Source organism: Piliocolobus tephrosceles, chromosome 13 (assembly GCF_002776525.5).
Source record: "Piliocolobus tephrosceles isolate RC106 chromosome 13, ASM277652v3, whole genome shotgun sequence".
Lineage (NCBI taxonomy): Eukaryota > Metazoa > Chordata > Mammalia > Primates > Cercopithecidae > Piliocolobus > Piliocolobus tephrosceles.
Genome location: NC_045446.1, coordinates 55,816,447 through 55,882,337, shown reverse-complemented (window position 1 = coordinate 55,882,337; position 65,891 = coordinate 55,816,447). Strand labels below are relative to the sequence as shown.

The following is a 65,891-nucleotide window of genomic DNA, read 5'->3' as shown; positions in this document are numbered from 1 at the left end:
GAGGGGGAAGGGGAGGAAGGGGGAGGGGGAAGGGGAGGAAGGGGGAGGAGGGGGAGGGGAACAGGTCTCCAAAAATGTGTGAATCTGTACTTAACCCTGGATGGGCGAGAAACCTGCAGTAAGGGATTATGAGACCCTACAACTCCTCAGGCGCCCTCTGCCCCGGGGGCCAGGAACATCTGCAGACAACCCCGCCTCCGTCTCGCCTCCATCCCGAGCTGCTCCCTTCTCCAAAGGCCACCTTGGCAGCCACACAGTTTGACCTAATCACCTCTTCAAACAAAAGTAGCGACACCCCAAAATGTAGACCAAGCAGAAAGAGGCCCCATGATGTTTTTGAGTCGGAGTCTCGCTCTGTCGCCCAGGCTGGAGTGCAGTAGCGCGATCTCGTCTCACTGCAACCTCCAATTCCCGGGTTCAAGCGATCCTCCCACCTCGACCCTCCCGAGTAGCTGGCACTACAGATGCGCGCCACCACTCCTCCTACTGTGTGTGTGTGTGTGTGTGTGTGGACACGGGTTCTCGCGATGTTGCCTACCTAGCTGGTACCCCATAATTTTTTAGCCCAACAGGAGACCGCCTGCCTTTATACTCCAGGTCCATCAAGTTAAGCAGCGCAGTAGCCCTCTAAGGGCCAGCCCCACACCCAGGGGTTCCTCCGACAGCGCGGACAGATGTCCTGGGAGGCTGGCTCAACTCGGTCCCCAGCCCCCGGCCCCCGGCCCCCGGCTCCCAGCTACCGGCGCCCCGCCTCCAGCGCTCAACAGTTAACATGGCAACCCGCGCGCAGACCCCACGGCCGCGGCACAGAAGGCGTGTTTGGCAGCCCAGCCGCCCCGCCTCTCCGCCGCCCCGCCTCTCCGCTGCCCCGCCTCTCCCGCCTTCCGCCACTGCGCCGGCGCCTCCGGGAACGCCAGGCCTGGTCCCGCTTCCTAGGATAGCGCTGCGCGCATGCGCCTTGACGAGTGAGCGGGTGAGGGGCTTCCCTAAGTAGCGGAAGGGGCAGATGGAAATGGAAGGGGTGGGCGCGCTAGGCCTCGTCCTGGCTAGGCTCCAGCTGGAGTTTGCGTTGGGGGCGGACCAGGAGCGGTGGTCTCCAGGGAGGTCGAGGCGGGGGCTCCCACCCGGATTTGGAGCAGGGTTGCGGCGGCCCAGCTGACCCGCCGGCGTTTGTACGTTATGTGCCCACTCAGGGAGCCATGGACAACTGTTTGGCAGCCGCAGCGCTGAATGGGGTGGACCGACGTTCCCTGCAGCGCTCAGCAAGGCTGGCTCTAGAAGTGCTGGAGCGGGCCAAGAGGAGGGCGGTGGACTGGCATGCCCTGGAGCGTCCCAAAGGCTGCATGGGGGTCCTTGCCCGGGAGGCGCCCCACCTAGAGAGACAGCCGGCAGCCGGCCCGCGGCGCGTTTTCCCGGGAGAGGTGAGGGTCGCCGTGCCGGGGACCGCCCCAGTCATTCGCACCGCGGTAGCCCGCTGGGAGCCAGGGGCGCGCAGCGCAGAAGCACCTGAGGAAACCTCCCCTTAGCGGAAGCTGGAAAGGATCAGGACAATGAATGGAAAAGTCGTTTCAAAACTCTTTACATTTGACAGGTTCTTGTTGGGTAGCTGTAGAATAACGGTAGTGTTCAGCTCTGGTTGGTTACTTAAAAAAAAAAAAAAAAGGGGCGGGCGCGGTGGCTCACGCCTGTAATCCCAGAACTTTGGGAGGCCGAGGCGGCGGATCACCTGAGGTCGGGGGTTCGAGACCGCCTGACCAACGTGGAGAAACCCCGTCTCTACTAAAAATACAAAATTAGCCGGACATGATGGCGCATTCCTGTAATCCCAGGTACTAGGCAGGCTGAGGCAGGAGAATCGCTTGAATCCGGAAGGCGGAGGTTTAGCCATTGCACTCCAGCCTGGGCAACAAGAGCGAAACCTCCGTCTCAAAAAAAAAAAAAAAAAAAAAAAAATTCTTACAGCTGTCATCTGATAATAGAGGAAAGCCTGGAAAGCCTGCAAACCTATCTCTTAGGTCCTGGATAAATTGCTGTCTATCTTTTAGAGTTGGAATTCTTTCTCAGTAACATCGTTCTTTCTGACATAAACTTGCAGAGCCTTTCGAAAAGTAAAAAGGAGGCTATTTCCGAAATGGCTTTATTCTCCAGTAGGGAATCCTAGATCTAACCTGTGACGTGCCATTTATTCAAATAGAGAGAAGAGAGACCCCCAACCCTTAGTGCTTCCTTCAGAACAATGGCTGAATTCATGGACTATACTTCAAGTCAGTGTGGGGTAAGTTGGTGTGAACCAAAGCTATGCCCCATCACCTGCTGATGGCCACAATGGGGATCTTTCTGGAATTTAGGGAGAATCTGGAGACTACCTGTTTCTCCTGCCCAGCCTTCATGGTCAGATTGTAAACAGTCAAGGACTTAAACCAGGGGGTAAATCCAAGTTAGAATTCACTCAACAAATGTTTATTGAATGCCTAACTGCAGTTGACAATATAGCTATGAAAAGTCAAAAAAGGTCTTCTGCCCTCAGTGATCTTTCAGTCTAGTGGGGGGAAAAATAGCTTATTTGCTGAATTCCATAGCAAGTAAGTTAAATATTAGGGTTTATTTATTTATTTATTTTAATTTTATTTTATTTATTTATTTTTTGAGACAGAGTCGTGCTCTGTCACCCAGGCTGGAGTGCAGTGGCGCAGTCTCGGCTCACTTCAAGCTCCACTTCCTGGGTTCATGCCATTCTCCTGCCTTGCCCTTCCTAGTAGCTGGGACTGCAGGCGCCTGCCAGCATGCCCAGCAAATTTTTTTTTTTTTTTTTTGTAATTTTTAGTAGAGGCGAGGTTTCACTGTGTTAGCCAGGATGGTCTCGATCTCCTGACCTCATGATCTGCCCACCTTGGCCTCCCAAGGTGCTGGGATTACAGTTGTGAACCACCGCGCCCGGCCTTTTTTTTTTTTTTTTTTTTTAATTGAGACAGTCTCACTCCATCACCCAGGCTGGAGTGCAGTGGCTCAGTCTTGGCTTACTGCAACCTCTGCCTCCTGGCCTCCTGTTTCAAGCAATTTTCCTGCCTCAGCTTCCCCAGTAGCTGGGACTACAGGCGTGTGCCACCATGACTGGCTAATTTTTGTATTTTTAGTAGAGACAGGGCTTCACCATGTTGGCCAGGCTGCTCTCGAACCCCTGTCCTCAACTGATCTGCACACCTTGGCCTCCCAAAGTGTTGGGATTACAGGCATGAGCCACCATAACCAGCCAAATCATCTTTCGATACTCGGGGAAGGTTGAAGGCAGGCCAGAAAACATTCAAGGAAATTACCGGCATGGAAGGTGCTGTCTTCTAGGAATTACAGCAGACTGGCCTCATGCAGCCTTAACACTTCGTGAGTCCTACATGGTTATAAGGAGGCTGATCCACAAGGGAGATGGAAGAGAATACCTTGTTTCTGCCGTGCTTTTCAGTTTCATATGTTAAGATCTCAAAAAACTAATCTTTCTACATCTTTTGTAAGAATCCCTGACTCCAAGAATAGGACTCCAACCAGTGAGGAATAGTTCAGGGAATATTTTTATCTTATTTGTATTGTTCAGTGGTTTTAGAAAAATCAGTAGCTTCATCTCTACTGTAAAGTGATTAAACACTTGGTTCATGGTTCAGTAAAAGCAATAATATTTGTCTTTGGTTTAAGGTTTAGCAAATTGCTGTTCTGCATTTTGGTTTTCTGTTCATGCTTCAGTTCAAGTCTCTGTTATGAAATGGAGCCTCAGAACCCCTTGGCTTTCTAGAGATAGAATTAAGAATTGTGTACTGGGTTTGCCTCCACAGTTTGAAGTAGCTGCTAAAACACATCTTTTGGTCTGTGTCCTCAAGTGCTTTCCCCAGCTTCTCATTCTTCTGGTCACATGTGTTTTAGACAGTGTCCCTACCCTGTGTTCAAAACAAGCAGGGCTGTGGTGTCCTCATCATTAGTCATTATCAAGGGCAAGTCTAAGGCTAACTTTGAGGGGGAGGAAGGAAGCAGACAAGAGAAATGTAACTGTTTTCCGATCTTTTGGAAGATTCGTCATAGATTAGAGACTTCTCCCTCCACTCCTCTGCGCACGGGAAGCACAGAGAAAGGGGCTGCAGAGCTCTTGGGTTTATGTTTCATTTCCTGCTGTGTTTCTAAATTTCAAGAAAATGTACCTGTCTCTTCCTGTGTCCTTGTCTGAGACTTAAGACAATAAACATGGAACTGTTCATCCACATTTTTTAGGGGAGGAAATGAAAGGATATGTGCATTGGACATGGGGGCAAAGATGTGAAATTTGTTTAACCTGGCAGAGAGCATGGTCCTGCCCACCTTAGTTAGCCAGCGTTCTTGCCCTACAGAGGCAGCAGGTGGCAGCACAAGGATGCCAAATGCATTTCTTTCTCTGCAGCCACTTTGGGTGGGCTAAGGTTTGTTGCATGACTTCAGAGGCCTGTCAAGAGGGCAGGTAATTCACCTTTGCTCTCTTGCCTCCCTCCTTAACAGTACTTTGCCCAAATATCAGGGTTTTTTGAAAATTTGACAAGACAATTTGGTTAGCTAACATCTTTGACATTACTTCTCTAGAAATATTATTCATCTGTGCCAGAGGAAGGAGGGGCAACCCATGTCTATCGTTATCACAGAGGCAAGTCAAAGCTGCACGTGTGCTCGGACATAGGGAATGGTCAGGTAAGTGTACTCAACTGTCCGGCACCATGCCTTCAGTCTACCAAGATATGACACCCTATATTCAAGAGCCCCTGCTAGACTTTGTGTTACTGGATGCCAGTGTGACTTGGCATTACAGGGCTTAACAGAAATGTATAAATTCATAACCTTAGAGAACTTACAGCATTGATCATGAAATAGGAGGTTGTCAAAAATATAAGATTGATGCTACTGTAGGATCTTTAGGTGAACCTGCAGTCCTGGGCCATGGGATTCTCGGCCAGGTTTAAAGAAAAGAGCTTCCAAGCCTGGAACATGTTGCATGCAATGATCGCCCCTGTGACTATCCCCTGCACTCTATTCTGGGCAACATAGACCCTTTCTGTATTTTTTTTAAAAAAGAGCTTCAAATATCCTCTTCTACATCTAGGGATAGGATTTTTTTTTTTTTTTTTTTTTTTTTTTTTTGAGACAGGGTCTTACTCTGTCACCCAGGCTAGAGTGCAGTGGAGCAATCATGGCTTACTACAGCCTTGACTTCCTGGGCCACCACACCCAGCTAATTTTTAATGTTTTTAATAGAGACAGGGTTTTGCCATGTTGCCCAGGCTGGGGGAAAAGATTTTTAATAATTACATTTTTTACTGTAAGGTGATAACTGTCATGTCTTTGGTAATTTTTTATTTTATTTTATTTTTTTTTGAGAAGGAGTCTCACTGTCACCCAACGTGGAGTGCAATGGTACAGTCGTGGCTCACTGCAACCTCTGCCTCCCAGGTTCAGACAATTCTCCTGCCTCAGCCTCCCAAGTAGCTGGGACTATGGGCACCTGCCACCACGCCCAGCTAATTTTTGTATTTTTCTTTTTTTGTTGTTGAGACAGAGTCTCGCTCTGTTGCCCAGGCTGGAGTGCAGTGACGCAATCTCGGTTCACTGCAAGCTCCGCCTCCCGGGTTCATGCCATTCTCCTGCCTCAGCCTCCCGAGTAGCTGGGACTACAGGTGCCTGCCACCACGCCCGGCTAATTTTTTGTATTTTTAGTGGAGACAGGCTTCCACCGTGTTAGCCAGGATGGTCTTGATCTCCTGACTTTGTGATCTGCCCACCTCGGCCTCCCAAAGGTGCTGGGATTACAGGCATGAGCCACCACGTCCGGCCCATTTTTGTATTTTTAATAGAGACAGAGTTTCACTGTGTTGGCCAGGCTGGTCTCGAACTCTTGATCTCAGGTGATCTGCCTGCCTCAGCCTCCCAAAGTGCTGGGATTACAGGCATCAGCCACCGTGCCTGGCCCATGTCTTTCATAATTTTTAAAAAGAAAGTACAAGGGAAGTGTGCTGACGGGGGTCTCGTTTAACAAAATACTTTTTTGTAAAGGTAGTAACAATTACGGGCCCACTACAAACTTACCTTTTACCACGTCATTCTGGGGAAGCCAAAGATTCTGTTTATTGAACTGATTCAAAGGAGGAGGTGTTGGTAGTGGTTTCTGAGGAGACTAGATTTTTGCTTTTGTTTTAAACTACCTGCTTGTACTCAAAGATAGCAAACTGAAGTCCAGAGTCGATTCCGGAGTCTAAGTTGGATTCTTGACTTCTTTGGTCTGTCAGCCATTTTGGGGTGTTAGAGGGAGGAAGTTTAGGACAAGGATGGGAGAGTGGACACAGGGACATGAGCAAGGGCTGAGTATACACTTGAAGCACCTCCCACACGCCTCCCCTGGCCTGGGAGGTGAGTAGTGGTGCCAGAGCTTGAGTCCTGAGCCCCCTTTTCTGGCCTAGCCTGAACTCTCACCTAAGTGCACCTGACCCTAAAGGGTGCACTTAGGTACATGTGGGGAAGAGTCATTCCCAATTCTCCTTTTAAAATGTAAGTTCCCTCTAAGGGAAATTGGCTTTATCAGTCAGCCTGTTGCCTTCTAGGACCACCCCTACTCCTAGAAGAAGCACAGAAGAGAATGTATTGAGATCCTAAGTGTCACTTTTGCATTTTAAATTTTCCCTGCAATCCAAGAGTCCCATGTTACAGACTGGAAAACCAAGGCTCAAAAGAAGTTAATCTCTCTTAGTAAATAGCAGAGATAGGACTTAAACTCAGGTGTGTCTGATTCCAAAGCTCATGTAAGAATGAAAATTATAATAAACATCTGACTAAAAATACCTTACAGAATTCACTTAAAAATGCCTTGATGACTTAGATGACAACTTAGAAAAAGCTGACAGAACAATTACTAACTCCTCATAAGGTAGAAGAAAACTTCTCTTTACAATCCAAAAGTGAAAGTTTGGGCACAAATCAGTGTTGTACTTGTCTCTTCAGAGAAAAGACGGAAAAAAGACATCCCTTGGTCGTGGAGGCATCTACCAAATATCAGAGTATGTTCCAGAGGCATCCCAGCCTGTGAGTACAGAACTGCTTACGCACTGGGTTTCACCACTGTTACAACTCCATGAACCAGTTGACATGGTTCTTAGAGGGCTATTTGAATTGGGTCTATAGTATTTTTAAGTTGAGATGTTCTTACACTTAAGAAGGGTGCACAAAATTTTGGTTCAGTGTAAAATTGGGTTTTCTTGGTATTCTTCCTTCACTCAAAGCTTCAGGGATACTCTTTGTGCCTGAACTCATAGTTGTGGTTGGAAAGAATGTGAAGTATTCACATCTCAGTTCCTACAGCTCAGCTGGGCTGGCACTGAGTCCTGCTGGAATTCCACCATCTGTTTAAGCAGCAGGAGGGGCACGATCCTCCTGCTAACAAAGTGAAAACCATTGCTGAAATTCTGAAACATACACATTTGGTGAGATCAGGTTACACAACATTTGAAGGCATTTGTTCTCATTTTCCACAAATGTTTCTCTGTAAAAACATATAATGAGTTTTTCATTTTTAGGATAAAGTACTCATTAGTTCATGAAGCCAAGGGATCCTTTTTGGAACTTGGAAGGGCTAGAATTCTGAGGAAAGGAACTTCATTCAGCATGGTGCCGCAATACATTTCTTACTTTTTGTTTGTATACAGTTTGCTACTAGTCAGGATTTGGAGTGTACTAGAGTTATTAACAATTCAGAATATTCTGTTTCTAGTACAAATATAAGTTGTTAAGGCTTAGACGCCTCTCAACACTTGCTGACTTTTGGTAATACTGATGTTCCACAGTGTTGGAGTTCTACAGCCACATGCCAACCTTACCTCTATGTCTCCTTGTGTGCAAATGAAGCATCCTTGGCTTTCTGCAATTCTGATACAACCATATTTTCTAAAAGTGACTTCTATTTACATGATTGACAACCAATAAATAGTTAATGACATTGTTATACACATTTACATCAGTTAAAGGATTATAGACTTCCAATTTTGCAGTAACTAGACAGGCATGCAAGAATACAACATTAAACAGCTTAGGAAAAAAATTGGCTTCAAATCCATCTGCAAGGTAGGAGGAATAGTGGAAATTTCATAAAAATGTAAACATGATCATTTATTCCTCTGAGTGCAATTTGCTGGCCAGTAGTTTGGCTTTTCCTGTGTGTGGTAGTGGAATCGACAGCTTTTGCCTGTGGCCCCTTCTCAGCATTAAGCAAACATGTAATGGCATCCCAGCTGTCAATCTGGCCCTTAATTACAGGCTCTTTTCTGGTTTGTGACTTTGTCCTTTTGTTATTTGAACCGAGACCCATCCTCTGTCTGCACACCTGATGTAACCTGCCTCCCAGCCATGAGTGAAGTCTACCCTTGGAAGACTGATTGTACTCAGTTTGGCTCTAAATAAAAATCTTTCCATTAACTCTGGCTTCCAATGTTTTGTACTCTGGGAGAACGAGTCCTCCAAGGGAGAGTTTTGTCAGCCTGCTGAATTGCTGCTTCGGTGACAAAATGGAATCCACTCAAATTGTTCTGAGCTTTAGGACAAAAGAAATGCCTATCATCTTCCTAATAGTGAACTTAGCAAACAGTTTAAAAGAATGGCTCTCATCACTCCCGATTACCTTGCCATTACTGCTCATCTGTGCTAAGTGCCACTGTCTACTTCTGATCCCCAAAACAGTGGCCTCTAGCCTTTCCCTCTGCCTAACTCCAAGTAGAGTGTTCTTTTTATAATCCTTCATGTTCCTGTAACACTTTAGCATTTACAGAGCATTTTCAGCATGCTTATTTTGAGGTATTATCACAGTTCTAGAAATAAGGAAAGGCTGAGACCTACCAAAATGACAGTGTTGTATGTGAGCAGGCTGAGCCTTGAAAGCAGGACCTGTCTCCCACATTAGCACTTCATTCCATCACACCTCTGCATGCACAGGTAGCCTGCTGGGGGGCCATGGTGGCAGTGGGGTATAAAATCTCTGAACTGCTAATATCCTCTTTTCCTTCTAGGCTGAGAACATCTCTAAGGACCTCTACATAGAAGTGTATCCAGGGACCTATTCTGTCACTGTGGGCTCAAATGACTTAACCAAGAAGACTCATGTGGTAGCAGTTGATTCTGGACAAAGTGTGGACCTGGTCTTCCCTGTGTGATGTTGACCATCACTGCCTTCACATCACCTTTTTTTAAGTAGTAAGAATAAAGCCACTATATGATTCTCTTGATAGCTATACATTAATCCTGTTTTTAATGCTGACTGGGTCAGCCTTCCCAGGAACTGGAGTCTGTCTCTTTCAGTGCCTTTTGTAACTTGAGGGTGTAGAAGTCCTCCATGCTTGTTTGCCTGAAAGTAATATGATTCGCTTTCGGAACAGGTTTTACTGCTTGCTTTCCAAGTAGAGGTTAATTATGATAATAAAGAGACTGGAAATGAAGAGAATTCATTTTTATTAAGAGGTAAAACAAAATGTCACTCATGTACAACTGTAGGCTTTATGGAAAGGTGGCAGAGTGGCTGTGGACACGTTTGCCCAAAGCAGGCTGACCTTCTCTTCCATGGAAGAGGCATCTTAAAGCAGTCTCACCAGGGCCCTGGCAGGGACCCCCAGGGAGGGACCCCCACACTCCTATGTCCCTCACAACAGGTGCCTTCCTGCTGCTTGTCTGCAGGGAGGTCTTCGTGGGGTGGAGATACTGCTGGTTATTTGACTGTTACCTGTGGCCTGTCCTCTGCCTCCTTCCGTTGAAGGCCTTGTCAGCCACTCTGTATAACTCTTCTCAAGTTATACATGTTTATTCTTTACCTATTAAAGGGGAAAAAATCCATAGATGGTTATGCTGACTGTAATTTGAAGAATCAAAAGTCACTGATTTTAAAAAGTCATTGATGTGCTGAGTGTGGTGGCTCATACCTGTAATCCCAACGTTTTGGGAAGTTAAGGCAGGAGAATCACTTGAGCCCAGTAATCAAGACGGGCCTGGGCAACACAGTGAGACCCTATCTCTACAAAAAGTAAAAAGTTTAGTCAGGTGTGATGGCATGTGCCTAGCTACTCAGGTCCTAGCTACTCAGGAGACTCAGATGGGAGGCTCACTTCAGCCCAGGAGTTCAAGGCTGTAGTGAGCCATGATTACGCCACTGTGTTCCAGCCTGAGTGACAGAGTGAGATCCTGTCTCAAAAAAAAAAAAAAAATTATTGCTGTGTCCCAAATGTCTTGAAGCTGCCACAGCAGTACTGTGACATCTCCCAGTTTCATCGCCTGGTTCTCTCATTTTGAACACAAACCTTTCCACCTTTCCTTGGGAAAGGTGCTAGTATTTTATATGATGGAAATGAAGTTTTAAGTAGAGCTATATTACCATTCTTAGTGAGGAATAGACTCCATATTCAGATGGCCTAATAAAGCAGACCCCTACCCAATACCATAGAACAGAGGGCCATTTAAATGGGGATCCTTGCACCCCCAAGAAGCCTGTGATTAAATTTATAGGTTCCATAAGCCTTCTGAAATTACATGCAAAATTGAGGGTATGTGCATTTTTCTGGGACAAGGGGTCATAGGTTTTACTGTTCTCAAAGGGGATGTGACCCAAAAGGTCTAAGACCCATGTGAGAAGTCCTTAGGAAGCCCCTTTCCAGCCATTCTGCTTTACGTAGATCCTCAGGGCTCTTGGTCTAAGGGGAATTCTTGTTCCACAGACCTATTGCAAGGCTCTGACTCTGCTTTCTGTGTTCAGCTTCCCCTGGCGGGGTCTGCAGTGGCTTCGTGTTGGTTGCCTTCAAGACCAGCTCTGTGGTAGTCACCACTACTACAGTTTGTGCTCTCTGCTGTTTGTGATCCTTTTCTTCTTTCCAGATGTTGATGTTGGAATATCTTGTTCCTAAACCCAAAAGTCAATTACTTAGGTTGAATATGCCACCATTTTGATGGGATAAGTACAACTAAAACAAGGATCACTGAAGTATCTGTAAGCTTACAGCATTGTTTTCTTTTCATGTATTATGTATTTGAGACAGGGTCTTGCTATATCACCCAGGCTGGAATGCAGTGGCATGATCATAGCTCACAGCAGCCTTGACCACCCGGGCTCAAGCCATCCTCCCACCTGCCACCCCCTCTTCACTACAGCCCCCAGTAGCTGGGACCACAAGCGCACACCACCATGCTCAGCTAATTTTTTAGTTTTTTGTAGGAACAGGGTCTCATTATGTTGCACAGCTGGTCTTGAACTCCTGGGCTCAAGCAATCCTCCAGCCTCAGCCTCCCAAAGTGTTGCGATTACAGGTGTAAGCCACTACACTTGGCCTATTTTACCATCATGCAATGTGTCCATGTCATGTATTCTATTTTTAGAGAAAAAAATTTTTATCATTTCTGGCCCTTATGCTTTTGGGAAACATTACCTGATACCCAAGATTTGGAGTAGTGAAGAAGTTATTGGATGTGTTTTCTAAACTGCCATTAGGGCAAGTAAAGGTAACTGACTGCCACCAGTTAAAGGAGCTTCGACACCTTCACTGATCACTGATAACATGGACCACAAAGAAGAGACTACAAGCTGATGGAAAAACAAGTTTTAAGAAATTGAACTGGGTGCATTGGTGCACACCTGTAGTCTCAACTGTTTGGGAGGCTGAGGTGGGAGGATTGCTTGAGCCCAGGAGTTTGAGCTATGATCGTGCCACTGTACTCCAGCCTGGGTGACATAGTGAGACTTTGTCTCTAAAAATTAAAAAAAAAAAAAATACTGGGGCAAAACAAAAATAATGGGAGATGTGACTTCCTGAGGAATAGACCAATAAAAAAGGGAAGGAATGTTTTTTATGTTTCTTTTACAACTACAGATTGAATCCTGTTTCAGTTATAAGCAAAGGAGGCAGAAAGCACCTCCCTGCCAGCAACTGACAACCTGGCCTCCCTAGGACTGTTAGGATCTAACTGTAACCTCTCACTGCCTGTAACTGAAAGTAAAGGAAAGTGTGGAGGAAAGAGAAACCTATGCAAGAGCTTTTGTGAGAGGCAAAGCTCAAAATTGAGTGTCAAGCATCAGCACTCGACAGAACGGATATCAAGTCCTGAGAGCAGGAACTGATTAAACATCAAGCATGTTTAGGAGAAGCGAAACAGCATATTTCCTTTAAAAGATACAAAACCTGGAGGGGAGAAAAGCAAAGCGCTGGTGTTTGCCTTGTTTCAGCCTGACCTACATGTGATTTTCTGTTCTCTTAACTAGTGAGCTGTGACCACATGTGTGGTGAGGGCTGGGGATGGCCATGTCTCCACACCCCCTCTCGGGCATGCTCTCCATATATTTGGGAACATGCTGACGATGCTCACGGGTCAGCCCCAGGAACTCTTCCCTAGAGCATAACACAAGATCCAGTATTTAATATTTAACGGGAAAGCTGAGCCAACTACCTGAAGATACTATAGTTCTCTTCTTTATAGTTGATTATTAGAATTTATTTCAGGGGAGAAAATAACTTTGGAGTGGATCTGTTTAAATGTGGTGATGGAGAGAGACTGTAGGTGTAAGTGGCTTTGGACAGTAGCAGTAAGAGCTGTGTAAACTTAGGGCCAGGGGAAATTTGTTTGGACTTAATCAGGTTTGGAACCCTTCTAGAGATTGCTATGGAGCAAGCCACAGCAATACGAACACAGATGTGGTACCTAGGGCATGTCTGGCGCCCATGGCCCCTCTGGTTGTCCCTCTCCCCTATGCTGGGCTTGCTATTGTCTCAGTTGCTCCCCACAGACCCTTTTCTGTTGGGTAGGTACAGCCTTTCTTTCTCCAGGCTCTGCTGGAGCAAGAGGCATTGGGAGCTATGGAAAATTTAGCATGGAAACGCTAGAGTTTGGTACCATTTTCTTTATGCCCTCTCTACAAGCGATAATATAAAGAAAATGCTGCCAAACTCTAGTGTTTTCATGCTAAATTCTCCATAGCTGCATTTCTTTCAAATGGAGAAAGAAACTGGCATTTCTTTCTTTCTTTTTTTTTTGGAGACAGAGTCTCACTGTGTCACCCAGGCTAGAATGTAGTGGCTCACTGGAACCTCTGCCTCCAGGGTTCAACTGATTCTGGTACCTCAGCCTCCCAACTAGCTGGGATTACAGACGTGCATCACAACGCCTGGCTAATTTTTGTATTTTTAATAGAGACAAGGTTTCACTTTGTTGGTCAGGCTAGTCTCAAACCCCTGACTGCAAGTGATCCGCCCCCGCTTTGGCCTCCCAAAGTGCTGGGTGAGCCACTGCACCCGGCGAAATCACCATTTCTGAGTGGCTGCTGCCAAGGCTTGCCATTGCAAGATTGGAGTAACCCATTTCACAGAAGCCTGGGACCCACCTCCCCATTTTGTATTTTCAATATAAAGTTTCTTCCTGGAGAGTGGAGGAAGAGCACAGCTGGGTCTCTGAGATATAGGGGGAAAATCCTCATATAAAATCCAAGTGCAGCAGACATACCCCTCCCCTCCCAAAGCCCAGGGGTTCAGAGGAGTCACCAGGAAAGCTTCTCATTTACAAACAATTTCTCAACTTTCTGGAACCGAACACTAATAAAGTCGTTACCCCTGGGGCAAGATTGAAATCTTCATTGGTGCCAGCTTGATGGTTCATGCCTGTAATCCCAGCACTTTGGGAGGCCGAGGCGGGCAGATCACTTGGGCCAGGGGTTCGAGACCTGCCTGGCCAACATGGCGAAACCCCATCTCCACTAAAAATACAAAAGTTAGCCAGGCATGGAGGCATGCACCTATAATCCCAGCTACTGGGGAGGCTGAGGCATGAGAATCACTCAACCCTGGGAGGCAGAGGTTGCAGTGAGCCAAAATCATGCCACTGTACTCCTGCCTGGGCAACAGAGTGAGACTGTCTCAAAAACAGCAACAACAACAACAAACTCTCAAGGGCTAAGCAGTCCTTCTGGCTCAGTGACTGTGCTAGAAATAGGGCTATGGTTTCAACCAGGGAACCCTAGTGGGTCCCAGTGTGGGCAGTGCCTAGAGATCTAAGCCCTTAGCAATGGTGTTCCTTCACCTCACAGCCTCCCTGCCCCAGATATGTTCAGTGACCCCCAGAATCTTGTCAAGGGCCACCTCCTTCACCCAGCTCTGACAGGCTTCTGCTCTTTCCGGGCTCCATTGGGAATTTAGATAGAATGGGCTCCCCGAACCTAGCAGGGCCCGCCACACAGTTCTCAGCTGGAGGTGATGCAGTGTGGGGCTGGCTGCAGACTGCCAGCAGCAACAGGACACGGCTTTCCTGTTGGCCATGAGGGGGATAAGAAGCACATTTCAGTGCCCAGGTCCTCCCCGCTCACTTACTGAGGGGCCCAGCAGGAGAGTGGGGCCTCATGACCAATGCTTAAGACCAGTTTCTATGCTTCAGTGCATCACCTCTCATCAATACTTGGAGGCATTTGTACTGTTCATCTATAGAAAAACCAAGGCCTCCAAGAAAAAAGGAGGGGGCTAAAAATAGACAATGGCAGTGCCCTGTCAGTAGAGACTAGTGAAGAAAGAAAAAGGCAGGTATTAAATAGGGATGCAACCTTAGCACAAAGATCAGTTCATCCTTCTGCTCCTGTGGGCCTCATAGCTGAAATGGAAACCTGCTATTTCCCTTTTCCCACAGCCTCCTCTTCAGCATGACCAGACTCCCAAGGATCACTGTAGTCCCAACAGAGTGGACACGTGCATCAGATTCCTAAGGGACATGTGGGAGGGAAGGGAGCCGGGGCCCCAGCCCCTGCCTTAGAAGGCAAGCCTACTCCCCTGGCATACCTGGCTTCCCAGGGCGTGGCTCAGGCCCGTTTCTCCTCCAAAACCTCCACTCAGGCTGGCAGAGGCCACTCTGCCTCAAAGGAGTCTCAAGAAGGATGGGATCTGTGTTGACTGCACTGTTTACCATCAGTCTCTGGGGAGGGCCCATCTCCAGATCATTCTCCACATTGTCTTATTCATGGGAGGAGGAGGAGGAGGAAGAAACAGCCAGGGGAGCGTATGTTGTTACTTTTTCCTCTTTAGGACCTTCCAGGGGCAAAAGCTGTGCTGGGGGCTCCAACTCTGGAATTTCTCTGGCTGTGACTTCTGAGGTCTTGGTGAGAGGCCACCAAGTGGTGCCACATGGGGGGCAGCCACAGAGGCAGCCCTGGCACAGCAGCTGGCAGCAGGCATAAGGGTGGCAGAGAGGGCACAGGAATGGAACGCCCGGAGGAAGCTCGTTAGTGATGCGCCCAGTGATTGGCCCCAGCAGAGAGCAGCATGGAGCCCAGTGAAGGGGCCTGGGGTGCTCCCTGGTGAAAGACTTGTGGAGCCTCTCCACAGCCTTCTTCCAGATGGCCAGGGACACCGACTGGACCCCACCTAGGGGCACTTTAGCGCTTTGCCATTCCAGAAATGAATAGTGATGTCTTCTTCCTTTGATGCTACATAACAAAAAATGGCAAAATTTTGTTATAATTATCAATTAACCTTTTTTTTTTTTTTTTTTTTTTTTGAGACAGGGTCTGGCTCAGGCTGGAGTGCAGTGGCACGGTGATAGCTCACTGCAGCCTCAACCTCCCAGGCTCAAGCCCTTCTCCTGCCTCAGCCTCCCAAGTAGCTTCTACTTCCTAATCGTGGGATAAAGCCTCTCCTATCCACACAGGCAAAGGCAGAGCTTCAGCCCAGCCCCTGTACTCTGGCTGCCTGGCTCCTCACATGCACCTCTCCGTGGAGAGCCTGCCAGGAACATCCTTCACCTGCATCATAGTTACCTCCACTTCCCGAGGACTTGCCTGAGCCTCCCTGCCTCCTGGACTACAGTGGCCTGCAGGGGCTCACTTTTCTTGTCAAAACCAAAATGCATTCTCAGTAGAAGCCTCATTCTGTCATTCTCTGAATTACAGTGGTGCTGACTGACCCTGCAGAAGACGACTGTCTGGTCCCTGGAGGACCTGGTGAGAGCTGAGTCGTGAGTAGCTAAACCATGGTTTAGCTGACCAACATAGAGATAGTTTTAGGCCACTTACGCTGATTACAATTTTTTTTTTTTTTTTTTTTTTTTTTTTTGAGACGGAGTCTCGCTCTGTCTCCCAGGCTGGACTGCAGTGGCCGGATCTCAGCTCACTGCAAGCTCTGCCTCCCGGGTTTACGCCATTCTCCTGCCTCAGCCTCCCAAGTAGCTGGGACTACAGGCGCCCGCCACCTCACCCGGCTAATTTTTTTGTAATTTTTAGTAGAGACGGGGTTTCACCGTGTTAGCCAGGATGGTCTCCATCTCCTGACCTCGTGATCCGCCCGTCTCGGCCTCCCAAAGTGCTGGGATTACAGGCTTGAGCCACCGCGCCCGGCACAATTTTTTTTTTTATAATCTGAAAGATACAGTGTGCATCTTGAGGCATCTGTTGCTGCCTCAAGATTAAGCAGCAGGCAAGGGGGTAAAAATTCTCTTCTTAATGCCTTAGAAACTCCTAAGCTGTAGACGCACCCTTGGCTCTCTCCTCTGGCCTGATTATAGCCTGGCTCCTTCTGGGGACTGATGAGTCAGAGCAGCTTCTCTTACCTCTCCGGGGATCTCTCATCTCCAAGCCCAAAAGAACAGTGCCAGGGCCATACTGCTGTTGTCCTGGCTCCCAGAGTGCCAGCACCTTGTCCCCTGGTCTCAGTGAGTCTCCTACAGATGGTGAGAGAGGAATGACATCCTCTTCTAAGACCACTCTCTGCTGCTGGGCTGGCAGCTTTGGGCCTGCGACAAGAGGAGCCTCAAATTCTACAAGCAGGACCCCCTGTCTCTCCAGCTGTGGGAAAGAAAACACTCAGAATAAGAACTGGCATTACAAAGTACAAGAGGGAGCACCCAGGTTCCCTACGATGCCCCCAAACCAGGCCCAGGGACTGCCTTCCAAACAGTGACAGGCACCTAAAGAAGGGATGAGGCAGATGCTCTTTCAAGCCAGTCATAGCTGAGATAGGCAGGCTGTGTGGCACGGATGGGCTTCCCTGAATCTCTTTCTTCCTCGGGCAACACTTCCTGCCTCTCCCTTTCCATTCCCTTCCTTTGCCTGGTTTTCTTTCCTCCTACCAAATTTTTGACCTGTAATTGCCAGGAGTAACCTGGGTCCTCCCTGGACCTTTTCTCAATGCAATCCCCTCCTTCCAGCACCCCCAAGAAGCGTCGCTCCTGTGTCCAAGACCAACCAGGGATGGATGGTTGTTCACCTGTGAGGCTCATGTAGGCGAGGAGAGATTGTGGCCACAGAGCTGCCCTCAGCACCGTCCTTACAGTCGATGAGGAAAGGGTTAGCTAAGCAAGTGAATAGCAAAAGCGAGAGAACAGTGATGCAGCTACTTAAAAGTACAGGCTGTTTCAAGTACTCTGTAATTTAGAAGAGAAATAAACTGGTTATAAATTATTTTTACCAAATCACTGGACAGAAACTATATTCGAGCAAAGTTTTGCTAGAATTTCATTTTAATTCACATATTACTTGAAAATTGACCTTTCCCCCCCCCACCCCAGATGGAGTTTCGCTCATCACCCAGGCTAGAGTGCAATGGCATGATCTTGGCTTACTGCAACCTCCGCCTCCTGGGTTCAAGCGATTCTCTTGCCTCAGGTTCCCGAGCAGCTGGGACTACAGGAACCCACCACCTTGCTCGGATAATTTTTGTATATTTAGTAGAGACAAGTTTCACCACATTGGGTAGGCTGGTCTCAAACTTCTGACCTCAGGTAATCCACCCTTCTTGGCTTCCCAAAGTGCTGGGATTACAGGCATGAGCCACCACACCAGGCCAAAAACTGACTTTTGATTGGAAATTCTGAAATTCATACTTTTAAAGAATTTACACTAGTCTTCCCTTCATGAATCTACATTCACAAAGTAAGTCTGACTCTGAAAAAAAGAAAGAAGTGAGTAGCCACTGAAGTACAGGCCAGGCCTGGCCCCCAGCATGGCGGGAGTATGCTTCTCTGTGTACCAGCACACACCCATGCATGTGAGCAAACACATCTCATTCCTCTTTCCCTTAAGCTGGTGTTCATTCAACACACGGAATTTTCCTCAACAAAGTACTTTTAAAGTACATTTTCTTCTCTGTTATGCATTGAATTGTATCCCGTGCCCCACCTCCACCCTCCTCCCACAGGCTGGATTGCCGTGGTGCCATCAGTTTGGAGCTCAAGTGATCCTCCTGCCTCAGCCTCCCAAGTGGCTGGGACTACAGCCATGTGCCACCATGCCTGGTTAATTTTTAAATTTTTTGTAGAGACAGGGTCTCGCTATATTGCCCAGGCTGGTCTTGAACTCCTGGCCTCAAGCAGTCGTCCCACCACCACCTCTCAAAGTGCTGGGACTACAGGCGTGAGCCACCATGCCTTGCCCCCTGCCAAATTCATATGTTGAAGTCCTAGACCCCAGAATGTGACCTTATTTGGGAATAGGGTCATTGCATATGTAATTAAGATGAGGACTGAATATGGCAGGTCCCTAATCCAGTGTAATTGATGTCCTTATAAAGGGGGAAATGTGGGCAGACACACACTCAGGGAGAAAGCACCGTAAAGGTAAAGGCAGAGATCAAGGTGATGCCTCTATAAGCTGAGGAACACCAAAGCCTGCCAGCAAGCCATGAGAAGCCAGAAGCGGGGCATGGGAATGATTCTTCCTCACAGCTCTCAGAAGGAACCAACCTTGCCAAGCCCTGGACTTCCAGCCTCCAGAAATGGGAAATGACACATTTCTGTGGTTTAAGCCACTCTGTTTGTGGCACTTTGTTAGGTAGCCCTAGCAAACTAACGCACTCAGTGGTATTACATGTTCACTTCTACAACATGGCCATGAGAGAGCTGTGCTTATCCAAAAAACCAGCCTGCTAGACGCACACAGCTAAGGCATGTCAGGTATGACAGGGCCACCCAGAGGAGCATGCCAGGAAGATACTGGGGGTCAGGGACTTGCCTCAGGAGTAGGCTTTATTTGAGCCCAGTAGTAAAAGCCATCTGCTTCCCATCTTGCCAGGACCCATGTGTTGGCAGCATCTCCAGCTCTTCCCAGCCAGCCAGGCCCTTGCCATGCTGGGTCGGCAATGTGGAGACACGGGCAAGAAGAGGTGTGCCTGGAAAAAAGCAAATGGAATTAGTGGATAGAGAGTAACAAGCCCTAAACACATCAAGAAACATGTTTCTCAAGTACATCTGAGGTGTACCACAGCACACAAGGCATGTGGAACAGAAATCCACATGGAAAGTGGCAATCTATGACTTCCAGAAGGATAAGATAAACCTCCGGGAGGGGCAGTAGGAGAGGACAGTGAAGGGAACCATCCTTGGTGGATTGGGAGTTGGTTCAAGGCAACCAAAAGGTAATTTGCCTTGATACATTCAAGTTAATTAATGCTTGTTCCTACACTAGACAACAGACTGGAAAAGTGTGGCTCTCACCTGTAATCCCAGCACTTTGGGAGGCTGACGCGGATGGATCACTTGAGCTCAGGAATTCAAGACCAGCCTGGGCAACATGGTGAAACCCCATCTCTACCAAAAATACAAAAAAATTAGCTGGGTGTGGTAGTATGAGCCTGTGGTCCCAGCTACTCAGGAGGCTGAGGTAGGAGGATTGCTTGAACCTGGGAGGTAGAGATTGCAGTGGGCTGAAATGACACTACTGCACTCCAGCCTGGGTGACAAGTTGAGACCCCCTATCGAAAAAAAAAAAAGCGCCGGGGCCAGACGCAGTGGCTCACACCTGTAATCCCAGCACTTTGGGAGGCCGAGGTGGGTGGATCATGGGGTCAAGAGATCAAGACCATCTGGACAATACGGTGAAACCCCATCTCTACTAAAAATACAAAAATTAGCTGGGCGTGGTGGCAGGCGCCTATAATCTCAGCTACTCAGGAGGCTGAGGCGGGAGAATCACTTGAACCCGGGAGGCGGAGGATGTGGTGAGCCAAGATTGCGCCACTGTACTCCAGCCTAGTGACAGAGCAACACAGCAAGACTCCGTCTCAAAAAAAAAAAAAAAAAAGTGCCAGGAAGGTAAATCTTAAGGCGGCGTGTGGGATTCCAGGATGAGGCATGGAAGCTTGGGTAGTAATACCAAGGGTGTGAAATTGTAATGCCACTTGATGCTGTGGGGTCAGAGGGATGAGGAAGTGTTTGGGCAGGGACAACCCAGAGGAGCTAAGGGGTTGTGGGACAGAAAAAGGAGATGCTAGTTCCGGATAATGTTGTGGTCATGCTAGTTCCGGATAATGTTGTGGTCAGGGCCAGTTGGTCTAGGGGAGTTGTTGAGTCAGGGTTTGGGTTTTTGAAGAAGCCATTTTACTTTGTGGGCAAGGCTGAATGCAAAGGGGGCCTGTCTGCCTCCTGCTGTCATCAACATGCCGTCACAGCACCCAGGCTGTTCATGCTGAGAAGCTCCTGCAGGCCCATGCTGAGCTACCCTCAGCCCCCCTCAGCCTCCCTCCTGTGCTTGTTGGCAGCTAAAGTCCAATGCTTAACTCTAGCTTTGAACAGGATGGTCCACCGGGTGAATCATGAAAGGGAGCCATTAAGGATCATTCAAGCTGGCATGTCCCTAACATGGGCAGAATGGATCAGGCAGCAGGAATGCGAGTCCCTGGAGCTGACACGCTCCATGTGTGCATATAGGCTGTGGTGCCTTTGGCCTCTTGTATCCATGCTTTAGAAAGCGGACTGAGGATCCTATTTAGGAAAATCCTGGACAAAGGAGGAGTACTGAGGGAGTACTGAGAGTACTGAGGGAACCTGAAGAGGGACCTGGAGACCCCCCCTTAGCAAGTCTCTTTTTTTTTTTTTTTTTTTTTTTGGTTTTGTTTTGTGTTTGAGACGGAGTCTCACTCTGTTCCCTAGGCTCGAGTGCAATGGCGCTGTCTCGGCTCACTACAACCTCTGCCTCCCGAGTTCAAGCAATTCTCCTGCCTCAGCCTCCCAAGTAGCTGGGAATACAGGCATGCGCCACCACGCCCAGCTAATTTTTTTTTTTTTCTTTGAGACAGAGTCTCACTCTGTTGCCCAGGCTGGAGTATAATGGCACGATCTCAGCTCACTGCAACCTTTTCACCTTCTGGGTTCAAGCAATTCTCTGCCTCAGCCTCCTGAGTAGCTGGGATTACAGGCACCTGCCACCATGCCTGGCTAATTTTTATATCTTTAGTTGAGACAGGGTTTCACCATCTTGGCCAGGCTGATCTCGAACTCCTGACCTTGGGTGATCCACTCGCCTTGGCCTCCCAAAGTGCTCGGATTACAGGCGTGAGCCACCATGCCCAGCCAATTTTGTTTTTGTATTTTTAGTAGACAGGGTTTCGCCATGTTGGTCAGACTGGTCTCGAACTCCTGACCTCAAGTGATCCACTTGCCTCGGCCTTCCAAAGTGCTAGGATTACAGGCGTGAGCCACCACACCCAGCCAAGTCTCATTGTTGATGGTAAAATGAGCTATAAATTTGGTAACTGGCTATCCCTAACTGCCTTCTCTCACTCATGCCAACTGCAGCATCTGCAACTCTGCTAAAGCCGGATCAACCCTGGAGGGCTCTGGGAGCACAGTGTAGGCTGGAATGACAGACCGCACACAGATACACCAATCATAAGCCAAACAATGAAGACCCCTTTCCGCCTTCTCAGGAAGCAAGTCTCTCCACCAAGGTCTACCACCAACAGCCAAGAACAAAGGAAAAAAGAAAGGGGCACCCACTTCCTCCAGAGGGGCAGAGACAGGTACCTTGCGAGGGGCTTGTGCCCAGTGAGCCAGGGTGCCTGGAGGGCAAAGGGGTAGGTGAAGGGAAGGTCCCACAGTGGAGCAGCACCGTCCCAGGCAGGGGCCTTCAGGCTGGTGGCCACACTGCAGTATTTGAGCAAAGGCATCCTGGGCCCCGTGGAGGATTCCATGGCCTTCAGAGGATCCACCTGAGAATAGGCACCACCATTACCTGAGCTGCAGCTTAAAGCCAGCGGTGGCCGCCTGGGTGAGGAAGGGCTCAGCTCTGCAGTTAGCTGACTCTGGGGACAGTTGAGTCCATGCACGGCCCCACCTGCTCCCACAAACTCTCACAGTTTCCTCCTTGAGTCACTTGCTTTGGGAACCTCCACTCAGGAAACAGGGGAGGGATTGGAAGAGCAAGAGCTGTGAATTTAGTGCAGCCCAGCTTTAAATCCTCCTTCACAACCTGCTGGCTGTGTGCTCACCTAACCTCTGCCCTCCAGTTACACTCAGGATAGAATTCATGGAAGGCACCTGGAGTATTCAGCAGCTCAATTTACATTAGTATTTTTCCTCCTTCCTCCTCCCCGGCCACCTACAAGGCTAGTTCTGGCCCCAGGTGAGCTGAGCTCTCAGGGCCGTCTATCTATCCCCTTTCTAGCCCCGTTCAGAGGAGATACCTGCCACCAGGGCCCAAGATCAAGCCCCACCGCCGCAGCCCACCAGAGCCCTGGGAGGGTCTGCCCCTGCCTAAGTCCACAGGTCTGACCCCAAAAGGACTTACCCACAACCCCAAACTCCCAGCCTCCACCTCAGCCTCAGGCCCCTTCTGACAGTTGGGGCTCAGGGCCTCAGCACAACCGACTCCTGGTTGCCATGCCGGTTGCTGTGGGTGCAGCCTGGGGACGCTGTCGTCTGTGGCCAGTGAGTGCACTGAGCATGCAGAGAGGCGGACAGGAGGCCTTTGGAGGCAGGGGTGGGGCAGGAAGTGATGGGGGAGGGGGTGTTCTCCAAGTTTCCCTCTGGAGAGAAGAGGAGGAGGAGGGAGAGAGAAAGGCCAGCATAGCCTCGGTTCTCCAAAACTCAGGCTGCCCCACTGCTAGAAGAGTCAGTGGTGGCGGGAAGCCCTCAAGGATCCCAGGGGACTCCTGTGAGGGAGGAGCCGCCTCCACCGAAACTGAGGGCCTCCTCCATGTACACACTAGAGGCAGGGGTGGGGGAGCCACTGGCGGCTTGGGGACTCTAGGGTAGAATTTGTCCCTAGTCTAAACCAAAATAACCAAAGGGGTGGGCCTGTTTGTCTGTAACAGGTAGGACTCCGTTGAGGAGCAGAGGTGTTGTGACCATTTGGAGTGAGACATGTGGACACTGGCAACAAAGGAACACAAGTCCAGATTCCGCTCATGGGAGGGGCTCGTATTTGGAGACCTCTGACAGTCACTGCGCACTGGTTATGTTCCTGGTATGCAGGCAAGTTTGGAGGTGTCCCCCACATCCATACCCCGCTTCTACCAGGTTCTGTTACAGTTGGCAGATCCATGGGAATAGGGAGGCCAGGGTACCACCTCCAGGAGTAGAGTGGTGTCAGTCACCCGTTCCATCCCCATCTGGCCCCAGGGGTTGGTTAGGCAAGGGCGTGTTCCTGAACCTCTCCAGTCAGCAGGAATCTGGAGACTTTGGTTGGGAATCCTGGGATATAGGCTTTCTCTTTCTTCCTACGCCTGAACAAGAAAGCTGATAGTTCTGAGAGCTTCTGACAGCCTTTTGGGGAGACTGAAGCTATTCCCAGAGAAAGAGAGGATAGACCTCAGGAAATAGAGGGTTGGTTGGTTGGTTGGTTGGTTGGTTGGTTTTGAAACAGGGTTGCCCAGGCTGGCCTCAAACTCCTGGACTCAACGGATCCTTTTTCCTCAGTCTTGCGAGGAGCTCAGACTACAGACATGCACCCCCACATCCAGCTGAAAATAGGTTATTGGTGACAGTATTGAGTCCTACCTGCAGGCAGTGCTGCTACTCTAGGCCTCAGCTGTGTGAGCCAATAATTCTCCTAATTGATTATGCCACTTTGAATTGGGCTGTTTCTTACTTGCAACCAAAAGCCTCTTAGCTAATGACTGCCCTCCCAGAGCATCACTTCATAGTCAGGAGAATGACTGCTGCCCAGGACCGTATACCGAGGCCAAGTTATTTGGCACACAAAGTTGAAGTCTGAGAAAGACCCATGGCCGGGTGCGGTGGCTCACACCTGTAATCCCAGCAGTTTGGGAGGCCAAGGCAGGTGGATCACGAGGTCAGGAGATCGAGACAATCCTGGCTAACACGGTGAAACCCCATCTCTACTACAAATACAAAAAATTAGCTGGGTGTGGTGGCTCATGCCTGTAATCCCACCTACTTGGGAGGCTGAGGCAGGAGAATTGCTTGAACCAGGGAGTCAGAGGTTGCAGTGAGCAAAGATTGCGCCATTGCCCTCCAGCCTGGGTGACAGAGAGAGACTCCGTCTCAACAAATAAAAAATAAGTTAAAAAATACCCATGAAGTCTCTGGCAGTGAAAGAAGGATTCTTGAATGAGACAGAGGGATTTCAGTGGAGGAGGGGAAAAGGAGAATATTCCAGTTTAGGTAGGAAGCAAGAGAGAAGATAGAAGGATACATTCACAAGAGTGATTTTCTGTTTGGGGGAAATGGGTTCAGCATGTGCAAAATCACCCTGAACTTGCTTAGAAGTCACATGAAAGTAGACTCACATCAGGGTTTGGGTGTGAGAGTAATTCTGGTTATAGATTACAAAGGCATCATCGCTAACCCCATCAGATGTTATCTTACACGTAGGAAAAGGCCAAAACTCGGGTCATCTATCTTTTAAGGAATGTAGCGACTCAGGCATGAGACAGGGTGGAGGAGGGAGAGGGGCGTGTACTCTGTCCTGTCATGTCTTCAAATCTTCTTTTCAAAGAGCGAAAGAGCTGCCGGTGGTAAGAGTCAGGGGCATTGTGAAATGTTGCTGGCAAGCAGAAGTGAGAAAACACGACTTCTTATGTTTGCTGCTTTGTTTTGCAGTAGGGAACTTCGAAAACTACGCTGATAAATTTAAACAAGATGGCATTCAGAAGGCCGTCATCAGGCAGTTTAAGCGACGAAGTGACATGAAATACTTTCAGAGAGAGTGAGGGTGGAGCCTGTTGAGGGCACAGCCCAGGAGGCCAGACAGGAGACTGCTACCAACGACCCAGACACAGGTGACGGGATTGGAATAAGAAAACAATAACAACAGATATTCACCGACACCTTCCTGATTCGAGGCTTTTTGCTGGGTACTAGGAATAGAAGATGAATAAGGCTGGATGAATTATCTTCAAGGAGCTTTCAGTCTACTGAAGAAGACAGAGATAGGTGTGTAAAGTGTTTAAAGATAGCAGGATAGCAACCATAAGAGAAATATTTTTATGAAGTAAAGAAACAAGTAACAGCTGGGATAGGAAGTTGGGGAGGACTTCACAGAGGCATAGCAGTGGAGAGGAATGTGATAGATAGACAGTGTGTGATGGGTCATTGACTGGGCCTGGGGACAGATGGGACTTGGGAGTTAAAGGAGAAGGAAGAGCTGAAGCTGGCCATGGAAGCAGAAATAGACACATTTTGAAGGCAGACCCCCCAAGAAACGGGGCAGGGACTGTTCTTTCCAGGTATGAAGGAAAGGTCTGGCAGCTCCAAGTTTTCTAGCTTAGAGAACCTAGAGAATGGTGATGCTATGGACAAAATAAGATAATGATAATAATCAGTAATGGTGACCAGGCACAGTGGCTCACACCTGTAATCCCAACACTTTAGGAGGCAGGGGTGGGAGGATTGCTTGAGGCTTGGAGTTCGAGACCAGCCGGGACAACATAGCAAGACCCCATCTCTAAAAAAGATGTGTTTGACTGGGAGTGCCGTCTCATGCCTGTAATCCCAGCACTTTGGGAGGCCGAGGCGGGTGGATCACGAGGTCAGGAGTTCAAGACCAGCCTGGCCAACATAATGAAACCCCATCTCTACTAAAAATAAAAAAACAAAATAGCTGGATATGGTGGTGGGTGCCTATAATTCCAGCTACTCGGGAGGCTGAGGCAGAGAATTGCTTCAACCCAGGAGGCAGAGGTTGCAGTGAGCCGAGATTGTACCACTACACTCCAGCCTGGGCGACAGAGCGAGACTTCATCTCAAAAAAAAAAAAAATTGTTTTAATGATTATGAATACTTTTTACATGTCAGGCTCTGTTAATCATCATCATAAACAATTGGGAATGATACAATTGGGAATTGCTGTTGTTATTATTCTCATTTTGTGGAGAAGAACTGAGACACAGAGAAGAGGTGGTAGAGTTATACCGCAAATACAGGTCTGCCTTCTTTTTTTTTTTTTTGAGATGGAGTCTCGCTCTGTTACCCAGGCTGGAGTGCAGTGGCACAATCTCAGCTCACTTCAAACTCTGCCTCCTGGGTCCACGCCATTCTCCTGCCTCAGCCTCCTGAGTAGCTGGGACTACATGCGCCTGCCACCACACCCAGCTTATTTTTTGTATTTTTAGTAGAGACGGGGTTTGACTGCATTAGCCAGGGTGGCCTCAATCTCCTGACCTTGTGATCCGCCCGCCTTGGCCTCCCAAAGTCCCGGGATTACAGGTGTGAGCCACCGCACCCAGCTACAGGTCTGCCTTCTTGGACCCTATACTGAGCTGCCTGAAGAAGTCTGCATGCAGGAAAATGATGCATCTGAAATAATTTCAAATAACAACAAGGTTTTGTAAACTACTTTTGCTTTAGCCCCAAGACACTTTCCCATGGTGGTGACTTCTTGTCAATCCCCAATAAATAAAAATCTCCAAATGCTGACAAATGAAGAGAGGTTCATTGTGATTGCTCAGCATGACGCTTCGACGAAGTGAGACCGGCCTCTAGTAGTTAGTAGTCACGCTTCACAGGCTTCTGTGAGAGCTTCTCACAGCTGAGCCTCTGGCCAAGCGTGTGAGAAGGGCAGGATGAGACATGCAGAGACTCTGGGGCCCGCTGCTCCCCTAGAGCTCGTGAAAGAAATAAGCAGAGCAGCTCCTCAACCTACATGAGATCGTGTTTAGTACAATTGAAACCCAGGTGAGTAATACTCAGCATAGGTTAGCATTTGAGCTATTTCCTGCCCACATGGAAATTACACTTAGGAAAAACTGTTGAATGATGCTGTAAGAGACCTCATTTTGTGATATTATTCATTTCTATTTGGAAACACCGACTCAAACAATTCTGAACATAGGGTCAGCATGGTGGCTGGTGGTTGCTATCACGGAGGAACCTTTTCCAGCGTTATTCTTGGTCTCAGCTTTATCAGGGTACAGAAGAGACTGCAGGTAGTTAATGTACTTGATCGCAGCTCTGAGGGTTTCCACTTTGCTGAGTCGCTTCTCCAAATACTCCTCTGGCAGATGATGACGCAGCTGGGCGTAGCCTTCATTGACACATTTCACGCGCTGCCGTTCCCGCTCATTCCTTTTCCGGATGAAGGCCGGCCCGTAGGAGTACTCACACCTTCCGTAATTTGGGTAGGGCATCGGGAAAGAGAAGGGGCAGGGTTCCCCGTAATTTCCCAGGATGAGGGAGTCACTGGGAAAAGGCAGCAGTGGCAGCTCCTCAGAGTAAGGGGATGGCACCGGGGCCTCCGGGTGCAGGTGGAAAGTGACCATGGGCTCCAGATAGAAGGACCTGGTCAGTGGCAAGCGGGCAGAATCGGGGAAGATAGGAAGTTTGTCAGGCAGACTAGAGTTGCCTCTATTGTCCATCATTTCCTCTTTAACCTGCAAACATAACGAAATTTATCAATGTGGTCAGATAGAAAGAGAGCAGATATGATCTACTTTCTTGGAGATCGATGTTTTGTTTTATTTTATTATATTTTATTTTTCGAGATGGAGTCTTGCTCTGTCGCCCAGCCTGGAGTGCAGGGGTGTGATCACGGCTCACTGCAACTTCTGCCTCCTGGGTTCAAGCAATTCTCCTGCCTCAGCCTCCTGAGTAACTGGGATTACAGGCGTTCGCCACCATGCCCAGTTAATTTTTGTATTTTTAGTAGAGACGGGGTTTCACCATGTTGACCAGGATGGTCTTGATCCCTTGACCTTGTGATCCACCAGTCTCCGCCTCCCAAAATGCTGGGATTACAGGCGTGAGCCACCACGCCCAGCCAGAGATCAATGTTTTAAAGACTTTTCTGCTTTGATGACCAGTTTCTGAGCTCATGTGGACAATGTGATGGTGTTATTCTGTGTAGTAAGAGGATGTTTGATGGTGCACAGAAACAGCACTAAATAACATTGAATCGCCTTATGAGAAAGTTATTCTCCTTCAATTCTCTTTCAGTCCTTGTGGTTATAAAGATACAACCTTAGCCTGCTGAGAATATGTCTTCCACACCACACCACTAGAATTCTGTCTTTTCTTTTCTTTTCTTTTCTTTTTTTTTTTTTTTTTTGAGACAGGGTCTGGCTCTGTCGCCCAGGCTGGAGTGCAGTGGTGTGATGATGGCTCACTAGAGCCTTAACCTCCCAGGTGCAAGCAATCATCCTGCCTCAGCCACCTGAGTAGCTGGGACCATAGGCGGGCATCACCACACCTGGCTAAGTTTTGTATGTTTTTGTAGAGACAGGGTCTTGCCATGTTGCCCAGGCTGGTCTCAAACTCCTGAGCTCAAGCAACCCATCTGCCTCGGCCTCCCCAAGTACTGGGATTATACACAGGAAGCCACCGCACCTGGCCTAGAATGCTTTCTAATCCTTCTAAGATCAAAGCCTTCAACAAGCAATAACATCTTGTTAGAATTCAGTGTCTTTACTAACTTCTGTTTATTGTGAGTTCTGGTAATTTATCGTAGCGATATACAGTTCCTTTTTTTGTTTTTTGAGACAGAGTCTTGCATTGTTGCCTGGGCTGGAGTGTAGTGGCATGATCTCGGCTCACTGCAACCTCTGCCCCTGGGTTCAAGTGATTCTCCTGCCTCAGCCTCCTAAGTAGCTGGTATTGCAGGTGACTGCCATCACGCCCAGCTAATTTTTTGTATTTTTAGTAGAGATGGGGGTTTCATTATGTTGGCCATGCTGGTCTCAAACTCCTGCCCTCATGATCCACCCACCTCAGTCTCCCAAAGTGCTGGGATTATAGGTGTGAGCCACCATGCCCGACCATAAAGTTCGTCTTAAAATTAAATCTACTTGAGTAAGAAAACGTGATTTGATTTAAAGAAAAAGAGTGAGTAAATAATAGTACAGGTGGAACAAAGATGTAATGGTGATCGTGAAGACATGCAAATAAAAAAAAGTGTGGGAAACGCTAAAACACCACAATATTCAAATATATGCAATGGAAATTATGAGCTAGTTAATGATCATGCAACCTCAGAGGCATAGCTTTCTTAAAGAATACCTGATGTGCTAGAGGCAAAACTGAAAATACAAATAAAAAAGGAATAATTTGCTCTTAAATGTTCATTATGGGACTCCTTTAGGTGAGAAACTTCCCTTATACATTTAAAACATAGTCAGTTTACACATTTTTACGTATGTAGAACTGTAAATATATTGAGTAAAATGCAGCTATGTTTAGGTTTTTAAAATTTTTATTTATTTTATATTTTAATTTTTAGAGGCAGTGTTTTGTTCTGTCACCCAGGCTGGAGTGCAGTGATGTGATCATGGCTTACTGCAGCCTCAAACTGCTGGGTTTAAGTGATCCTCCTGCCTTCTGAGTAGCTAGGACTGCAGATGTGCACCACCATGCCTGGCCTTTTTTTTTTTTTTTGTAGAGATGGGGTCTTGCCTTGATGCCCAGGCTGATCTTAAACCTCCTCCTAGCTTCAAATAATCCTCCTACGTCAGCCTCCCACAGCACTGGGGTTATAGGCATGAGCCACTTCACCCAGCCTGTAATTAAGTTTTGTTGGTTTTGTGTGTGTGTGTGTGTGTGTGTGTGTTTGTAGAACTCAAGTACGAAGCAGTATAACCCAAGAGGTTCCATACCAACGCATTTCTTCTTTGTGAATAGGTCTATATCCTTCTCCTCTCTTAAACTACTATTACTTTTTGCCTTTGACCATAATCATGTAGCAACAACAGATTTTACGGAGGCACTGCAGTATAACCCGTTGACTGGGAGGCAGGGTAGTTCTGTAGGAAAATAGCTTTTTCTCTAAGAGATAACACCCTCAGGTTTCAATATGGCCTTACTCCTTCTTAGCTATGTGTCCTTAGGCAAGTGTCTTAACCTCTCTGAGCTTTCGCTTTCCCCGTGTCCAAATAAGCTGCTAACTATTCTGCAGGGTGGTTGTGAGGATAAAGTGAAAAAAAAAAAAAAACAGTTGACCCTCCGTGTTGGGGTCTGTGTATTCAACCAACTATGGGTGGAAAATATTCAGGGGGAAAAAAGGGATGGCAGCATGGGTACTAAATAAGTATTGACATTTGTTCTTGTCATTATCCTCTAAATAATACAGTGTAACAACTATTTGTATAGAATGTACATTGTGTTAGGTATTATAAGTAATCCAGAGATGATTGATTTAAAGTGTTTGAGAGGGTGTGTGTAGGTTCCATGCAAGTGCTACATTATTTTCTATAAGGGAATTGAACCTCTGTGGATTTTGGTATCTGAGAGGAGTCCTGAACCCAACCCCCCAGGTACAGAGGGGTGACTGTGCCTATAATGCACCCAGCATTTACCTCTTTCCTTTCTTTAGAGATGAATGAATCTTTATGTAGCGTTCCTTTCTAAACTGTACCTTATAGAAAACCTGGTTTATATTTTCCTTAACACTGTAGAGTCACAACACTGATCTCTCCTAAACACATGTGTTGAGAGATGAGGAACGTACCTAAAATAGAGAAGGAAAAGCAGCTTGAAGTCTAATTGTGGGCCTCCATCAAAGAAGGAAATATGGTGTTAATTTCTCAGCAGGTTGATTTTTCATTATCTTTAGGAGTGAGGGGTTATTATCTATGCTTGGCATACTGCATGCACACACACACACACACACACACACACACACACCAGTCCTAATATTTAGGGCAATATTAGATAATATTGGTACTTATTTCTCTACCTGAATACAGCAAAAACTCAGCAGGCTGCACTGTGTAGTGGGAGGAGCAGCCTCTAAGACCAGAATTCAAGTATGAAGGTCAGGGGACTAGGGAAACAGTAAGGGCAGCAGGGGCAGGGGTGCTGGGAGGGAGGAGTGGCCAAGGTTAAAGGGTTATAGTAAGTCGTGGTGAAAGAGACTGGAAAAGAAGTCAATGCCAGGAAAAGCTCTTCTTAAAAGGGACGGGATTGGGGGATGAGATAAGTGGAATAGGTCCAATTAAAAATCAAAACAGAGGAACAGGAAATGAAAGATTCCAAATTACTGACCAAATGACCTAAGATAACTAACAAAACAAAAATCTGTGGAAAACTGAAAACTAGCCAGGATTCTCTCAAAAAGAAAAAGTTGCTGAGAGAAACAAGTTAGGAAATTCCCAAGCCAGGAATTCTAGAGGGTAAGAGAGAAAGAACGGGTATGGCAGAAGCTGCAAAATGGTGGCAAATGGGTGTGGAGCCTGTATTACTGCATTTCTGACAACAGCAGAGCCATATTGTTGCCTGTAGTTAAGAACTGGAATTAACAGGCTACCAAAAAGTAAAGCAGATGTCATCAAACCTAACTATACAAAAATCATTCTGTTGGTGATGGTTTTACCCTAAAAGACCATTTAAACAATATCTTAAATCTTGACCCAGATGAAATCTGAGTAATTTGTATATGCCACAAGTAATTAAAACGTTCTAGGTTTTAACAATACTTTGCATAATGTTTGAAAAAAAAGAGCATGGTGTCTCTGGAGGCACACTGATGAGAAGTTTTTTCAGTTAAGCATTTCCAATAAGTTCACCAATCAGTGTACTAGCATTTAAATACGATCACCTTTTATTCAAAGAAGGCAATTTAAGACAACAGAGTAAGAAAACGAAAGAAAATGCAGCAACAAGGAGAATCAAGATAGAAAGCCTATTGGGGTCTGGATGTGTTTGTAGGAATTGAGTATAAGTTTTTAAAAGAAAGCAACACAGATTGGTAGCGCCAGGGCTCCATGGTTCCGGATATAGGCACAGCTAACAAACACACCTGTGATGGGAAAATCTCAGATTCTGCCTTAGAGGGTTTCTGGGAAATAAATGATGAGGTCTTAATGATAAAATCATAAGAGATTCTGGATGCTCTGCTGAGCATAAAAGCTTCAAATTTCAGAGATATAAAAGATATGTAGCATGTAAAAAATAAAAAGCTACAACTGCCAATATAATTGAATTATGGAATGTTAGAGTTGGAAGGAAACTTAAAACTTCCTCATAGGTTATGATATGTTGCTAAGGTTACAAAGCCAGTAGCAAAGCAGGGGCCAGAACCTAGTGTCCCAACTTCCAAATCAAAACTCTTTCTGCTCTTCTAGATGATTTAATTGCCAGCAAAACCTGGATCTTCCATTATATGGAGAATATTGGTAGTTTAAGATAATGGAATAATCTGATAGCTGACAAAATTCAGTATTTATCAACTGTGCCTAGGCATGTTTTTATCCTTCCCCATGGGCCACTCTGGAGAAGAGTCTCTTACCTGAGTTTTGTCGTCAGGATGCTGTATTTTGGGCTGAGTTAGACTTAACCTGATTTACAGGTGATCATTTAATAGCAATATGCAAAATAGCTTATAGTTAAATAGAACTGCTCAGTTCTGGTTTGGCTGTTTTTCCTACCCAACATGTAGATATGACAACAGATAACCATGCTAAATAGAAAGGTGTACTTACAAAACTGGATACTTGTAACAAATTCTTTTGTTTAAAGAATGTTCCCCATTATTCTGGGTTATATGATATTATATCAAAATTATTTATGGAGCAATAGACTCATCATGTGAAAATATTGGTCAATATTCTTTTAGATAGAGATTAAGGCTAGAACTAAGAAGGTCAATATGAACTTATCTTTTTTTTACTTTTTATTTTTTTAAAGCCAGTCAAATTTAGCAGTGGGGACTTTAGTGACATGAATGTGGATGTTAAATTCTGATAGCCCAGTATCACAGGAACCAGCCAATACCTTTTTCTTAAATAGCCGTTTTATTTTTTCTTCTTAGGTATACTTTTATCTTTTTAAAAATGTAAATATTAGAAGCATTCCTTCTTTTCTTATTTATTTAGAGACAAGGTCTCACTCTCTAGCCCAGGCTGGAATGCAGTGGCATTACCACAGCTCGTTGCAGCCTCCATCTCCCGAGCAGCTGGGACTACAGGTGTGAGCCAACCCGCCTGGCTAATTTTTGTATTTCTTGTAGAGATGAGGTCTTACTTTGTTGCCTCGATGGTCTTGAACTCCTGGGCTCAAGAAATCCCACCCAAAGTGCTGGGATTATAGACCGCTGTGCTGTGCCGACTGTAATTGTTTTTTTTTTTTTTTTTTTTTGAGACAGAGTTTTGCTCTTTTGCCCAGGCTGGAGTGAAATGGTGCGATCTTGGCTCACTGCAACCTCTGCCTCCAGGATCAAGTGATTCTCCCACCTCAGCCACCCAAGTAGCTGGAATTACAGGTGTGCACCACCACATCCAGCTAATTTTGTATTTTTAGTAGAGATGGGGTTTCACCATGTTGGCCAGGCTGGTCTCAAACTCCTGACCCCAGGTGATCCGCCCACCTTGGCGTCCCAAAATGCTGAGATTACAGGTATGAGCCACCGTGCCCAGTCCCAACTTTAATTTTTAAAGCAGTTGTAGGTTCACAGAAAAATTGAACACAAAGTAGAGCTAATTCTCATATACTCCCTGCCCCATATGTGCATGGCCTCCTCTGCTATGAACATTCCACACCATTATGATACTGTATTAGAACTGATGAACCTGCATTGACACTTTATCACCCAAAGTCCATAGTCTACATTAGGGCTCACCCTTGGTGTTATACATTTACATTCTGTGGGTTTTGACAAGTATATAATGATATGTATTCATCATTGTGGTGTCACAGAATAGTTTCACTGCCTAAACATCCCGTGCTCTGCGTATCCATCCCTCCTTCTTCTCTAACCTCTTGCCACCACTGATATTTCTGTCTCCATGGTTTTGCCTTTTCTACAATGTCAGGTAGTTGGAATTATGCATATAGCATTTTCTTTCTTTTTTTTTTCTTTTTTTCTTTTTTTTTTAGACAGAGTCTTGCTCTGTTGCCCAGGCTGGAGTGCAGTGGCACAATCTCAGCTCACAGCAAGCTCCGCCGCTCGGGTTCACACCATTCTCCTGCCTCAGCCTCCTGAGTAGCTGGGACTACAGGCGCCCGCCATCACGCCCGGCTAATTTTTTTTTTATTTATTTATTTATTTTTTTTTATTTTTAGTAGAGACAGGGTTTCCCTGTGTTAGCCAAGATGGTCTCGATCTCCTGACCTCGCGATCCGCCCGCCTCAGCCTCCCAAAGTGCTGGGATTCCAGGCGTGAGCCACCGTGGCCGGCCACATACAGCATATTCAGATTGGCTTCTTTCACTTAGTAGTGTGCATTTAAGGTTCTTCCATGTGTTCTCATGGCTTGAAAGCTCATTTCTTTTTAGCGCTGAATATTCCATTGCCTGGATGTATCACAATTTGTTTATCCATTCACCTACTAAAGGAAATCTTGGTTGCCTCCAAATTTTGGCACTTATGAATAAAGCTGCTATAAACATCTGCATGCAGGGTTTTGTGTGGACATAAGATTTCAACTCATTGAGTAATTATTGTGGAGCACAATTGCTGGATCATATAGTAAGGGTATGTTTAGTTTAGTAAGGTTGCTGTAACATTTTGCATTCCCACCAGCAATAAAAGGAAGTTCCTGTTGCTCTACATCCTTGAGAGCATTTGGTGTTATCAGTGTTCTAGATTTTGGTCATTCTAATAAGTGTGTGTTGGTATCCCATTGTTGTTTCAATTTGCATTTCCCTGATGACATATGATGTGGAACATCTTTTCATACGCTTATTTGCCATCTGTATCTCTTCTTTCGTGAGGTGTCCAGGACTTTTGCCCATTTTTAAATCAAATTTTTTGTCCCTTATTGTTGAGTTTTAAGTGTTCTTTGTATATTTTAGATAGCTGTCCTTTATCAGATATGTCATCACCACCATCTAGATCTTCTCCTATGTTATCTGCTAAAAGTTTTGTAGTTTTGCATTTTACATGTAGGCCTATGATCTATTTTGAGTTATTTTTTGTGAAGGGTATAAGGTATGTATCTAGATTTATTTCTTTGCATGTGGATGTCCAGTTGTTCCAGCACCATTTGTTGAAAAGACTATCTTTTCTCCATTGTATTGCTTTTGCTCCTTTGTCAAAGATCAGTTGACTGTATTTATATGGGCCTATTTCTGGGTTCTCTGTCCTGTTCCACTGATCTTTTTTGCCAGTAGCATACTGTCATGATTACTGTAGTTCTATAGTAAGTCTTAAAGGTAGTGTTAGTTTTCTGAGTTTGTTGTTCTCCTTTAATATTTTGTTGGCTATTCTGTGTCTTTTGCCTTTTTATAACCTTTAGAATAAGTTTAATATACACAAAATAACTTTCTGGAATATTGATTGCAATTGCATTGAATCTATAGATCAAGTTGGAAAGAACCGCCATCTAAACAATATTGAGCCTTCCTATTAATGAACTGAAATATCTCTTCATTTATTTAGTTATTTGGTTTATTTAATCAGTTTTGCAGTTGTCCTCACATAGATCTTATATACATTTTACTAGGTTTATACCTAAGTATTTCATTTTGGGGGTGCTACTATGAATGGTATCGTTTTTAATTTCAAATTCCACTGTTTGTGGCTGGTATGTAGGAAAATGATTGACATTTTTTAAGTGACAGGGTCTTGCTGTGTTGCCTAGGCTAGAGTGCAGCAGCTATTCATGCAGCGATCATAGCTCACTGCAGCCTCAAAACTCCTGGCTTCAAGCAATCCTCCTGCTTCAGCCTCCCGAGTAGCTGGGACTACAGATACTTGCCACTGCACTTGGTTTGATTGACTTTTGTATACTAACCTTGTATCCTGTAAGCCTTTATAATCACTTATTAGTTCTATTATTGCTGTTGTCAATTCTTCCGGGTTTTCTACATAGACAATCATTGCATCAGTAAACAAAGATAGTTCTATTTCTTCCTTCCCAATATGTATACCTTTTGTTTCCTTTTCTTGTCTCATTGCATTGGCTAGGGCTTCCAGTACAATGTTGAAAAGGAATAGTAAGAGAAGACATCCTTGCCTTATTCCTGATCCTAGTGGGAAAGCTTCTAATTTCTCATTATTATCTCATTAACATAACATTATATGATGTTAGCTGTGGTTTTTTTGTAAGCTCATTTCTTTCTTTATCTAGTTGAAGTTCTCCTCTATTCCTAGTTTCCTGAGAATTTTTATCATGAATGAGGTTGTCAAATGTGATTTTTCTTCTTTAGATGTGATTTTCCAATGTTGAACCAGCTTTGCATACCTGGGATAAATCCCACTTGGTCATGGTTGAACCTAAATCTTTTAATACTAACAATAAAATTGACAATTTTAGTTATTTTTGTAGATAATTTTGTAGGTGCTTAAAAACTAAATTTTACTAAACCCCAAACCCCATTAATGGCTCCTAAAACCTCACTTTTATGAATTTAATGTAATTCTGATTTTTTTTGCCAGTAATTTCTCAGAACAAGTACTCCTTCAGGGATTTGAAATCTCCCAATTTATCAAAATATTAGTATACTTTTCAGAGATCCACCCCCAAATTCATATATTCTGTCTATACATGCACACACACATAATTTACACCAATATTTTATGGTTAGATCGGTATAAAACAGTAGTCTCAGAACAGGGTACAAAATGTCTTTATATCTTCAATCTCATTATACAGCAAAAGAAGGAGGAGGAAATAACTAGGAGACATAGATATACTGATGGATGTTTCAAAAATTATTTTTATTGTTACATTCCAAAGAGGACATAGGAAGAAAAAAGAAAGTTATCCAATAATGGTTATACCTTTCAGAAGAGGCACCCACAACCCCAGCCCTAGTTCAAAGCTGCACACATTGGAGCTCAAACAGCTGCCTCTCAACACGACCGGAAATGCTGACAAATGTGTATATATTATCAATCCCGGGAGGCTTGGGTTTAAAATAAAATTTCTTTATTGCAAGTGTCCAAGTCCTTAGGATTTGTCCTTAAAGGTACTAGAAGATGATAAGTAAGACCACACACACCAAGACTATGTCTAGTCTTTACAGTAAACTAGCAAATGGCCAGTTTGTTCTAGGATGCATTGCATCAGACATCACAGTACATGAAGAAAATCTGCTTTTTGTGAAAAGCCACCAGGCATTTCAGATCCAGTTTACCATGAAGTGCAGATACCCAGATAATACAGTCAGTGCAAAAGTCAAATGGGTAAGTCAGCTCTTTGATGAGGCTGGCTACACTGCAAAATATAAATGAAACTCGAAAATAGAAGGTAAGGTCTATTTACAAAAGCTTGTTTAGTAAAGTGACTTGAAAAAAGTTTTAACCACTTCCCAGGCATCCCTCCCCTCTCCCACCAAAACAAACAAACAAACAAAAACAACAACAAAAACCCTGAAAATTATCTTGAAAATCAAGTTAAAACTATGTGGTGAAAAAGGGAGTGCTTGTTCCAGGTAAAGGACTTCAAGATAATTTACAGGCAGATTTATTTTTATTAGTAAAAGTCACAAATAGGAAAAGATTTATTGGCTGACTTTGAGCTGTGTGCTTTTAAAAATGTCTCCATTATTACATTAACAAGAAAAAGAAAATCAAGCATGTTTTTGCTTCCAGTTTTGAATCTTCCAGCAACAACTGGTGAAATCAACAGGGTATTAAAACGAAACCCAGCAAAACCCAGTCAATTATTTCCAGTTGTCTACCTGTTTCTTTCTAGTCACCTTGAATTCAATTCCCAATTAGCTGAGGACAACATGTCGGTCAAAGACAGACTTTCGCTGCTCTTGGACTTGAAGCTTCCAGCGCTGCTGGGCATATTCTACCTTGTTCAACACGTTGGCTCGACTGCGGGAGCGGGCTAGCACATCGTGTGCATTTGCAAAAGGCTGGTGATCCTAAAAGTCCAGGAATGGAGAACATTAGAGATGGCACAGTCAGTGTAAAACACAGACAGAAAACAGTCACCAGCCCACCACAGAGATAGGGGTAGGTGGACTTTTCAAACAACAGAGCATCTATTTGGCTAAGCACTCAACTACCAGATAGAGTATGAACTCAAGTACAGACCTAGGTGGTTCAAGAAACATAAGAGATGAGGGAGTATTTGTGAAACGTTCCCATGGATCGCCATTTCCAAAGGTATTTCCCTTAAAGAAGTGGAGACCAAGCAAAAGACAGTGGTCATCTGTGTTAAAGAGAAGGCTTCCTAGGGAAAAGAAAATCTATTTTCTTTTTCTTTTTTTTTTTTTTTTGAGATGGAGTCTCGCTCTGTCGCCCAGGCTGGAGTGCGGTGGCCGGATCTCAGCTCACGGCAAGCTCCGCCTCCCGGGTTTAGGCCATTCTCCTGCCTCAGCCTCCAGAGTAGCTGGGACTACAGGCGCCCGCCACCTCGCCCGGCTAGTTTTTTGTATTTTTTTTTAGTAGAGACGGGGTTTCACCGTGTGAGGCAGAATGGTCTTGATCTCCTGACCTCGTGATCCGCCTGTCTCGGCCTCCCAAAGTGCTGGGATTACAGGCTTGAGCCACCGTGCCCGGCCGAAAATCTATTTTCATGTTAACATCTCTCCATGTTATAGATACGGAAAGTAGGGTCTTTCCTTGCTTTATTTGATACTATATAGCTAATCTGTGGCAGAGGAAAGATCTGTCTTTTAATTTTGTGTCTCCATTAGAATGGTTTTCTTGCCAGCTTGGGGCCACATTCACTCTGGGAGGGTGAGCGACAGAGTCTTATCTTGGGTTGTTTTTAATCTCTCCCTGTACCCTCAACACACACACTAAATGGACTAGCTTCCAAAAGCTGCATTTCCCCACTTCCCCAATCTGTAATGAAAAGAGACACAGCTCAAGTGCTACAATCACCCTCTCTATTCAACAAAGATTGAATCTTCCATTGTTAAGCACCCAGTGGCTTCCATGTAAGTTGGCCACCTTAGGAAAGAGGCGATTGAAGGGTTGCCCAGGTATCTGTGTAGAAAACCAACCTATCCTGGTCAAAGTAAACCAGTACAGCTGGATGTTTGTAGTCATTACACAGGAAACCATCATGCTAATCCATCTATGAATGAGATATAAATACAGCTGTCTAAATGACAAAAAGCATTCAATAGCAATTTATTGCTTTTATTTGCCTTTTCCTTGATCTCTTTTTCTTGAACCCCATGTTAGCAAAGCTTCTAAATGTTCTAACAGAAGATCCAAGTCACAAGTTGTACCCCTTATACTAAACTTTGCCTCTAGGAGAGAAACATTATTTTGCTGGTGCATGTTTGAAAAAGCTCTATTATATATCCAGGGCAGGAGTCAGCATGTATATGGAAAGCTATATACATAACTACATAACTATATATACAACTATAATTATAGGAGTTAGAACACCTGGTCTTGTTTTTATAGCAAAGCATTTATACAATGTCTACATTTGAGAGACATCAAAGAGATTTTATAAAGAATCTTTCCTTCTCTTCTTTGCCAAAATTCCTTCAACTTTTCATTTTATTTAGGTAATGGCCTGCACAAACCCTAAAACTCAATTTACTTAAAGAGTAGATTTTTTTTTTTTAAGAGATGGGGTCTCACTATATTGCCCAGACTGGTCATGAACTTAATTTTTTTTTTTTTTAATGGGGTCTAGCCTTGTTGCCCAGGCTAGAATGCAGTGGCTATTCACAGGTGTGATCACGGCTCACTGCAGCCTTGAACTCCTGGCCTTCAGTGATCCTCCTGCCTCAGCCTCCCAAGTAGCTGGGACCTATACCTATTTTTCAACTTTTAACCTTACAAATGAAAATAATAAAGGCAATTCCATGAGGCTTAAAATGTTTTTAAAAATGTAAGAAAAAAAAAAAAAAGGAGGCAGTCTAAAGTTATAGAATTATTTGATTTCCCCTTAGGGAAATAAATTGACCCAAGGTCATTTAACAAATTAGCACAAAGACTAAAACTTAGCCTGCCTAACCCTGACTTGGTGTTATATTGTCTCAAAACAGATTTTGCTCAGGTAGATTAAAATGACACTATAAGAATATGGTGATTCAGTGAATTTGTATATAAAATATCATCCCCTGAGTCAAGGACCAGAGAAGGAAAATATTATCACCACTGGTTTGTTTTGACATAAGCACTACGGGGAAGAAGGATGTACTTGATCAGCAGAGGACCTTTCAGTTTCCTAGTGCTGTTACCTATTCTTCAAGGTAGGGGAGAAAAATCTTCTTAAGGAACAAGTTCAAAAGACTAAACAAACCAGCTAATCCTTTGGGTCTGCTTTCTACCTATCAGAACGAGACTGAACTAGCTGCTCATGGTCATGGATGCGGGGGGAATGCAAATAGAGATCTACCCTTTTTATGTTTGTTCTTTTTCACACCTGATAAAATTACAATACATACAAAACATGTTTTAGTGTAATGCTTTGGTAATAACGATGATGTGTCATGGATATGTGATATAGTAAATATTGTGACTACTTGCTGTGAGCTTAACTATTTGTACTCACTTTTATTTGCTTTATAATGCTCTACACTGAACAAAGAAGAAATGAAAACTGATAATTTAACAAAAACATTTTTAAAGTATACAAATAGTGCAGAACTCACACCTTGGATAAGCAACAGTTTTAAACATTAAAATTCACTAATTTTTGTAGAGTTGTTACCATTAATTCACAGCTCTGGTCAGAAAACCTCTCTCTGCCTAGAATCAGTTTAAAAGACATCCAAGAGGCCGGGCACGGTGGCTCAAGCCTGTAATCCCAGCACTTTGGGAGGCCGAGACGGGCGGATCACGAGGTCAGGAGATCGAGACCATCCTGGCTAACATGGTGAAACCCCGTCTCTACTAAAAAATACAAAAAACTAGCCGGGCGAGGTGGCGGGCGCCTGTAGTCCCAGCTACTCGGGAGGCTGAGGCAGGAGAATGGCATAAACCCGGGAGGCGGAGCTTGCAGTGAGCTGAGATCTGGCCACTGCACTCCAGCCCGGGCGACAGAGCGAGACTCTGTCTCAAAAAAAAAAAAAAAAAAAAAAAAGACATCCAAGAGTCAGCCAGGCCTCTCAGAGACAATGTTCTCAAATAGTCAATACACAAGCAGAATCAATCACTGGTGGACAAAACAATTACTGACCATGTGACCCCACCAATTAAATGCCTGCCCTACATGTTTTCATCTCTACATCCATTTCTCTTATGTTTTGTGTTATTATATTATCTATTTCTGAAATCAGGAACAGATATTTAATGCTGTAAAGGAAGGATGTAGTTTAAGACTTTCAACGTCTATGCCTATAGATCCACAAGCCGTTCCAGGGTAAAAGGACTTTTGACTGGTTGGCAAGGGCTCACTCTGGGTTTGGCTTTTGACTTGAACCTTAAAATTCTGAATTTTACCCATTTTAAGGAACATAGTCCAATATAATAATCCACAAGAAAAAGTAATTTCTAAAAAAAAATTATATATAATAATGAAAGAATGGAAAATTCAGAAACAATCTCATACAGGATAATGATAAAACAAAAATATCCGGCCAAGTGCAGCAGCTCATGCCTGTAATCCCAGCACTTTGGGAGGCTGAGGCGGGCTGATCACTTGAGGTCAGGAGTTTAAGAGCAGCCTGGCCAAAATGGTGAAACCCCATCTCTACCAAAACTACAAAAAAAATTAGCCAGGCGTGGTGGTGCATGCCTGTAGTCCCAGCTACTTGGGAGGCTGAGGCAGGAGAATCGCTTGAACTTGGGAGGCAGAGGTTGTAGTGAGCCAAAGTCATGCCACTGCACTCCAGCATGGGTGATAGACTGAGACTCCATCTCAAAAAAAAAAAAAAAAAATTCTCTAGGCTGTACTGAACAAGTTTGTGGACTATGTCAATTTCTGGACATTTTTGAATAAACGAATATTAAAACAAAAAGGAGACCATAAAGTAATTTATACAGATTATGCCAACTATATATATTTATACACACACATACTATATATATGTAAACATATATAATGTACACACACACGTGTGTGTGTGTGAGAGATTTAAAGACAGGAAGAGAATCTGTAATGATGGTAGTCATGGTTTTATTTTTCTCTAAAGAGCTCAGATTTTTTTTTTTCTTTTTTTTTTTAGACAGGTTTCTTGCTTTGTTGCTCAGGTGTGATCACAGTTCTGCAGCCTCAAACTCCTGGGGTCAAGTGACACTTCTGTTTCAGCCTCCTGAATGGCTGGGACCACAGGCATGCACCACCACACCCAGCTCATGTTTTTATTTTTTGTGGAGACGGGGTCTCACCATGTTGCCCAGGGTGGTCTTGAACTCCTGGGATCAAGTGATCCTCCCACCTTGGCCTCCCAAAGTGCTGGGATTACAGGTGTATGCCCCCACACCTGGCCCACAGATTTTTTTTTTAAGCAGTAGAAAAAAAGGAAGTATAAAACATCAGCAGGTTATCAAGTTGTACTTCATTAAGAAAAGAACATCATGATCTTCACACTTCCCTTGACAAAAACCTCTCTGCCTTCTGAAATATTTGGTGATATTGACAGGAAAGGAGTTTTAGGCAGGAGGGCTTGGAGAGAAAACCATCTCTGATACTTTTCTCTATGTAAACAGGGAATGGCAATAAAATTGTGCCTTTGGTACTGGAAGCAAAGCCCTGTATAGCACACTCACCAAAGATCATCAGTTTAAATCACCACATTTATGGCTTCATCAGGTAATTTCTTTATAACGAGATATATACTGAAATCAGAGCTGTTTTTAGCTTCTCTAGTTGAGGATCTGCTTCAGCACATGAACATCTATATGTGACTGTTTTTCACTTGCACTTCACATCAAATGATGACAGGGACTGGCCATGAGCACTAGGGCAGGCTGGGAACTTACCCCAATATCATCATCACTCTGTATCAACTGTGAGTGTCCAAAGAGGCGCCTCTTCAGTATGGGCTCAACCAGAGTAAGATATACCATGTACAGAAGTAGAAGGCCCAAAATGGAGAGATATATTATAATGGTAACCTAAAGGAAATTGAAAATTAAGTTACATCTTTGTTCAAGCCCATAAATCAGAACTTTGTATGATAATAGTAAAACTGACCGACATATCTGCTAAGCCTATAGAATTTCTATACAAACCAGATAGCAATATAAGAAATAAACTCAACTCTTCCCCAAAGTATTCTTTAAGAAAAAAGAGGAAAGATCTTTGGGATCTTTTTGCAAGTCTTCAAGACTCCAACTTCACCTACTGCTAATCACTTGTCCCCACTGCGAGCACAGCAGTTTGTCTTTTCTCCCAGCTGAACATCATGTCCTAGATTCAGCTACCCTTTAGCTCAATTTAGATATACAAAAGTATTTTCCAGGCCGGTGATGTTTTCTTGTGACCTTAATTCATGTACTGAGATAAAGCACAGTGTGACACACCCACTAGAAGGACTACAATAAAATAAATAGACAATACCAAGTGTTGGCAAGGATATGGAGAAAGAGCCCTCATACGCTGTGGTGGGAATGTAAAATGGTACAACCACTTTGGGAAACAATCTGACAGTCTCTTAAAAAGTTAAACATAATTTTACCATTCTAAGGAATTAACCCAAGAGAATGAAAAACATATATATTCATACAAAGACATGTGCAGATATTCATGACAGTATTATAATAGTAAAAACCCAGACATAATCCAAATGTCCATCAACTGATAAATGCAAATTCATATAGTGAAATACTATTCAACAATAAAAAGAAACGAAGTACTGATACATGCTACAACTTGCATGAACATCAAAAACATTGTGCTAAATGAAAGAAGCCAGTCACAGAAGACCATACATTGTATGATTCCATATACATGAAATATCCATGTATGTAGAGACAGAAAGTAGAGTAGTGATGGACTGGGGCTGGAAGTGGGGATTAACTGTAAATGGGCATGAGGGATCTTTTTGGGGTAGTGGGAATGTTCTGAAACTGGATTTTATTTATTTATTTTTTTGAGACAGAGTCTCACTGGAGTGCAGTGGTGCGATCTCAGCTCACCGCAACCTCTGCCTCCAGGATCAAGTGATTCTCATGCCTTAGCCTCTCAAGTAGCTGAGACTACAGGTGTGCACCACCACACCCAGCTGATTTTTATATTTTTAGTAGTGATGCGGTTCACCATGTTGGCCAGACTCCTCTCGAACTCCTGACCTCAAGTGATCCCCCTGCCTCGGGCTTCCAAAGTGCTGCGATTATAGGTGTGAGCCACCATGCCTGGCCTGAAACTGAATTTTAAAATGTTTTAAATCTACTAAAATGTATAGAATTGTATACTTATAGTGAGTGACTATTAGGGTACATAAGTTGCATATTTTTTACAAATCTGTTAAACAACTGTACAGTGAGGATTTCTCTAAAGTTCAGCACCTGCTGGAGCAAGAGCTATTCCACAGGGTCAATCACCGCAGAAATCTCTGTGACTATTGTAACTAACCACCCCAGATTCCCCACAGGGCCTTTTTGGGGGAAAAGGAATGGGAAGTGCCGTGTAAAAAAAATTTGGGCCAGGCGTGGTGGCTCACGCCTGTAATCCCAACACTTTGGGAGGCCAAGGTGGGTGGACCATGAGGTCAGGAGTTCGAGACCAGCCTGACAAACAAGATGAAATCCTGTCGCTACTAAAAATACAGAAACTAGCCAGGCGTGGTGGTGCACGCCTGTAATCCCAGCTACTCAGGAGGCTGAGGCAGGATAATTGCTTGGACCCAGGAGGCGGAGGTTGCAGTGAGCTGAGATCGTGCCACTGCACTCAAGCCTGGGCAACAGAGCGAGACTCCATCTCAAAAAAAAAAAAAAAAAAAAAAAGTGGAAGAAAAACCATTAGCCACTATAATAAAGTAACTGAAATCATTAGAGATACAAACAGCGATGAGAGTAATCTACATCCCATTTACTACAGCAACAGTCCACAACCTTTTTGGCACCAGGGACCAGTTTCATGGAAGACAATTTTTCCATGGACCAGGGTGGTAGGGGATAATCTGGGGATGATTCCAGCACATTACTTTTACTGTGCACTTTATTTCTATTATTATTACATTATAATATATAATGAAATAATTATACAGTTCACCATAATATAGAATCAGTGGGAGCCCTGAGCTTGTTTTCCTGCAACTAGACAGTCCCATCTGGGGGTGATGGGAGACAGTGACAGATCATCAGGCATTAGATTCTCTTTCTTATAAAGAGCACACAGTCTAGATCCCTCACATGTGCTGTTCACAATAGAGTTCATGCTCCTATGAGAATCTAATGCTGCTGATCTGATAGGAGGTGGAGCTCAGGTGGTAATGTGAGTGATGGGGAGTGGCTGTAAATAAGATGAAGCTTCGCTCACTTGCCCACTGCTCACCTCCTGCTGAGTGGCCCAGTTCCTAACAGACTGCAGACTGGGCTGTGGCCTGGGGGCTGGGGACCCCTGTCCTACAGGAAATGAAGAGGGGAAATCTTAAAATCCAGAAGTAATAGTTCTAGAATAATTCCTATATTTAATTTTTTCAAAGGGCTGGAAATGCAAGGAGAGGAGGGTTTATAAATGCTGCTCTCTCAGCCTCTGGCACACATGGCCTACACAGAAGCTGGGATATCTTTCTGGAATATGCTAATTACACATAGGGCATTTTTGTGCCATTTCACATATCTAACATATCCTAACTAATCCACAAACCATTTCAGTGAGGCAGGCAGAACAGGCCCATTATTCCTTTTGGGGTGGGGGTCCAAATTTTTCTGTCTTGTCTAGAAACCATGCAGAAACAGAAAAGAGGTAGACAGACAGACAGGTATATATAGAGATATATATTTTACCTTGATTGTGACAGAGCTTCTTTCTTCATATTTGCATTCACAGCGTAGACAGTATGCTTCTACATCAGGCCCCCGCACAGGCATAGGCTCCACAACATGAAGGCAATCACTGAGAACACAAAGATAAAATGCCGCTTAAGCCCAGCTAGCTCTTCTGCTCACTCTGACCAAAACTTTCCTGAAATCCAGAATAATCAGTAAACTTACCCAATGAAAGAGCATAAAAAACAAATAATAAGATAAAGTAAAATAATTTCTGCTCTCAATATTAGCATTTTGGTAAGTTCTAACCATTTAAGAAGCCATAAAGACACATATATAGTAGTGTCTATTTTCAAAGTTGCTACTGTTAACAGTTACAAAAAGGCACCCAAAAAATCCCAAATGAGAGATTTGTTAAGTATAACAAATCAAGTCATCTTTAGACTTGTTTAGTTACTAAGCAAAACTATTTTAAATGGTTTAAAGTGATATGGGCACTGTTCAAATATTAAGATTATTTCTTTTGTTAATTAACATCATTCTTTTTTGTTGTTTTTTAAGAGACAAGGTCTTGCTCTGTCATTTGGGCTGTAGTGGAATGGCGCCATCATAGCTCACTGCAGCCTCAGACTCCTGGGCTCAAGTAATCATCCTGCCTCAACCTCCAGAGCAGCTATAATTACAGGAGCATGCCACCACGCCTCGCTAATTTTTAAATTTGTTGTAGAGATCAGGTCTTGGTTTGTTGCCCTAACCTTGTCTTGAATACCTGGCCTCAAGTGATCCTCCTATCTTGGCCTCCTAAAGTGCTGGGATTATAGGTGTGAGCCACCATTCCCAATCAACATCATTCTTAACTGCCAGTGGGGTATATGAATGACTAATCACCTTTAACAGAGTGGTAAATTCTGAAACTCTCAAAATTGAACCCTCAAAGCCACACACAGGAGGAAACAATCACTTTTCTTAATGAGCAAATCTGAAAAAGGAGAAATAGAATAACAAAAATATTTGAAAACAAAAACTAGTTATTCCAAAGAACTAAATAAAAACTAACAAAAGGATGAATGTTTTTGTTGAATGCTACTTATTTCCCCAACCCCATTTTCAAGGCTAATTATTTATAGTTTATGTAAACACAGTGCTATCAGATTTTTCCTAGAAATCTGTCAATTCTAAGCAATAACTAAATTATTATTCTCCTCAACTATTAAGAGTCTATGACTCTGATCACCTTCAACAAAATAGGGAGAGCTTTCCTGTCCTCCTGCCAGCTGTTGGACAATTTTCTTTCCTTTTGGCATCTCTTCGTTAGGCATTCCTGGCTGCCTCAAGCACTCTACTACACCATCCTCTTATCTTACCCATTCTCTTGGGGACGCCCAGTACTCTAGGGTGATTCCTTCTCTTTCTCTACCAAAATGTACTTTTTGGAAACAAAGTTACAGCTTGGTGGGAGGAATAAGTTCTAGTGTTCTGTATCACTGTAGGATGACTATAGTTAACAATAATATATATTATAGTTTCAAATAGCTAGAAGGAGGATGTTGAATATTTTCAACACAAAGAAATGATAAATGTCTGAGATGCTAAATATTCTGATCAAATCACTATATCTTATATGAATTGAAACATCACTACGTATTCCATAAATATGTAGTTATTGTGTCAATTAAAAATTAATTTCAGCCAGGTGCAGTGGCTCATGCCTGTAATCCCAGCACTTTGGGAGGCTAAGGTGGGAAGATCACTTGAGGTCAGGAGTTCGAGACCAGCCTGACCAACATGGAGAATCCCTGTCTCTACTAAAAATACAAAAAAATTAGCCAGGCATGGTGGTGCATGCCTGTAATCCCAGCTACTCAGGAGGCTGAGACTTGAGAATCGCTTGAACCTGGGAGGTGGAAGTTATGGTCAGCCAAGATTGTGCCATTGCACTCCAGCCTGGGCAATAAGAGTGAAACTCCATCTCAAAAAAAAAAAAAAAAGTCGGGTGTGGTGGCTCATGCCTATAATCTCAGCAGTACTTTGGGAGGCCAAGGCGGGTGGATCATGAGGTCAGGAGTTCAAGACCTGCCTGACCAACAGGGTGAAACTCCATCTCTACTAAGAATAAAAAAAATTAGCCGGGTGTGGTGGCGCATGCCTATAATCCCAGCTACTGAGGAGGCTGAGGCAAGAGGATTGCTTGAACCCGGGAGGCAGAGGTTGCAGTGAGTGGAGATCGCGCTATTGTACTCCAGTCTGGGTGACAGAGTGAGACGCTATCTCAAAAAAAAACAAAAAAGAAATTAATTTCTAGAAATTCATCTTTTCATGTTGTGTTCCCTCTGAACTGTGGCATTAGAAAAAATAACCAAAAATGGTATATGATAGAAGTTGTTAGGTTGGTTTTTTTTGTTTTGTTTTTTGTTTTTTTGAGACAGAGTTTCGCTCTTGTTGCCCAGGCTGGAGTGCAATGGTATAATCTCGGCTCATTGCAACCTCCGTCTCCCAGGTTCAAGTGATTCTCCTGCCTCAGCCTCCCAAGTAGCTGGGATTACAGGCATGTGCACCACACCTGGCTAATTTTGTATTTTTAGTAGAGATGGGGTTTCTCCATGTTGGTCAGGCTGGTCTCAAACTCCCAACCTCAGGTGATCCGCCTGCCTTGGCCCCCCAAAGTGCTGGCATTACAGGCATGAGCTACCGTGCCCGGCCCAAGTTATTCTTAACAGGTAATTAGGTAGTAATGGAAAATTAAATGAAAAATTAAATTTCCACTGATGGTATTTCAAATACAGGTAAGGCCCCACAACTTTCACCATGAATGTGTGTGATATCTATTCCAAATATACAGAAGACCAGGCATATACCCAATTGGATGCAGGCATAAAATGGGCAGAGGGAACTATATCCCATAAGAGGGGTTATCTATCTGAGGATCAGAGAGCTCATCTAGCATCACACTTAGAGAAGGTCACAGAGTAAAATCGTATTTGAAAAAGGATCAGGCCACGTATGGTGGCTCATCCCTATAATCCCAGAGTTTTAGGAGGCCATGATGTGAGGATCACTTGAGGCCAACTTGAGACCAGCCTGGGCAACACAGTGAGACCCAGTCTCGACAAAAATAAAAATTAGCCAGGTTGATGGTACACACCTGTAGTCCCAGCTACACAGGAGGCTGAGGCTGGAGGGTAACTGGAGCCTAAGAGATCAAGGCTGCAATGAGCTATGATCGTGCCACTGCACTCTAGCAATAAAAAAAAAAGAGAAAGGACCAGAATCCAGGACTCCTGCTTCCTATGTCAGTTCTTTATCTCTGAACCTTGGGAAAATGAAATTATCTCCTATTTAGTTTCCTACTTCAGCTTCAGAAGCCTTGGCAACAATACCTAAGAATGACTTGAGAATTTTAAGTGATAAGTAAGTATTGAGGATTTCTTCTGAAGGACACATACATTTTAATAACAAAAAGATATTGAGTGCTGTGCAAAAGTTGTGCCCAGCTGGAGAGGAAGCAGGAAGGTTGATTTTGGCTGACCAGTCGTTACAAACAGCTAGACCTAGTCAGAGCTTAATCACTTAACTAGGCAACACCTCCCCCTAGTGCCAAAAGGAACACATCATTAGCTTTAAATCACCCCAAACACACACCAGAGCACTCCAACTACTCTTAAGTTTTAAGTCAACCAGCATAAGTCAATGAAGACTTAAAGATAAAAACTGGACAAAATGAAAGGCCTAGAAAACAAAAGGTAAACTATATCGAGGCCCTCACAGATACCAGAGGCCTCATAAAGCCATAAATCTGGTGAATCATAACTTGCCTGCCCTTGTAAAGTCAGTTAAAAATTTTCAGTGCCAGTTGGGAACCTATCCCCAGAAAAATGCTAAGCTGCAGGAAAGAAACAAGGGAGAGAGGGAAGAAAAACCCCAAGCAAGCCTTATTCTCAATTGTTTATTTTCTTTGTTTCTTTCTTTTTTTTTTTTTTTTTTTGAGACACAGTCATGCTCTGTCACCCAGGTTACAGGGCACAATCTCAGCTAACTGCAACCTCTGCCTCTGCGGCTCAAGCGATTCTCTGCCTCAGCCTTCTGAGTAGCTGGAATTACAGGTGTGTGCCACCATGCCCAGCTAATTTTTATATTTTTAGTAGAGTCAGGGTTTCGCCATATTGGCCAGGCTGTTCTCGAACTCCTGGCCTCAAGTGATCCACCTGCCTTGGCCTCCCAAAGTGCTGGGATTACAGGTGTGAGCCACCATGTCCTGCCTCAACTGTTTTCAAAGCTATTTTTACTAATAACCAGGGATGAATGACATGTCTGAGTCTGAAATAACAAGAAATTAGTGAAAAGGTTAGTGCTAAACACTTGAATAGTGAGTTCATTTGCTACACAAAAGACAGGCATCGCATTTCTTAACTGATAATAAACTGTAAGCACTGAATAAATTCGGAAAATTATAGAAGTAACAAAGATTTATTTGAACATTCTTTTTTTTGGACCCGGAGTCTCGCTCTGTCACCCAGGCTGGAGTGCAGTGGCGCAATCTCAGCTCACTGCAACCTCCGCCTCCCGGGTTCAAGCAATTCTCCTGCCTCGGCCTCCCGAGTGGCTGGGATTACAGGCGCCCGCCACCACGCCCGGCTAATTTTTTTTGTATTTTTTGTAGAGACAGGGTTTCACCCTGTTGGCCAGGCTGGTCTTGAACTCCTGACCTCAGGTGATCTGCCTGCCTCAGCCTCCCAAAGTGCTGGGATTATGGGTGTGAGCCACCATGCCTGGCCTGAACATTCTTGTATCATATAAAGTAACTTCCTGATATAAAACCTGTAAGTATATGGCCAAATCGCTTGGTTAATATGACACCACTTACAGTGGAACATAGAGGTTCACAAGAAGTTCTCAAGAATACACTTAACAAATATGAGACTGAACCTAAATGCATATCAGGGAATAACAGACAGTGGCATCAGAGGAACAAACCATACTCGAAGGCTGCCTTTTCTTTTTTAAAGTCAGGTTGGAATACTGTTAACTGAATGAATTTAATCTTGCTTTCTAACTCTTTGATGGCTATTTAGCTATGAAATCAGGTACATGTGAAAGCTCCTACCATTTGGAACTATTTTTCTTAAATTCCTATCCCATCCATCTTCTACCGTGGTTACAAACCATAAAGCATCACAATTCCATGGGAAGGAACACATTCATCCTGCTGTAACACAACTGCATCCCAACTGTTTCACGGCACACATAGAAAAAGCTATTTATCAGGTCTGCTGGGATAAGCAGAGAAGGCTGCTGGTGGCTACTCAGTCAAGATCCCCCAGTCATCACAGGCCTGCCTGACTGCCCAAGGGCTGAATAGGTCAGTATCTTGGCACACCTGTAACTTCTTCATTTACACCAAATGGGAAACTCTGACTACATAGCTCATTTCCACTTCTTCTTGAGCCTCTGACACTTTTAAACATAGCTTCCCACACTTGGCAATACATCATCAAAACCTACAAGTTGTAAAAATTATAACCCAGATAAAGGAGGCTTGCTAACCTTCCACTGAAAAGCAAGAGGGAGAAAGGTCCCTCACCAAAACTTAAGGGAGTACAGGAAGAGAACTATGGGTAGTTTAGGTGCCATAAACCCATTCATATGCCCCCATGAAACTCTGCCTACCTGGGTCTTAGTGTTTTGGCTTGTATACCTTTAGGCCTGCATCATGCACTTAGTGCCTTACTCTCACTTTTTCAAATAGAAATAGAATTTCATATTTTTGCTTCAAATGAAACACTTAAAAAGAAAACTATGCATCTGATGAGCATTCTGGGATAACACTGGCAATCACAGAAAGAAATGTAACATGTAATTCAGTAATCCAGATACTTACCAATCTTTCTGAGATATGTTCTTATTATAAATATGCCCAGAATTTTCTTTATAGGGAGGGCAGATACATTTACATCTGACATCCTCGAAATTCTGTAACCAAAATGGAAACAGTATAGTGTGTTGACAGTTCATCAATATTTTTTAAAACTGTACCATATACATTTTGCAAGCATCCTCTACCAAGTATTCTAAAATCATTCATTTAAAACTTTAACTTTGACAGATACAAGTTTTTAAAAGCCACAGTCCTTTATGGTAATACTAATGAATCATTATATATTACATGTGGTTATTTGAAATAATACTTAAAACATGATCTAAGACTTATTAACCATATTTATGGGTCACATGACAAATTATACTAATATTATTACCATCTACCTGCCACTGGAAAGACACAGATAGTTGTGCCTATAAATAAGAATGTTCATTACTAAAGGATGGGAAAGAAACTAAAAATTATTCACAAAAAAGGTCACAATTCTTCTGCCTATCATCCTTTCACCCTTTGGTAGAGGGCACTGACATGGATAAAAGGGGTTGGGCCAGAGTCCCATAGAAGGGATGAAATGTTAGAGGCACCCAGGTACAACTAGAAAGGAAGTACACACAGGAAGTAGCCTGACTCTGAGATCAGTTTAGTATACTCTTCCCAGGAAACTTTGCTTCTAATTCCTGGTTGACAGAGAGAACAATTACCAACAAAACAAGTTTCAAGAGGTGGAGGAACAGGTGACTAAGTATCTGGATAGAGAAAAGAGATACTTCCTCAGCAAAGGGAAATCTATTTGAGAAGAAAGTCCCCAGAGGACCTTGCCCACTCCTCCTACATACAGTGATATGTCTGGCAAAGTTATTGACAATTCACAAACGTATTCAGCAACCACTTAGCATTTGCTCTGTGTTAGATCTTGTGCTCAATGAGGTGGATTCAGATAAGCATAAGACATGGTTTCTGCCCATAATCAGGACACACCCTAGTAAAGGAGACTGAAAAATAAATACATGATCACAATACATAAAGTTATGAGGCAAGATATGCAGAGGGTACCAGCAATGTTTTCAAAGTCAGGAGACGTGCTGCTGTCCCTGCTTCTGGTAGGAGGTAGAGATGGTTTCAAAAAGAATCTCTGAATCTAAAATATTTGCCTGCCTGTAACCTCTCCCCACTCCTACATTTAAAGATATTATAAATTAAAGCTCCTATATTTAAAAATGCAATGTCATTCTGTTTTCCCATCATACTAATGTGAATCCCTTCTGTTTCCCCCCAATGATGAGCTAGCTCATCAAAGAGGAAGCACAGATATGCATGGAGCTAGGGCAGGCCTGGAGAGCTGGGGCACCAGAGAAGGGCATGAGGGAACTAGAAGGTCAAGAAATCGAACCAGGGAGGCCACAGCCTCACCTCTGTTGCAGTTTGGTTCTTCCCTTACCCGCTAAATTATCAGGAAGAGAGAAAGCAAGAAAGGGACCAAGGGACTCGTGGAGGGAGTTAGGTGAGAATATGAAACAGGTGAGAGATGCTCCGCAGGTCCTATGGGGAGGGAAGTAGGCCAGGAGGGGCAAGTTCCCACCACAGTAAGGGAAGTGTTCAGGGTGAGCTGAACTGAGCCAGCCCTTGACAGGGAAGCCTTCGGTCAGATGCGGGCTTCCTATCTTTCTGGGTTGGGGCATGTGGGGCCTCTGAGGCTGGCCTGGAGGGCGCAGGTGGACTGTCAAGGGCTTAGGGTGGAAAGTTAAAGGCTCTCGGAGGTGAAAAGGTTGTCAAATGTAAGGTGCGTGCAGACGGGGCTGGGAAGGGAAATGTCAAGGCGGTGGGGGGCTGCTATCCGGGCTGTGGGCACTGTCAGGGCTGGGGACGGCCGTGGGGCGCTGACTACCTGGCTGTCGGGGTTGAGGGCGGGAGTGCCGCCGGGCAGTCGGGAGGGGCGCGGCTGGTGGCGACGGGGGTTTGCCGTAGCTGTGAGGCTAGGGGTATGGCTGTCAGGAATGGGCTGAGCAGCGGGTTGGCAGCCCCAGTTTCCGCAAGGCCGGTGGCAGGGGAGGAGCTTCCGTCAGGAGCCAGGCTGGGCGGGACTCACCTTGGCGGCGTCTGACAGCTGCGCCAGCAGCAGCACGGACAGCGCCAGGCACGACAGGCTGAGCAAAGAGCCAAGCCGAAGAAGGCCTCCCCACAGGGTCGCCATCGCTGGGGGCCCGGCGGTCCCACAGCCCGGAGCCCCCGCGACTGGCTCCCGGTTCGGGCTCGGGCTCAGGCTCGCGACCCGGCTGGGGATCCTCCGCCCGCACTTCCGTCTGGACGCGAAGGCGTCACTGGGCGCGCCGGGTCAAATGCAAAAAGCAGCCGCCCCGGAAACGGTTCCCAGTGCGAAGGGCCGGGAGGCTGGAATATCGTGGTGCCCGCCCTGGCCTCCCCCAGGCCCCGGGGAAGGGGGCCTCTGGGGTGGCAACCTGGGCCCAGTAGGGATTTGCAGCTCTTGGATATCTTCCCCGGGCGCAGAAGCTGCCGGGCTTATGGAGTCGCCATTGCGCTGGAAAGTCCTCCTGCCCACGGAGACCCCAGCAAACTCCAAGTGTCACACAGGGCCCTTCGGCGGCCCGTGCGGGCCGGAGCTGTTTGCGCAAAGGCAGGGCGGGTGCTGAGCGTGGAAACGGGGCTGGAACTGGCCGAGCCATGCTTTTCCGGGGTGCCCACTCCCAGGCAAAGGGTTGGGGGTGGTCTCTGCACCTTAGGTACTAACCTGCCGCCCATACGCTTCCTGGCCACAGCACCCCGTCGGCTTTCTAAGTCTGTGAGCGGCCCTCGTGGGCGTGGCCTCCCTGTGGAGCTCCCGGTGTGCCTCCCGTTGGTCCAGCCTGCAGCTAGGAAGTGGGTCACAGCGGCGGGCCTGGGCTGGGCCGGGGCAGGCTCTGGGAGATGTGGAATTGGCGACACAACTGCCCCAGCAGTATCCTCCGCCTAGGACTCCAAGAGGTGGCGAATTGGGGCGCCACGCCCCGGTAAGGCAGTGCTTGTTCACGGCTGCCGACTGGTCTCCCCAAGGCTGTCATTCTCAGCGAGTACTTTAGCAGTACCTTAGATCGGCACATTCTCCCATTGAAATATTTTTGTTAGTGGAGACAAGGGAGATAGTGGCAAGGATGCAGGGATCATCACAGCCACTAGGGATTTGTTGAATGACCTTGGGCAAATCACTTCCCTTCTCTGGGCCTGTAGTTCTTGGCTCAGTATGAGGGAATGGATTTAAAATTATGCTCCATGTAATGCCCGTTTTTACCTCTAAACAGATTTTTAAAGATGGTCTTTTCCTAATTTGTGGAAATGTTTTAACAGAATGCTCTCAATATTTTTCGCCCATGTGATTCTTAGATTCATGTGAATCTAACACAAGAAGGTATTTGATATTGTTCCCAACAGGAACCAGAGCGGCAGGGCTAGATGTCCTCTCACCAGACTGCCCTGTGAAGGTGCTGTCACTTTTGATGAATTATCAAGACTTTGTAGTGGGTGTTTTACTGGCCGAAGACAAACTGGAGACTCCCTGGGTCGAATGTGTTGGTGAGGCACTGAATCTGATTGCTAAAAGGTGATTCAGCTCCAAATTAGGCATCAGTTTAGGGTTGTCTAGGCTTGGCATCTAAAGGGAGTGCCTGCTGTAGCTGAAACCTCATAGGTCTTCTCTTCCGATTTGTTTTCAAGGCCTTAGGGGTACAGAGGCTTAGAGAAAATACATAGTTGTGCCTCAGACTGATGGGCCTCATCTGTTTAATGGAGAAACACCAACCACACTCAGTCTGGGCAGCATTTTAGAGCTCCGTGGTATAACCACTATCTAGCTACATGTGGCAATTGAGCATTTGAAATGTGGCTAGACTGAATTGAAATGTGCTGTGTAAAATACACACTTAATTTCAAAGACAGTATTTTTAAAATGTAAAATGTTTCAAAAATTTAAAAATATGGTTTAAATATTTTAGATATATTGGGTTAAATAAAATATATTAGTAAAATATTTCACTTGTTTTTTGACCTCTTAAATGTGGCTACTAGAAAATGTTATAATGCTGTTAGGAAGTGCCGTTCTAGAATACAGAATGTAGCTGCTGTGACTGGAGTGTGACTATGAGATAGTTGCCTGACTGGAGACAATGAAGGCTCAGGCCAAGGTAAGGAGAGGGCTGACAGGGAAGAACTGGCACAACTAGAGCCGAATGTTTGGGGGAGGTATGTGTCTGCCAAAAAATGAATATAATTTCAGGTGACTCAATAGAAGTGGTTGTTCTGCCCTGCTCATATCTAGATAACTCTTACTTTTCCTTTAGGTCGGGGGTCTTCTAAGCCAGAAAACCTTCCCTGACTTAAGTGCACTCCCTTCTATGTTTGCACAAATCTCTTTAACTTTACCTCATTATAGTAAAATTATGTTTTCACATTTTGCCTTTATACTCAAACCTCCACCAAAATACTGTGAGCTCTCTGAGGGTAAGGACTTTGTCTTATTATCGTTATACCTGGAGACAGATTAAAACAATACAATGTTTGTGGGGACCAGGGAAAAGGGGAATGGGAGAGGCCCCTCTGGTTAGTCTAAAAGAAAAGTATCAGGCACCTACTTGAGTCCTTATTTGATTTCTTTCTGACCATGAGAGGGGTTGCTGAGATGTCCAAAGATGTGCAAATGGCGGGATCTGGCGCACCATAGTAGGCAGGGGAGTGAAGATATCTGACCTCCGGTCTTCCTAGACCTTCAGGTCACACGGGAGTTGTTCTGTTTATAGACAGCGCTGGCCTTAGTACCCTTCTTCCTCTATTTTCCTTGCTTCCTTATAACTAGGTTTCTCTACTCCCTTTCTCAAAAAGAGTGACGTAGGTCCAGGTGTACCCTCCCACCTGGCCTGGGTGTTCTCACTTCTTTGTAAGGCCTGAAAAATTCCCTGGTGGGGGATGGTTAGAAAAGGAAGAGGAACCTTCTTTGTAAGTGTGGAAGTCAGAAGGGGAGGGAGCAAAGTGATAATTTATGTATCTGGGACAAATATATTTTGGACCCAGGTTTTGCCATCTCTCCACATCCCCCCATGCCCTTTCCCCTCCAGTGATCAAATAGCTTTCTGGATGCCCCTCAATTCTTTCACCCCATCCATTCTGATCTACCCAGCACTTGCCCAGGCAACACCAGTCCAGGAGAACAAATGGAGTTATGCACAGCATTGGTGATTTCCTGGTATTGTGCCTCCAGTGGTTATGGCTGGAGACACACACATCCTTCCAGTTATTTCTGAGCATACCCTGGAAATGTCTTAGGAGCCCTCTTCTTCATTGTGTGCACCTGCTAGGATGCTCCCTCCTACTCAGCCCTGTTTAGTGGGATTTTTCAGCCTACTGTAAAGCCTACTGCTGCCTGTAAAGCCACCTAAGTGCATCACTTGCTGGTGTTCACCATGGTAACAACAATGTATGGGGACAGAATATGTTTCTAGAGCTACTGGTGCCACCACTTCTGACAAGTTACTGGGGTCCCTGAAATAAACCACCACAATGCAGGTGAGTACCAAAGTGGGGAGAATTTTTAGTTCCTTTTAGAGGTGCTAAATCAGTATTGCTGATTTCCCAGTATCTTAGAATACTTAATGAAAACAGGTCAGGTGCAGTGGCTCACGCCTGTAATCCCAGCACTTTGGGAGGCCGAGGCAGGTGGATCACTTGAGGTCCAGAGTTCAAGAACAGTCTGGCCAACATGGTGAAACCCCATCTCTACTAAAAATACAAAAATTAGCAGGGCGTGGTGGTGGGAACCTGTAATCCCAGCTATTCAGGAGGCTGAGGCATGAGAATCGCTTGAACCCCAGGAGGCAGAGGTTGCAGTGAGCTGAGATTGCACCATTGCACTCCAGCTTGGGCAACAATAGTGAAACTCTAGTCTCCAAAAAAAAAAAAGAATACTTAATGAAAACAGTCCCTCCTAAGATTTTCAAATAAATGAAATACCACGTTAATCATATTGTTTTATTATTACATAAAAATCAAATAGTAGCACTAGGTTTATAATGAAAAACAGCAAACCCTGTCCCAGCCCTCTACACTCTCAGTTTCTACTCCCTAGATATAATCTCTTCTTCCAGCTACCTCTTCTGGTATTTATCTCCGTATTTCTAAATAGCATGCTTATACTACTAGTTCTTAATTTTTCAGTTTGGGCCATTATTTTACGTTTTGTTATAGGAAATACGGTATGTATTTATACTTTGAAGACTGCTAATACACACATGTACTTCTCCATCTTCCATCCTTCTGTTTATCTATACCACCCTATATGGGTAGAGTACTATTCATTATACTATTATAAAGGTACATAATTGATCCAATTAGCATAATATATTTCCTTTCTTTTGATTGATGTTAACTGTTGCCTCTTTCTCCATGCAGCCTTGTTAAGTACCTAGCATTCAAGTGTCTATAATCAATTTATTCCAAACTCTCCTCTCAAAACATTGAAACACATCAAGTAGTCTATCAGTTTATTTTTTAAATTGGAGACAACTCTCTAGGAGCCCATCATCCTCCTTCACTCCAGACTAGTTTTTCTCTAAGCCTACTGCGCAGCTTTTGTACTGAAATAATTTTATCCCTTCTTCTGTTTTCCACTTCTTTTTTTCTGAAAGATTTCCACCTTCCAGCTTTTCTGCTGAATTTTAAAATTTGTTATGTTTTAAATTTACCAGAGCACTTTCTTGTCAACCTCTCTTTTAATTAAAAACATTTTTTATTTTTGTAATTTAAAGTTTTATTGTAAATTGACAAGTACAAATTAGATATATTTATGGGGTACAAAGTGATGTTATGTGTATACAATGTGGAAAGATTAAATCAAGCTAATTAACATATCCATCACCTCAAATACTTCTTTGTGGTGAGAATACTTGACATTTACCTTCAGCAATTTTGAAATATACAATACTCAAAAAATGTATTCCTTTTATCTAACTGAAACTTTGTACTCTGACCAACATCTCCTTGTTTCCCCTACCACCTACTCCTACCACCCCTTCCCCCTACTCTCTGGTAACCATCATTCTACTCTGATTCTGTGAGTTTTAGATTCTACATTGGGAATCATGTGACTTTGTCTTTCTGTGCCAGGCTTATTCCATTTAGCATAATGTCCTCCAGGGAAGCACTTTCTTGTCCACCCCCTTCCCCTTTTTAAATAGCAGTCTGTTCCATTTGGTGGATGTGGTATCTTCTTACTCTAAGAATATTTCTAATGTTTTGTTTCTTGAATTGTCTGTGTTGAATTTTTAAGACTTTGTTTCTGTTTTGTGTTAGAAGCTTTTCTTAAATATCTGGAGATCCTTGGCCATCCATTTGTATGTAAGAGTGGGGTACTAGAAAGCCGATAGAAAGTTCTGTGTACACTGGCCAGTAAGGTGGCTCACACCTGTAACCCCAGTACTTTGGGAGGCCGAGGCGGGCAGATCACTTGAGGCCAGTTCAAGACCAGCCTTGCCAACATGGTGAAACCCCATCTGTACTAAAAATACAAAAATTAGCCGGGCATGGTGGCACGTACCTGTAATCCCAGCTACTTGGGAGGCTGAGGCATGAGAATTGCTTGAACCCAGGAGGTTGAGGTTGCAGTGAGCTGAGATGATGCCACTGCACTCCAGCCTGGGCGACAGACCAAGACTCTGTCTCAAAAAAAAAAGGAAATTCTGTGTACATACTCAGGACTTGTAATTAGTAGGACATACTGCAGTATTTTTCAAACTTCTGGTCACAAACCCATGAGTAGTTTGTGAAATCAATATAATCAGTTTTATTTCCCCCAAATGACAGAACAGAATAGAAAACACCACCTCAGAATACATCATACATAGAAAGGGAATTATTTTATGAAACTTTGGTTTCTTACACACACATGTCATATATACATATTATGTACTGGTTTGGTCCCATAAAATGGGAGGTTTTTTTTTTTTGTTGTTTTGTTTTTTTTTATTGTGGGTGTTTCTTCAAAGAAATTTGAAAAAGTACAACTTAGGATAATCAAGGAGATTTGCAACTGTCAGGACAGGTAGGTCTTTTCTCTTAGAGAGATTAAGTTCTGGCCGGGCGCGGTGGCTCATGCCTGTAATCCCAGCACTTTGGGAGGCTGAGGCGGGCAGATCACGAGGTCAGGAGATTGAGACCATCCTGGCTAACACGGTGAAATCCTGTCTCTACTAAGAATACAAAAAATTAGCCGGGCATGGTGGCACACGCCTGTAATCCCAGCTACTCAGGAGGCTGAGGCAGGAGAATCATTTGAACTCAGGAGGCGGAGGTTGCAGTGAGCCGAGATCGCACCACTGCACCACTCCAGCCTGGGCGACAGAGCAAGGCTCCATCTCAAAAAAAAAAAAAAAAAAAAAACCAGAAAGGAGGTAAGTTTTCCTGGAGTAAAATTCTCTAAACTTTTGCCTGCCTGCTAGTCTGATAGACAGTGCTCATTCATTCAGGTATTTATTGAGGACTTACAAACACTGTTCCAGGTTCTGGATATACCTCAGACAAAACTGTCTCCTGGGACTAGATTCTAGGGATGGAGATAAACAGTAAGTTATATAGTATTTAGGTCTTGTGTTAGGTAACACAGCAACGGAAGGGAAAGCTGAACATATATATATATATATAGATGCTGGTAAGAGGGTGGATGTGGTAGATGAATGAAATGGAAAACAAGGTCATCATCTGACAGTGAAAATGGGGAAGGAAGGGTTGGAAGAAAAGAGAAAGTGTGAAATAATTTAGGACACAGCACAGCAAAGTATAGACTGTGGCCAAATCCAATTTTAGTGCAGTCCACAAGCTAAGAATACTTTTATACTTTTAAACGGTTGGGAAAAAAATTTAAGATGCTATTACATCATGGCATGTAAAAAATAAATGCAACACAAATTTCATTTATTTACATATTGCCTCTGGCTACTTTCATGCTACAGTGGCAACGTTGAATAATTGCAAAAGAGACTATGACCTGCTATGCCAAAAATACTTATCTGGCCCTTTACAGAAAAAGTTGGCTGACCCCTGATCTAGGAAGATGGGAAGGTATATAGAGTAGGGAAATATGATTATCAGGCAGCATTAAGGCCTGAAGGTTATGGACATGAATTTAAAGTAAGACTAATCAGCATAGTTGCTGCACAGAAGTCGGTACAAAGGCAAAGAGCTGGCTTTAAAGTTGTGATTTTGCAAAGTGAGTGTGACAAAAAGGGGTAAATTAAGTTAAAAGTACATGCAAGTTACATGATTATAATGATTGATCCTGGGATTTAAGTTGATTATGACAGGAAGAGAAGGAACTTGGAGATTAGGGACAATGAAAAGGTGGTAGGGAGTGTTGGAGTTAAGTTACTAGATGTCTGGAAGATAGACAGTGGTGGTCAGATAATGAGATAGATCATGGAGGGGTTACAGTTTCTGGTAATAATGAGATCTAAGGTATGACTGAGAGTGAATGGATGAGAATAGTAGAGAACAAAGTCAGTGGAAAACTATTCAAAGAACTTATAGTCAGGGTGTTGAAACAATTATTCCTGTATGTGATTAAAAATCGCCCACAGTTAAATCAGGAGTAGTGCTGCGGGAAATGAAATGAGCAATGAACTAAACTTACTGAGAAATGAGAGGGGATGACCCAGGGTTTGTAGATTTTGTAGATGATAGCAATGAAGAGATATTATTTGATTGTATGCAACTCAAAGCTGAGAGTTTTAAGGGAAGATAGGAGACATGTCTGGAAGCAGTAATGAGGAACAAGAACATCATCTACCCCATCTCCAGGACCAGTAATAGGAGGACTGTGGGAGAAAAAAATCACCTTGAGAGGGCTGCAGTGAAAGCAGTATCCTAAGATAACAGCCAAGTTTCAGACTGCTGGGATCCAAGCCAGGGAAAGGTTTCTTACTCTTCAGAATGCTGAGCTTTAGGCTGGGCACAGTGGCTCACACCTGTAATCCCAGCACTCTGGGAGGCCAAGGTGGGCAGATCATTTGAGCCCAGGAGTTCAAGACCAGCCCAGGCAACATGGTGAAATCCCATCTCTACACAAAATACAAAAATTACCCAGGTTTGGTGGCGCATGCCTGTAGTCCCAGCTACTCAAGAGGTTGAGGTGGAGAATCACTTGAGCCCAGGAGGTTGAGGCAGCAGCGAGCCATGATCACGCCACTGTACTCCAGCCTGGGCAACAGAGTGAGACCCTGTCTCAAAAAAACAAACAGAATGCTGAGCTTTAAATCCCTAAATTCAGTAGGATGTCTCCCCTCAGCTCCCAGTTGTTCTTGGTGGCTCCAACTAGTTCATCTTCCCCAGGAGATAACAAATGAATGAATGAATGAGTTTATAAGGGGTGAGGATCTCAGGACGAACTTACTTTATAATCTTTCAAGTAATCATCTTGTTTTTAGCCCTCCACCTACTCCCTCTTGCTTTCCAGATAACTGATGCCTCCAATTCCCAAGCCTTTCTGGGGTTCTATGGCACAAACATGCTTGCTTATTGCTAGTAACACTCCTCCAGCCCCCGCCCCAGACTTCTGCTTTCCCTGGTCTACTCAGTTTGTTCCTTGTTTTTTGCTTTCCAGATTCAAAGATTTTGTTAACACTGCCTGGATGCTGCCATCTTTTCTCTCATATTCTTTGTCCTTACATCATTTAACATTCCTTTACTGTCATTTTAGTGGCATTTCAGGAGGAAGCTATGTTTCCAGTCCACTGTTCTTGAGACAGTCTTACTCTGTCACCCAGGCTGGAGTGCAGTAGCATGACCTCAGCTCACTGCAACCTCTGCCTCCCAGGTTCAAGCGATCCTCCCACCTCAGCCTCCTGAGTAGCTGGGACCACAGGCACGCGCCGCTACAACCAGCTAATTTTTGTATTTGTAAGTAGAGATGAGGTTTCTTCATGTTGGCCAGGCTGGTCTTAAATTCCTGGCCTCAAGTGATCCACCCTCCTCGGCCTCCCAAAGTGCTGGGATTACAGGCCTGAGCCACTGCACCAGGCCAATCCACTGTCTAAAAAGTTGTCAACAAGAGTTTTGTTAAGGGGTCAGACATGTCTGACTGGTTGACTTTTCCCAGAATGCTGCTTAGTCCCTCAAAATTCCTGATGGGTCCACCCACCAGGCTTCTGATATACACAGACAGATCTGAATCCCAGTGGTGGAAACAACCTAGGCTGATTCTGAGTTTTCCACTGCATTTCTTCTTCTAATTGTCACTCTTTTCCACTCCTGTCCTTTCTCTCATCCCTTACCTGCTGATAATGAATCTTACCGTTTCTAAAATTCCACTCTCCTGGGGGCATCCACAGCTGGATCCTCCTCTTCACCGCCATTCCTCAGGCCTTAGAACAGGTCCCCTTCGTACACCCTTGTGCTCCAACTGGTATTTAGGAAACCTGTTCACTTCAATATAGTTTCAGGCCAGGCTCACACCTATAATCCTAGCACCTTGGGAAGTTGAGGCCGGTGGATCACTTGAGGTCAGGACTTTGAAACCATCCTGGCCAACATGGTGAAACCCTGTCTCTACTAAAAATACAAATAATAATAATAAATAATAATTATATATATATATATTAGCTAGGCATGGTGGCATGTGCCTGTAGTCCCAGCTGCTCAGGAGGCTGAGGCACAAGCATCACTTGAACCCAGGAGGCAAAGGTCACAGTGAGCCGAGATCGTGCCACTGCACTTCAGCTTGGGTGACAGAGCAAGACTCCATCTCCAAAATATATCTGATCTATATATAGATCTATATATAGGTATATATAGATCTCTTATGAGAAACTCTTATGAGCTCAGTTTCTGCAGAACTGGGTAATTGCCTCCTCATTATGGTCAGCTCCAGCATCATTCAGATTCTCTATCCTTACCCATTTCCAGAACAAGCAGGATGAAAATCACTTATCACCATAGCACCCACCCTCAAGCACAAGGCTCTCCGATGTTTTCAAGGAGTCCAGCATTTCATAACAGAACCTCCTGATTAGTTTGCTAACTGATGAAAGCAGAGTTAAATTCCTGTTATGCAGGCTTAGAGTACAGGAGATTCTATGTCTCCATTTCCTCTGCCCCCCAGTCTATCCCTTGGCAAACACAAGTACCTCTACTAGAGTAACCATACTCCCTCTTCCCAACCCACTTCTCTTGTTTAAGGGAACTGGCAGTGTTTGTGTATGTCAACAGCATCAGAGTATCTGGGTTCCCTGGAGAGTTAAATTTTCTGTATTAATTACAAATTGGGGGGTTACTCTGGCTCCAGTAAAAAAAATACCAGGATTGAAGTCCCCTCTCGGATTATTATGGTGGCTGGGATTTGCTGGAAGAAGCATAGGTCCAGAAAAGAATGTAAAAAAGGTGCTAGAAGGAAAGAATAAGGCCTATAGCGTGAGGCTGCCAGAACCTTTGGACAAGTCACTATCTAAAAGCTGCCAGAACCTTTGGACAAGTCACTATCTAAAAGGACTAAAAGACCCAGCTTTTTGTCCATTCTAGTCAGGCACCTGGTGGCGTCTTTCAGAACATACTGGCCCGGCGGTGGCTTATGCCTGTAATCTCAGCACTTTGGGAGGCCGAGGCAGGAGGATCACTTGAGGTAAGGAGTTCAAGACCAGCCTGGCCAACGTGGTGAAACCCCGTCTCTACTAAAAATACAAAAATTAGCCAGGTGTGGTGGCGGGCACATGTAGTCCCAGCTAGTTGGGAGGCCGAGGCAGGATAATTGCTTCAACCTAGTTGGTGGTGGTTGCAGTGAGCTGAGCTTGCACCACTGCACTCCAGTCTGGGTAGCAAAGCGAGAACCCATCTCAAAAAAAAGAAAAAAAAAAAAAGAAAAAGAAAAAAAAAAGAACATACCACAACCCTTTAATAAAAAGGTCTCTGAGAAAACAGCTATCACAATGTCCATGTACTTGACACCATGTGAGAAACAGCCTCCAGTAAGTCATTGGCCAGACAGGTGAGTATGTAATAGGATAACACTGTATTATATATAGCTCAGGATGCACTGATAATAGAAGTTTGAAGCAACAGCTGACAGAAGAGTCTAAGCGATAACACACAGACTAGTTTATCTCTGCTTCTTGAGAACAGCAGCCTGCAACCTTCAAACAAGCTCATAATGCATGAGTCAACAAGAAGCTATATTTAATTCACAAGGCCACTTTAATAAAGATGCTCTAGAATCAAAAACTTGGCATGAGAAATTATGCCCAGGCTGGGGTGCAGTGGTGTGATCATAGCTCACTGCAGCCTCTGAACTCCTGGGCTCAAGGGATCCCCCTGCCTTAGCCTCTGGAGTTGCTGGGACTACAGGTGCACACCACTGTGCCCAGCTAGTTTTTAATTTTTTTTGTAGAGGTAGGGTCTCATTATGTTTCCCAGGCTGGTCTCGAACTCCTGGCTTCAAGTGATCCTCCCACCTTGGAATCCCAAAGTGCTGGGATGTGCTCAGTATTAAATGTCATGAAGATACTGTTAAAATAATAATTGTGCTCAATAGTTGTGTCTTTATACTATTCTGAGCCTTAGGTTTCTTTTCTGTAAAACTAAACAATACTACCTTCTTTGCAGGAGATAGCATAGTCCCTGGTTTATAGTAAATGCTTTCCTCCAATTGAGTCAAGATATACCTCTCTGCTACCTCCATCTATTAGAAATGCTTGCCTTCTGGTACCAGAAAAAAAAAAAAAACACTTTCCACATGACAACTCTGAAGACAATAATCATACTACCATTGCGCTTTTCTGGATGTGTCACAAATTGTATACATGTCCCTGCCTTACAAATGACATCTCCTATACACGGAGTCCTTAATATTGCTACATTCAATGTATAATCAGCTAAAACATCAGTATCATCTTAATGTGAATTTGTTAATCCAAGTTCTCCCCCACTATGCAAGTGCAATAAATATTTTAAAATGAAGGTGTGTGTGTGTGTGTGTGTGTGTGTGTGTATATATATATATATATATTTTTTTTTTGAGACAGAGTCTCGCTCTGTTGCCCAGGCTGGAGTGCAGTGGCACGATCTCAGCTCACTGCAAGCTCTGCCTCCCAGGTTCATGCCATTCTCCTGCCTC

At 44.6% G+C, this 65,891-nt stretch overlaps 4 protein-coding genes across 9 annotated transcripts; 1 reads left to right on the top strand and 3 right to left on the bottom strand.

Moving 5' to 3' along the window:
- The first annotated feature begins 857 nt into the window (after window positions 1-857).
- AKIP1 (A-kinase interacting protein 1) lies at window positions 858-9,476 on the top strand. 3 transcript variants are annotated; one of them, XM_023189972.2, is made up of 6 exons: window positions 858-973; window positions 1,194-1,421; window positions 2,195-2,275; window positions 4,594-4,698; window positions 6,997-7,077; window positions 9,051-9,476. In XM_023189972.2, the coding sequence occupies exons 2-6, from the start codon at window positions 1,200-1,202 to the stop codon at window positions 9,192-9,194; spliced, it is 633 nt and encodes a 210-aa protein (XP_023045740.1). In that variant the 5' UTR covers window positions 858-973; window positions 1,194-1,199; the 3' UTR covers window positions 9,195-9,476. The 3 variants fall into 3 exon arrangements, with proteins under 3 accessions (XP_023045740.1, XP_023045742.1, XP_023045741.1); XM_023189973.2 differs by having other exon boundaries at window positions 870-965; XM_023189974.2 differs by lacking the exon at window positions 2,195-2,275.
- Window positions 9,477-10,251: 775 nt separating this feature from the next.
- On the bottom strand, window positions 10,252-22,671 carry C13H11orf16 (chromosome 13 C11orf16 homolog). The gene is given in 7 exon segments (XM_023189971.1): window positions 10,252-10,924; window positions 14,832-15,431; window positions 15,434-15,475; window positions 16,594-16,828; window positions 18,992-19,148; window positions 21,781-21,965; window positions 22,544-22,671. Coding segments are annotated over 6 exon segments (1,407 nt in total). The 5' UTR covers window positions 21,948-21,965; window positions 22,544-22,671; the 3' UTR covers window positions 10,252-10,718.
- A 4,314-nt stretch (window positions 22,672-26,985) lies between these two features.
- ASCL3 (achaete-scute family bHLH transcription factor 3) lies at window positions 26,986-32,473 on the bottom strand. Its single transcript, XM_023189845.1, has 2 exons — window positions 32,432-32,473; window positions 26,986-27,587 (listed from the first exon to the last, which is right to left on the bottom strand). Exon 2 carries the CDS (start codon window positions 27,573-27,575, stop codon window positions 27,030-27,032), a length of 546 nt encoding a protein of 181 aa, XP_023045613.1. The 5' UTR covers window positions 27,576-27,587; window positions 32,432-32,473; the 3' UTR covers window positions 26,986-27,029.
- A 4,307-nt stretch (window positions 32,474-36,780) lies between these two features.
- TMEM9B (TMEM9 domain family member B) lies at window positions 36,781-54,627 on the bottom strand. Of its 4 annotated transcripts, none has more exons than XM_023189860.3 (5): window positions 54,507-54,627; window positions 51,761-51,852; window positions 45,904-46,012; window positions 42,934-43,068; window positions 36,781-37,958 (listed from the first exon to the last, which is right to left on the bottom strand). In XM_023189860.3, exons 3-5 carry the CDS (start codon window positions 45,985-45,987, stop codon window positions 37,803-37,805), a joined length of 375 nt encoding a protein of 124 aa, XP_023045628.1. In that variant the 5' UTR covers window positions 45,988-46,012; window positions 51,761-51,852; window positions 54,507-54,627; the 3' UTR covers window positions 36,781-37,802. The 4 variants fall into 4 exon arrangements, with proteins under 4 accessions (XP_023045628.1, XP_023045626.1, XP_023045629.1 ...); XM_023189858.3 differs by lacking the exon at window positions 54,507-54,627 and adding an exon at window positions 53,847-54,476; XM_023189861.3 differs by lacking the exon at window positions 54,507-54,627 and adding an exon at window positions 53,646-53,793.
- Between the last annotated feature and the right edge of the window lie 11,264 nt (window positions 54,628-65,891).

What these genes read in the sequence shown, in the direction of transcription:
- AKIP1 (XM_023189972.2), top strand. Translation starts at nt 1,200, where the DNA reads ATGGACAACTGTTTGGCAGCCGCAGCGCTGAATGGGGTGGACCGACGT. An exon ending in CGGACATAGGGAATGGTCAG is followed by an intron (nt 4,699 to 6,996) that starts GTAAGTGTACTC and finishes TTGTCTCTTCAG; the next exon opens with AGAAAAGACGGAAAAAAGAC. An exon ending in TTCCAGAGGCATCCCAGCCT is followed by an intron (nt 7,078 to 9,050) that starts GTGAGTACAGAA and finishes TTTTCCTTCTAG; the next exon opens with GCTGAGAACATCTCTAAGGA.
- ASCL3 (XM_023189845.1), bottom strand. Translation starts at nt 27,575, where the DNA reads ATGATGGACAATAGAGGCAACTCTAGTCTGCCTGACAAACTTCCTATC.
- TMEM9B (XM_023189858.3), bottom strand. Translation starts at nt 53,951, where the DNA reads ATGGCGACCCTGTGGGGAGGCCTTCTTCGGCTTGGCTCTTTGCTCAGC. An exon ending in AACATATCTCAGAAAGATTG is followed by an intron (nt 46,013 to 51,760) that starts GTAAGTATCTGG and finishes TTGTGTTCTCAG; the next exon opens with TGATTGCCTTCATGTTGTGG. An exon ending in GAAGCTCTGTCACAATCAAG is followed by an intron (nt 43,069 to 45,903) that starts GTAAAATATATA and finishes AATTTCCTTTAG; the next exon opens with GTTACCATTATAATATATCT.